We start from the raw sequence: 72,089 nt of genomic DNA, 5'->3' as shown, positions 1-72,089 counted from the left end.
AAGCCACCCAGCACTCGTGCGCACATCACCAAATGACAGGCGCCGCCACTGACGATATTCAGCCCGTAAAGACGAACATGTCGAACTACGGCTCCAGCGGGGACTCCGCCGGTGGTCGCTGCATGTTTCCAGCTCGGTGGCGGAAGAGAAATCGTATGCTCACACCGCAGCTGAAGGCTTGGTTTAGGAGGCGCTACACTCGCACTGTACCCCCTCCCCCACCCCCCACCCCCACCCCTCCACCCCACCAAAGAGAGCGCCGAAGTTCGAATCCATCGCAACAGTGGCGACTTTTATATCAGCTCAAATTAAAAACATCGATATCTCTCTCATAACTTGGCTTAGGCCATCACTGGCTCAGACTTAGGATGCCAGAACTGCCGTTCTAGAAGTAATAAATATTGTTTTAGCTATTGCCATATCCACTCCCATGTTATTTCTCATCCTTTCCTATTTGCCAAAAGCTGATTCTCCATATCCACACCTTTGAAAGTTCTTCCTTATTCATACAGAGTGATTCGGTTGCCCATGCAACCCGCAATGTTATACCCGGCCTTCAAAAACTACGTGCGTGATTTCTATGCAGTATCACCCGCTGCCCGCAAACTCTTACACCTGCAGAAAAAATGAACGTGACCTTCTTGAAAAAAATTTAATGTAGTTAAATTTTGTACCGGGATGCGTTTCCACTGGAGGCCACTGTTTTAAAATTATTCAGAAAAACGTACAAATGCACCTTTGTCCCGACACTCATCCCTCAGGATTTCACGTCGTTTGTGACATTCACTCCTACCACTGCACAAACATTTCTGACTACACAAACTATTCCCGATATTCCACATTCTTGGCTCTATTACGCTACCAGCATACTCGGCTATCTCGTTAATATTACTAATTCAAACGTGACCTTGAAGGTAATGAAAGTAAAACGACTTTATAAACGTCTTACTCGTGGTTTTTGAAGGCCAGATATAAAGTCGTGGGTACTTCGGTGAGGCAGCTGAAACACACTGTGTATTAACGTGGATGTTATTTTTAATAAATTACTTTCAGTTCTGAAGGACTGTTTGTTCATTGCAGTCCTTTTCTTAACATCCGTTATTTTTCGGTTACTATCAGTTACGGAATTATAGAAACAGCGTAAAAAGTTTAGATGTTTCAGTGTTTTATTCCCAGTCTTATTGTTTGTTTTCGCTTGCCTTTCCAATTTATGCTTTAGCTGCGGTCTTCCGGGGCGTTTGTAAAAATTCACGTCCGTTTACGAATCTTTTAAGATTATAATATTATCCGCAATGAAAATTCTTTATTTACCTTTAAAAAGTCAGACACCTGCTGTTATTCTGGAACCATAAATGTCTGTTTACTTTCTCCGGTTGCAGTGCAAATAGAGTATCAGTTTTTTTATCACTCCAGTCTTTTCTAATTTTGTGTAATTCTGCAAATAGTTATAAAATATATTTGCAGTCTCATATTATCTACTGGCGGTTCTTCTGCATGGAACCTTGAAACTACTGTTTATTCACAGCATTTCACGGTACCTACAAAATTCTGTTAGACTTAGTCTCTATTGTTTATGTTTTCTAATCCAAAATTACCAAATCATTTTACATTTTGATCGCTTACATTAAAGTCTTGCATTATCATTACATGATCTTACTTTTCGAGCAGTTCCACTGTATAATCACACGTATCTTCGATTTCTTCACTTTCGGTGGTTATCGTTGGAAACTAAAATTGTACCACTAACACAGGCTCTATTTTCATCATCAGTGGTCGATCGTTAACATGGTAGGCCTTGTTCCACTTGTTCTTAAGAAAAAATGGAATGGCAACTAGTACTGATTTTTCTCTCCAACCCAAAATTATTCTATAGCTCTTCTGATCTAAAGTCTTTCACGCCTTTCAATCTATTTGGTAGACCTAGCACAAATAATTCATCCTCATTCGTGATCTATTTTGATTCTTGTAACTTTCCTGCTTTTAGTAATTATTTCGCTCTTCATGTTGCCATTTTAAGTTCTTTATTAGCCTCAGTTTTGCAGAATTGAGATGTTGGTAAGCAGTTCCTCCCCTTGTCGAATTCTGCGCTCCAACTTTCATCACCATCTGAGTCCTTTTTGTTCTTCTGCGCATTCGGTCATGGCTACAGAACTTGACATATTCCTACCAGCGAATTCTGCTCATTTTCCACATTCTCCTGCCGTTAATCAACAACGCTATTCCTCCATGTTCTGGGTCCATTTCTCAGCCTAAGGACAACTTCCTACTTCTTGTCTTTGTTAAGGGGACTGGGTTACAGGCGTTTCTTTGACGCAGCTGTACTATGCAAGACCGACCCTGTTCTCAACGTTCACGTCAATGGCTTCATATCTTTCTAGGTTGTTGAAATTTTTGGGTTTTTTCCCCAGTTTGCGGAATGCGTTGTAGGGAAAAAATGTTAGTCACTCCCTTAAAAGATCACGCTGATCGCTTTGGGCTGGTATAGACGGTTGAAGTGAAAGCAGGTAATCATGCTACAATCCACTGCTGACACACGCCAAAGCTGGGAAGTCGTGTACACAAGATGAGCCAGGAGGAAAGGAACGTGCTTTGAGGGGTCATAGTGATTATGAATAAAAAACATAACGTGCTCTGTTCCTAACAACTTATGAGGAAAATAATTAAGACAATAGGGAACAGGACAAATGCAGATGACAGTAAATGAAACATTGTGATCTAATGTCTTGTTTAATTATGTACATTTCCTCACAAAAGATATTCAAAAAGTCACCCGTCAACTGCAACGCCTTTTGCAGCTCTTGTAGACAGTTGCTGCGTTGCTGATCTGAGCTCATTCGTATTGTCCTTTACTTCAGCACACCATGTAAAATACGAGGGAGACGCTCCTTCTTTGTGTACACCCTGCGCTTGTGAACTTCGCTCGGAAGCCAACCCCACAAACAACAATCTAATGGAGTAAGATCTGGTGACCTCGGTGGCCAAGAAATGGCTCCACGGTAACCGATCCGTAGCCCACAATACATACAACTTTGTAACATGGGCAGCCACAGCAGTTGAAATACATCATAAATTGAACCTGAATGAAACCGCAAACAGCTGTTAATTGATGAGTCATTCATGCGACGGATGTTACTTTAACACAGCGAAACAGGTCGGGTGAATATATCATCAATTAACAGCTGTCAACAGCTGCTTGTGGTTTTATTCAAACCTAGGATACTTTGCGGCGACGTACAGTGTCACTAGCCGTATGGAATGTACAGGAGCTCCGTCGTGCTGAAAGGAATACCCTCCAAGTATTCTGGTGCCACATTTCAACGCAAGTGAAGAAACCGTACTCCATTAAGACTGTGATCTAAACTAACTGTACCGATGAGTTGGCGCCACACCTCCACTGAAAAATGGTCAGTAAAGACGACACTACGTAGACTAATATTCGAGTGTGAGTTCTGCTGAAGAAGGATATGTGACTGACACCCGTGGTTTTCAAACGACGGTATGTCTGATACGGTTAAGAAAAGGCCATATGTTCATTTGAAGTTTTTTGTTCAGTATCACCTATACTATGACTACTCAAAGCATTTACCTTTCCTTCTGACTTACCCCGTCTGTGCCAGTCGGTTGTATGGATTCAGCGGGCTAATATGGTCAGACGTTGCCCGATTTATTGGTATATCAGCGCAGACTGTCCAACGTTTCTACATGGAACTGAATGGGTCTACCATCACAGCCACGTAACACAGCGTGGTGTAAGCCGCCAGGGGGTAAAACACAGCTAAATATACCGGTACTTCGCACTTCAAATGCGCTGAGCAAAGTTACATGAACGCAGAGACGTAGGGTAAATATTGAATAACCGCGTGCCTAAACCAACGTATCTGGTTTCCCCGCGGCTGTCTTCTTGCTTCCTCCACTGTCAGCTAAAGATCTGGTAATGCAAATGTTAATTAGCTGTGGCAGTTTGGGGAGACACACACACAATGACATCCAAGTTTAATTGGTAAGATCCAGATACATTCTGATACTCAAACAGTTTAAATTTTGGGATGCACTGTTCGCTACTAGTATATCAATAATCGATGTAATAGTTCATTGGCATTTCATCCCCGTAGTCCATTGGGACCTAACGAAATCTATTGTCGAAACAAACACTGAGATGGCAAAAGTTTTGGGATAGCGATTTGCACATATGGCGGTAGTATCGCGTACAGAAGGTATAAAAGGGCAGTGCATGGCGGCGCTGTCTTTTGCACTCACGCGATTGACGTGAAAAAGTTTCCAACATGATTATGGCTAAACGCAGAATGGTAGTTGGAAGTGGACGTATGGGATGTTCCGTTTCGGAAATCGTTAGGTAATTTAATATTCATAGATCCACAGTGTCAAGAGTGTGCCGAGAATATCATATTTCAGGTATTACCTCTCACCACGGGCAGCACAGTGACCGACGGCCTCCACTTAACGACCGAAGGCGGCACCGTTTGCGTCGAGTTGTTAGTGCTAACAGACAAGCAACATTGCCCGAAATAGCCGCAGTAATTAATGTGGGACGTACGACGAACGTATCTGTTAGGACAGTTACGGGCTATGGCAGCAGACGACCGACGCGAATGCCTTTGCTAACAGCAAGACATCGCCTGCAGACGACTGAAAAACCGTTGCCTGATCAGATGATTCCAGACGTTAGCTGGTAAGACCTGATGTTAGGGTGTGGAGCAGACCCCATGTGCAAGGTAGCGGTGGTCCATAATGGCGCGGGCTGTGTTTACATGGAATGGACTAGGTCCTCTGGTCCAACTGAACTGATCATTGACTATAAATGGTGATGTTCGGCCACTTGGAGACCATTTACAGCCATTCATGTACTTCGTGTTCCTAAACGACGATGGAATCATTATGGATGACAATGCGCCGTGTCTCCGGGTCACAAATGTTCACAACTGGTTCGAGGAACGTTCTGGACTATTCGAGCGAATGATTTAGCCACCCATCAAACATTTTTTGGGACGTGATAGAGAGGTCAGTTCGTGCACAAAATCATGCATCGGGAACACTGTCGAAATTATGGACGGCAATAGAGGAAGCATGGCTTACAGTTCTACAGGGGACTTTCAACGACTTGTTTAGTCCTTGCCATGTGGAGTTGCTGCAGTATGTGGGGCATAACGGGATCCGACTTGATATTAAGAGGTATCCTACGACTTTTGTCAGCTGAGTATAAATCACTGTTCAAGTGCTTGAAGCACAACGACACAACATCCATTGTTCAAACAGGTTGTTATAATAATCGAAGCAGACGAAATGAATTAAAATTTTGTGCTGCGGCCAGGACCCGAACACGGGTCTCCTTGCTTGCTAGGCAGAAATGCTAGCCATTACACCACCGCAGTACGATGCTCAACACTCCTGCACGAACTGCCTAAGGTGAGTGCCCTCTCGAACACGAACTTCAATTCATTTTTCCCTTACATATTGTCACTACTGCCAGGGCTCTCCGTTATTGGCAAGCTCCCCAGCCAATATCGGAGAGCCGTGGCAGTAGTGACAATATGTAAGGGAAAAATGAATTGAAGTCTGTGTTCGAGAGGGCACTTACCTTAGGTAGTTCGTGCAGCAATTTCTCAGGGAAACATTTAATTATAAGGCCGTTATAAGTTGAGAAGTGTGACTCAATCGTTGCGATTAACATTAATCCGTTCTCTTGCCATTGTTAGTACTTTCAAGAGCATACACGCGATCGACCGTGACGCTTCTCTTTGATGAGGTTGCGGTACGACATCCAGACGAGACGTATCTACGCTCGTGATATTTGGTCGTACCGATTATATGTCTCTCTCTCTCACTTCTAATGTTCACACGGATAATTGTTCAGCACACATTACTTGTCCATAACCGACCGACGTTGTTGGTAGTTGTTCTCCACACACGAAACACTATTTCAGAATTTTCATTCTCAAATACATCACTAATTCTGAACCGTTGACACTTATATGAAAGACATAAGTAGTTAGTTAGCATTTACGTGGTGGAATGGTGAGGGGCTGGATTAGCTAAGAAACGCATAATACTTTAAAACACATTTATTACACATAAAATTTTCCAGAGGATAAACAGTATTACATAATAAAACCTAGTTGCAACTTCTCATTTACACCTTTAAACGCTCAATTAACTTTAAACTTCAGAAAATTACTGCATCTACAAGCCAAAGAGTTCTTATGGTGACAGAACTTAGTAGTAACCAAAGTAAACTTGTAAGGCACTAACAAAGTTAAAAACCATTTAAAAGCTTACACAGCGGTCTGTGAAATACACTGCTTTCTGAGACACATTTCACACATTAGTACGTCGCCTCAAGAATTACAGGAGTAGCAAACTCAGGCATCTTTCCCAGAACCAGCACATTTTGGGCCCGGTCAGGGACATCACAGGAGCCGGAGACGAATGTGACGCTTTGCCAACGACAGTTGTGCTGTGTTCCACCTCAACCGGTTTCGAGCGTACAAGGCAAAGTGAAACTGCTTGCAGTAGTCATTAGATTCGGGCACCTCACAGCCGCACTTAAAACTACGTGTTGTCAGGAGACCAAAGAACCCAAAAAGTAGAGAGTACATGACTGTAGGCATCTTGAGACGTGCAACGCGTTTGAAATGGTGCAAGGCACCGATTGCACCGAAGTCGTAATGACGCGTTTATTCCACACTGTGTGGAGATGTGGAGGCCAGAGGAGGTTTTCATACCAGGACCTGGGCGCATTCATTCAGGTTACGGAGAACATGAACCGTGTGGCAGTCTGCATATCAGCAGGTGAATATTAAATTGTTCTCAGACGTCACAGCTTAAAATCTTCCCGATCCTGGATGCGCAAGAACTATGACGTTCGATACAGGTGCGATCACAAGCAGAAGGGGCCTAAAGTATGTCCGGAGTAAAAGTGCACTGTTCAGTTTTGGTGTTGACTCTGATTAATACCATAATCGGACTAAGTATCACTGATTAACCAGAGCAATCTAACAAAAATTAGAATGACCAGGGTTCGAAAGCACCCACAACATCCTTTTTTCCCCTATTGTTTGACAGAAAAACATGCTGTTCTTTATAAAATAAAACATATTTCTTGACAATGTAAGTAAGTATTTCTCAACGCAACTAAATTCTCCTTATTAAACAAACGGTCGTTGTGGGCAGGGGCCGGACCCTGAACCCCCAACTGCCGGGACTGATTTTTAACGAAGAAAGCCTCTCCAGGGGGTTGGAGAGAGAGAGAGAGAGAGAGAGAGAGAGAGAGAGAGAGAGAGAGAGAGAGAGTCGTGATAGAGTCTCGTCTCCTACCCTAGGTTCCAGCTGCACGGATGGTCACGCAGAGCACTGACTAAATAATTTGAAAAGAACTGTTGATACTTCAGATTGCCAACAATTTTGGTATGCCTTTCTTGCAAGAAATTCCAGATGTCCGAGACATCTTTGGTATCATTCCCAAATAGGCAATGAGCCGCATATTCTTAGTTAGTCGTGTGACACTTTTCTTATGTCAAGTTATCACAGTATCACTTGGCGACTTATATCGTTGGCCGGCCGAGGTGGCCGAGCGGTTCTAGGCGCTACAGTCTGGAACCGCACGACCGCTAAGGTCGCAGGTTCGAATCCTCCCACGGGCATGGATGTCTGTGATGTCCTTAGGTTAGTTAGGTTTCAGTAGTTTTAAGTTCTAGTGGACTGATGACCTCAGAAGTTAAGTCCCATAGCGCTCAGAGCCATTTGAACCATTTTGAACTTTTATCGTTGATGCATTATTAAATGGCATTAAATGATAATGGCGATGTGTTTTCGACACAATTTCAATGATCCGTTGCCTTTAAAGAACTAACTGCAAGTTATACAAAACAGCGAAGTATGCCAAAATGAGTATGATGCCTGCAGCATCGTTTGCCGACATTGTGTGTGACCTCAAAATGACGTCATGCTTGCAGAAAGTATTGTGAGATGTTACCCAACAGTTTCACTTCTCTGAGGGATTTTGCAGTTTCCAACGAATAAACGTTCATCCCAAAACCACGAAATTATTTTCAATTCGATAAAAATAGTTCACCATAGATTATCTAAATTTCAGAAACCATACTGAAAACCTCCACTCCAACAAAACGCCGACTGCAAGTCACAAGTCAAAGGGTATCTCCAGTAATGCAGTTCGACGTGGTCTTGAGAAAACATATTACAAAAATGTTCAAATGTGTGTGAAATCTTATGGGACTTAACTACTAAGGTCATCAGTCCCTAAGCTTACACACTACTTAACCAAAATTATCCTAAGGACAAACACACACACCCATGCCCGAGGAAGGACTCGAACCTCCGCCGGGACCAGCCTCACAGTCCATGACTGCAGCGCCTCAGACCGCTCGGCCAATCCCGCGTGGCAAACATATTACACTCATGCGCACTATGTTCCCCAGATAACGTTCAGTTCTTCAAATTCAATTTAATTAAGTACAACAAGAACCTTGGCCTCACGTATCAGGTAATGACGCGTCTATTCTGAATACAATCCAATGAAGGAATGAATGTACAATATTAGATTAGATCATTCTTTTTCATTCACCTTTCGTGGCTTGCCGGCGTTCCTTGGCCGGCAGTATCGTCATCTTTGCTTCATACATTGTCCAGTCACACTAATGTGTCCACCTATCAAAAGCCTTTTTCAGCGCAGACAGCTGCGAGACCTGAGGAACAGGGCCAATGAGGTTCTGGAATGAACTGACAGAGATATGGAGCCATGCCGACTCCAGTTTCGTGTCCATCTGCGCTTCCTTTCTCGGTTGAGGATCCATGGCGGCCGGCCGCGGTGGTCTAGCGGTTCTAGGCGCTCAGTCCGGAACCACGCCCGCATCTCGTGGTCGTGCGGTAGCGTTCTCGCTTCCCACGCCCGGGTTCCCGGGTTCGATTCCCGGCGGGGTCAGGGATTTTCTCTGCCTCGTGATGGCTGGGTGTTGTGTGATGTCCTTAGGTTAGTTAGGTTTAAGTAGTTCTAAGTTCTAGGGGACTGATGACCACAGATGTTATGTCCCATAGTGCTCAGAGCCATTTGAACCATTTTTGATCCATGGCGCGTACACCGCGATCGAGGTAGTCCCACAGATTCTCGATTGGGTTTTAATCTGCGAAATACGCTGAACATTGGAAGACGGTAAACTCAACCGGGTACTCTTCGACACGTTGCATAGTCCTGCTGGTAGATGTCATCGTGGCGAGCAAAAACAAATTGCATGTACTGGCGGTTATAGTCCGCAAGGATAGTAGCATACTTGTGTTGATCCTTTGTGCCTTCCAGAATGACGAGACGACACAAGAAATCCCACGGAAACATTTCCCAGACCGTAAAGACCCCTCCTGTGGCCTAGACCCTACAGACGATTGTTGCAGGGTTTTGTTTTCAGACATTTCACGCCGATGGAGCATAAAACGTAATTCATTTGGAAAGACCTTCAGTTGCGGTATTGACATGCAAATTCCAGCCTTCGTTGCCTGGAAACAGCAGTCAGCATGTGCCTGCTACAGAGGCCCTGTTCGCTGTCGTCGAGAAGACACTGCTGATAGCCCCTCGGCTCATCTGGGCGGTCAGTTGCTCAACAGTTGTACGACTACTCGCCCGTAAACAGCTCCGCAGCCGTCGTTCAGCCCTATCTTTGGCTCGTGGTGCGCCACAGCTGTCTTGGCCTAACGACAACACTTTACAAACTTAGCCGTTTTCGAAAATGCTTCCACCTTTGGCCCGAAGGCAAGCTCAACAGTTGTACGACTACTCGCCCGTAAACAGCTCCGCAGCCGTCGTTCAGCCCTATCTTTGGCTCGTGGTGCGCCACAGCTGTCTTGGCCTAACGACAACACTTTACAAACTTAGCCGTTTTCGAAAATGCTTCCACCTTTGGCCCGAAGGCAAATGATCATGCCATTTTGGATGTCACATAAATCGCTTCCTTTCCGCATTACGGAAACGACTGCACTGTTTTCCACGTCCCCCGGCATGCTAGTGCTGCCACCCGCCGTTTGTGAGAGGTTATTGCACGTTGACGTGGAACATAACTGAACCGTGTTGGTTATACAGCTAGGTACAGGGTAATTTCGTCTGTCCAGGCACCAAAGGACGCTCAGTGACTGCTAACAACAGATAACTTCAACATCATTTTTCAGAAATATTAGCACATGACGTTTCCCATCACTTGTAGCCCGCCAGGCCCCTCAGCACTAACGACTGGCAGAATTCGATATCCTTACGATCCACTTCGAGACCAAATGTAGTACTGACTGTTGTTCTACGCTGTAGTTGTTGTGGCCTTCAGTCCTCAGACTGGTTTCATGCGGCTCTCCATGCTACTCTATCCTGTGCAAGATACTTCATCTCCTACATCACCGTCCGCATCTCGTGGTCGTGCGGTAGCGTTCTCGCTCCCCACGCCCGGGTTCCCGGGTTCGATTCCCGGCGGGGTCAGGGATTTTCTCTGCCTCGTGATGGCTGGGTGCTGTGTGACGTCCTTAGGTTAGTTAGGTTTAAGTAGTTCTAAGTTCTAGAGAACTGATGACCATAGATGTTAAGTCCCATAGTGCTCGGAACCATTTTGAACCTACATCACCTACATCCTTCTAAATCTGCTTAGTGTATTCATCTCTTGGTATCCCTCTACGATTTTTACCCTCCACGCTGCCCTCCAATGCTAAATTTGTGATCCCTTGATACCTCAGAACGTGTCCTACCAACCGGTCCCTTCTTCTTGTCAAGCTGTGCCACAAACTCCTCTTCTCCCCAATTCTATTCAATACCTCCTCATTAGTTATGTGATCTACCCAACTAATGTTCAGCATTCTTCTGTAGCACCACATTTCGAAAGCTTCTATTCTCTTCTTGCCTAAACTATTTATCGTCCATGTTTCACTTCCATACATGGCTACACTCCATACAAATACTTTGAGAAACGACTTCCTGGCACTTAGATCTATACTCGATGTTAACAAATTTCTCTTCTTCAGAAACGCTTTCCTTGCTATTCCCAGTGTACGTTTTATATCCTCTCTACTTCGACCATCATCAGTTGGTCCTCAAATAGCAAAACTCCTTTACTACCTAAAGTGTCTCATTTCCTAATCTAATTCCCTCAGCATCATCCGATTTAATTCGACTGCATTCCATTATCCTCGTTTTGTTTTTGTTGATGTTCATCTTATATCCTCCTTTCAAGGCACTGTCCATTCCGCTCAACTGCTCTTCCAAGTCCTTTGCTGTCTCTGACAGAATTACAATGTCATCGGCGAACCTTGAAGCTTTTATTTCTTCTCCATGGAATTTAATTCCCAATCCGAATTTTTCTTTTCCTTCCTTTACTGCTTGCTCAATATACAGATTGAATAACATCGGGGATAGGCTACAACCCTGTCTCACTCCCTTCCCAACCACTGCTTCCTTTTCGTGCCCCTCGACTCTTATACCTGCCATCTGGTTTCTGTACAAATTGTAAATAGCCTTCTAGTTGCAATTAGCATATTTTTTTCAATAGTCTTGGTGACCAAGTGTTGCTCTCTGTTCTACATTTTCATTATGACTATGCCTTCCTCATACCTTCCTGGCTTGATGAACACTCAGGCACCGCATCACACATCAACTGTTCCCTAAAACCCGTTGTAAATGTCTGGGATTATTTGGAACAACGAGTGGAACGTCGGAATCATCAGCCAGATAATTTGGCAGCTATATGGGTTGCAATCACCAGTACGTATATATAGTATACGTGAAGAAAATTGTGGACTCTGCCTCGTGATGGCTGGGTGTTGTGTGATGTCCTTAGGTTAGTTAGGTTTAAGTAGTTCTAAGTTCTAGGGGACTGATGACCATAGATTTTAAGTCCCATAGTGATCAGAGCCATGTGAACCTTTTGTGGACTCTCTCTCTCTCTCTCTCTCTCTCTCTCTCTCTCTCTCTCTCTCTCGTCGAAGTGAGGCGATTACCTTGAGTAGAAGCCTTGTTATACGTTATTAGTTTGATGTCTCGTAGGGTGACAAATTTTTTGTCCAGTGTGTTCATTTTCCTAAGTTGTTGTGTGTCTTCTTTAATTTATTGTATCCGTTGTAGGGGATAAAACGCTATTAAGATGGGCAGAGATATCAGTTTTAGAATAAAGATGAAACACAAAAACAAACAAAAATCATATCTGAAAAGATCTAAAAGTTTCATAATCACTTTCGTTAACTTCAGAAAAGCCTATGAATCAATCAATAGGAAGTCACTGTTTTAGATTATCAACTCACTGGGCTTAGTTAGTACAACGCTTTAATTAGAGAAACACGCATTCTAAAGTGAAGGTTAGAGATGAAATTTCTAGAAGTTTTGAAATTAAAACAGGAGCCAGTCGGGTAGATGGTCTCTCCCCGCTGTCCTTTAAATATGTTCTAGAAAAAGCCGTAAGGAATTCGAGAGTGTCAATTAGACACGGCCATATGAATGAGGGAGTCAGAGATATGTTACACACAGAACAATCTACAAATAGACTGTCTGCTGTTTGCAGACGGCCTAGCTATTTCGTCAGACGCTGTGGAAACAGTTGGTACAGAGAGAGAGAGTTGCTGAAAGAACGGGCTGAAATAGCAAGCCTACAAGTCTTCATTTTGAAAAGCAGATACATGACAAACGTTAAGGCGGCGCCCAGGACAATGAAAACAAAATAGGTAAAAATTGAGAGATCTAACAAATTCATATATCTAGAGAAGTAACTGAACAAGACATTTCGAAGAAAGAAGCCATTAAACCAAGAGTTAATAATACTAAAACACGTACTACCTCACTAAGAATTCGTATAATTAGAAATCAATGTCTCTCAATGCTAAACTTAGACGCTACTCTACGGAAATTCGCCGAGAAATACTTTGTGCAGCAGAGTGTTTAACTCTAAACAAAATTTTGGATGTCGAAGCACTGGAAACTGCAGAACGAAAAATACCAAGGAAAGATCTGGGACCACATAAGGAGCAAACACAATACAGAATATGTTAAAATACGGAACTTCATACAGGTGTCCGCCCCGATATCTGAATGGTCAGCGCGGCAGTCTATCACGATAAGGAGCCCGGGTTCTATTTCCGGCTGGCTCAGAGATTTTCTCCGCTCAGGGATTGGCTGTTGTGTTGTCCTCATTATCATTTCATCATCATCAGTGGAAGACAACGGGAAACCACCACTGGAATCACTTCCCTAGACGCTAATGCGGTAGACCTCTCTGATGAGGCTTCCCCCATGACCAGACCTGCCATAAGGCAGAACAAAGTTTATACAGGTATTTAAAAAATTAGAGACATCATTAGGAAACGAAGAATAGCTTTGAATGACCACATCTAAGGGACCAAACCAAACAGACAATATGACTGTTCACCTATTTTAATAAATTATTAGTTTGGTGGAATAGTTCGTAGCGGTTTTGTTTTGCATGTTGGTATTCCGTTTGCCATGGGTTTATTTATCGACAGTTATTTTTATTTGTAGTTCACTGTTGCTATTTGAGTTTACATATTGTCATTTAGTCATTTGGAGAGAGTCAGTTGAGCTGTAGATGCTAAAGAATGGAATACCAAGTAGAGAAATCGAAACATTTCCGACCTATTCCTTAGTTAAGTTCAGTAGAGGGGCGACAGGAGCAGAGGCAGCCAGAGACGTGTGCGGCGTGTGTGAGAATAATGTCCTTGGACACAGCACGGCAAGAACATGGTTTCCTCGTTCTAAGGAGGGTCGTTTCGATGTTAGTGAGCCTCCTCGATCAGAAAGACCTTGCGGGTTTGATGAATATCATTTAAATGGGGAAACTTCAAAAAGCCGGTGCATGGGAATGTATGATATAAGCCAAAATCATAAAAATCAGCGTTTTTCCAGGTGTGCATCGGTGCTCGCTCTTCATCAACCGGCTCGTGAACAACACGGACCATTCCTATCCTGTATCGTTACTGGTGAGGAGAAATGGTATCTTTACGATAACATAAGGAAAAGTATGAAACGTCCCCTTTGGAAAATTATAAATTACTGTGCTGGTAAACCTCTTACGTTATTTGATTTTCAAACAGCTGAGCAAAACTGAACGTGCTCAGACATTTCTCTCTTTACTTATTCTGATCAACAGTAAACTGACACACAATATTCTTTTTTAGCGCAATGCAATCTGACTTTCAATGTTGTTGTTGTTGTGGTCTTCAGTCCTGAGACTGGTTTGATGCAGCTCTCCATGCTACTCTATCCTGTGCAAGCTTTTTCATCTCCCAGTACCTACTGCAACCTACATCCTTCTGAATCTGCTTAGCGTATTCATCTCTTGGTCTCCCTCTACGATTTTTACCCTCCACGCTGCCCTCCAATACTAAATTGGTGATCCCTTGATGCCTCAGAACATGTCCTACCAACCGATCCCTTCTTCTGGTCAAGTTGTGCCACAAACTTCTCTTCTCCCCAATCCTATTCAATACTTCCTCATTAGTTATGTGATCTACCCATCTAATCTTCAGCATTCTTCTGGAGCACCACATTTCGAAAGCTTCTATTCTCTTCTTGTCCAAACTATTTATCGTCCATGTTTCACTTCCATACATGGCTACACTCCATACGAATACTTTCAGAAATGACTTCCTGACACTTAAATCAATACTGGATGTTAACAAATTCCTCTTCTTCAGAAACGCTTTCCTTGCCATTGCCAACCTACATTTTATATCCTCTCTACTTCGACCATCATCAGTTATTTTGCTCCCCAAATAGCAAAACTCCTTTACTACTTTAAGTGCCTCATTTCCTAATCTAATTCCCTCAGCATCACCCGACTTAATTAGACTACATTCCATTATCCTTGTTTTGCTTTTGTTGATGTTCATCTTATATCCTCCTTTCAAGACACTGTCCATTCCATTCAACTGCTCTTCCAAGTCCTTTGCTGTCTCTGACAGAATTACAATGTCATCGGCGAACCTCAAAGTTTTTATTTCTTCTCCATGGTTTTTAATACCTACTCCGAATTTTTCTTTTGTTTCCTTTACTGCTTGCTCAATATACAGATTGAACAACATCGGGGAGAGGCTACAACCCTGTCTTACTCCCTTCCCAACCACTGCTTCCCTTTCATGTCCCTCGACTCTTATAACTGCCATCTGGTTTCTGTACAAATTGTAAATAGCCTTTCGCTCCCTGTATTTTACCCATGCCACCTTTAGAATTTGAAAGAGAGTATTCCAGTCAACATTGTCAAAAGCTTTCTCTAAGTCTACAAATGCTAGAAACGTAGGTTTGCCTTTCCTTAATCTTTCTTCTAAGATAAGTCGTAAGGTCAGGATTGCCTCACGTGTTCCAGTGTTTCTACGGAATCCCAACTGATCTTCCCCGAGGTTGGCTTCTACTAGTTTTTCCATTCGTCTGTAAAGAATTCGTGTTAGTATTTTGCAGCTATGACTTATTAAGCTGATAGTTCGGTAATTTTCACATCTGTCAACACCTGCTTTCTTTGGGATTGGAATTATTATATTCTTCTTGAAGTCTGAGGGTATTTCGCCTGTTTCATACATCTTGCTCACCAGATGGTAGAGTTTTGTCAGGACTGGCTCTCCCACGGCCGTCAGTAGTTCCAATGGAATATTGTCTACTCCGGGGGCCTTGTTTCGACTCAGGTCTTTCAGAGCTCTGTCAAACTCTTCACGCAGTATCATATCTCCCATTTCATCTTCATCTACATCCTCTTCCATTTCCATAATATTGTCCTCAAGTACATCGCCCTTGTACAGACCCTCTATATACTCCTTCCACCTTTCTGCTTTCCCTTCTTTGCTTAGAACTGGGTTTCCATCTGAGCTCTTGATATTCATACAAGTCGTTCTCTTATCTCCAAAGGTCTCTTTAATTTTCCTGTAGGCGGTATCTATCTTACCCCTAGTGAGATAGGCCTCTACATCCTTACATTTGTCCTCTAGCCATCCCTGCTTAGCCATTTTGCACTTCCTGTCGATCTCATTTTTGAGACGTTTGTATTCCTTTTTGCCTGTTTCACTTACTGCATTTTTATATTTTCTCCTTTCATCAATTAAATTCAATATTTCTTCTGTTACCCAAGGATTTCTACTAGCCCTCGTCTTTTTACCTACTTGATCCTCTGCTGCCTTCACTACTTCATCCCTCAAAGCTACCCATTCTTCTTCTACTGTATTTATTTCCCCCATTCCTGTCAATTGCTCCCTTATGCTCTCCCTGAATCTCTGTACAACCTCTGGTTCTTTTAGTTTATCCAGGTCCCATCTCCTTAAATTCCCACCTTTTTGCAGTTTCTTCAGTTTTAATCTACAGGTCATAACCAATAGATTGTGGTCAGAGTCCACATCTGCCCCTGGAAATGTCTTACAATTTAAAACCTGGTTCCTAAATCTCTGTCTTACCATTATATAATCTATTTGATACCTTTTAGTATCTCCAGGGTTCTTCCATGTATACAACCTTCTTTCATGATTCTTAAACCAAGTGTTAGTTATGATTATGTTGTGCTCTGTGCAAAATTCGACCAGGCGGCTTCCTCTTTCATTTCTGTTCCCCAATCCATATTCACCTACTATGTTTCCTTCTCACCCTTTTCCTACACTCGAATTCCAGTCACCCATGACTATTAAATTTTCGTCTCCCTTCACAATATGAATAATTTCTTTTATTTCATCATACATCAATTTCTTCGTCATCTGCAGAGCTAGTTGGCATATAAACTTGTACTACTGTAGTAGGCGTGGGCTTCGTATCTATCTTGGCCACAATAATGCGTTCACTATGCTGTTTGTAGTAGCTTACCCGCATTCCTATTTTCCTATTCATTATTAAACCTACTCCTGCATTACCCCTATTTGATTTTGTGTTTATAGCCCTGTAGTCACCTGACCAGAAGTCTTGTTCCTCCTGCCACCGAACTTCACTAATTCCCACTATATCTAACTTCAACCTATCCATTTCCCTTTTTAAATTTTCTAACCTTCAATAATCCCTACAAAAGAATGGCCCTGACTAACAATAGTCTATACCTTTCATGAATCACTTACCTCACAAAAATCTTCGTCACTCGAACTACTGCAATACAGCGAGCGCCAGTACTGCCAGCTATATAAAAGAATCTAACTACGGAAGGCACTAACTACTGATAGGAATAGTCAGAAAATGAAAGATTTTGATAGAGAACAAACAATGTATTTACCTTAATAATGTTCAAAAGTCCTAATATGTATGTCAGTTCATGACATCCAGCCTTACAAATTTCCTTTTTCTGGCGGACACAAGTCCAGATCGTCCGCTCTCAAAATTCTGCATCTCTCACCCCACATCCACCACTGCTTGCGGCTCACCTCCAACTGCACAACGCTACGCGCTGTTCACATCCAACTGCCCCAACACTACAATAGCAAATATTCCAACAATGTAAACCAGCCTCAGACTGCACACAGCACAGTCAGTGATTGTCATACAGAACGCTAAGTGGCGTTACCAGCATAAAAACCTAAACAGCCTACTTACAAAAGAAAGGAATGGTGGAGCCCAAACTGAGCACCAACTCCGCATACAAAGACCTGTTCGCATCCATAAAAGATAATGTTATGCGTCTGGTGTAACAGCGACGGTGTTGTGTAGTGCGAATTGCTTCCCCGAGGTGTAACCGCTACTGCTGATACATTTTATTGTCAACAACAGAGACGTCTTGCAGACGCAAACCAAGAACAACGACCAAGAAGACTGCGTGAAGTGATGTACTCCACGATAACGACCGGCCGCATTGTGCTAAACTGACACAAAACATGATTTAGGAGATAAGTTGGTAAGTCATTCCGCACCAACCTTCTTCATCTGATCTTATGCCCTCAGATTTTCACCTTTCCTGCTATCTGTCAAATGGTTCAAATGGCTCTGAGCACTATGGGACTTAATATCAAAAGTCATCAGTCACTTAGAACTTAGAACTACTTAAACCTAATAACCTAAGGACATCACGCACATCCATGCCCGTGACAGGACTCGAACCTGCGACGGTAGCAGTCGCGCGGTTCCGGACTGAAGCACCTAGAACAACTCGGCCACCGCAGCCGGCTCCACTGTCTGTCAAACAATCTTCAAGGAACTTCCTTTCCGGATGAAAATGTGCTCCGAACATGGGTCTACGAGTTCTTAGCCTCAAAAGAACGCGTTTCTACAGTCGTTAAATTGGAAAGTTGGCAGACTATTGTAAACAGTTGACGAGAATATATTATTGATGACTAAATTCCCTGTTATTTGTATCTGTTGTGGTTATTAAACTTACAGAAAATCGCTAAGAGTTTATGTACCGACCTAATACCAAGCGAGGTGGCGCAGTGGCTAGCACACTGGACTCGCATTCGAGAGGACGACGGTTCAATCCCACTGTCGGCACGGTAGCTCAGCGTGTTCGGTCAGAGGGTTTGCTGCCCTCCGTAATAAAAAAACTGAGTTAATCGATCAACAACGAACTGAAATGGGTGTCTTTCGACGTCCGCCCCGAGCAGATAAAACGAACAAAAACGAACAAAATGAGATTTAAAAAAATTTTCTTTTAAATCCCGCGTCCGGCCGTCCTGATTTTGGTTTTCCGTGATTTCCATAAATCGCTCCAGGCAAATGGTTCGCCGGCCGAAGTGGCCGCGCGGTTCTGGCGCTGCAGTCTGGAACCGCGAGACCGCTACGGTCGCAGGTTCGAATCCTGCCTCGGGCATGGATGTGTGTGATGTCCTTAGGTTAGTTAGGTTTAACTAGATCTAAGTTCTAGGGGACTAATGACCTCAGCAGTTGAGTCCCATAGTGCTCAGAGCCATTTGAACCATTTTTTTTTTTTTTTTTTTTTTTGGGATGGTTCCTTTGCAAGGGCACGGCCGACTTCCTTCCCCATCCTTCCCTAATCCGATGAGACCGATGACCTCGCAGTTTGGTCTCTTCCCCCAAACAACCCAACCCAACCTCGCTGTCTGGTCTCCTCCTCCGAACAACTAACCAACCAACCAACCAATAAAAATGATTACACTTGGTGCGAAGAATTTGATGGGCACAGACGAACTCCGAATTACTCGAAAAGACATTGAGGAACGACTGCCACTCAGTAAGGAAGTGCAACATTGAAAAGGTTTCCATGAAAAATCGAAGAGGTTCAAATGGTTCAAATGACTCTGAGCACCATGGGACTTAATTTCTGACGTCATCAGTCCCCTAGAACATAGAACTACTTAAACCTAACTAACCCAAAGACATCACACTCGTCCATTCCCGAAGCAGGATTCGAACCTGCGACCGTAGCTGTCGGGCGTTTCCAGGCTGTAGCGCCTAGAACAGCTCGGCCACCCCGGCCGGCAAAATCGAAGTAGTCGTGAGCCACTAGGACATCAGAAAGAAGAAAGAAATGTAGAGAAATGATGAGAGAAATATGGAAGAAAAGGAAGGAGAAAAGGAGAAACAAACGTAGTTGCTAGTGGCTCATGCGTAAAAGATGAAGAAGAAACAAACATCGTATCAGTAAGAACGACAGCACACTGGAACATGATGAGCGCCGACCAGATGCGTAGAGTGTAAAAATGTGAGACAGGGAGTGGAGCGGTATCGCCGCAAATAGTGGCACCGCGACCGCAAATAGCACCGCAACGACCCAGCCCAGCAGCAGTGGCCGGAGGCGGTCGCCGCCATCGGAATGCCGGAGTCCGGCGACCACCTCGTTCGGCAGTCAATTGGCGGGAATTGTCCGGCGGCGCTGTGACGCAGCTGCGGGCCGTCACTAAATACAGCCGCCACGCGCCTACCCACTGATACAGGCGAGAGGCAACACTCCCAAGTGCGTTAGTCTCCTCTAACACATCCAGTGCAATCTCACCTCTTACTCAACCCTATCTTGTCCTTTCTCAAACAGCAGCCCAGAGTCTCTGTTTCGCTTTCGCGTTGTTGTGAAATGGTTTTAATTAGGATCAGATTATCCTGCGCACAATGAGGGCTGTCATTTACAATAGTCAGTTATAGGTAATAATTTTCACGAATACCAACAACATAGCAGAATTACTTCACTTCGCTTCACGTACTAAGTGGTCCTACATTGATCTCTAAACTCATTTCTGCTATTCCTCATTTCTACCATCTTCTTCAATTTGCTCACTGTGTATAGTGTGTACTCACTGGACTGTTTATTCTAGTAAAGGGACCCTGTAATTCTACCTCACTTTCAAAAAAGTTAACTATGTCGTCAGAAGATCTTATCATTGATATACACCACTGGCCCTTAAAATTTCTACACCACGAAGATGACGTGCTACGGACGCGAAATTTAACCGACAGGAAGAAGATGCTATGATATGCAAATAATTAGCTTTTCAGAGCACTCACACAAGTTTGGCGCCGGTGGCGACACCTACAATGTGCTGACATGAGGAAAGTTTCCAACCGATTTCTCATACACAAACAGCAATTGACCGGCGTTGCCTGGTGAAACGTTGTTGTGATGCCTCGTGTAAGGAAGAGAAATGCGTACCATCACGTTTCCGACTTTAATAAAGGTCGGATTGTAGCCTATCGCGATTGCGGTTTATCGTATCGCGACATCGCTACTCGCGTCGGTCGAGATCCAATGACTGTTAGCAGTATATGGAATCGGTGGATTCAGGAGGGTAATACGGAACGCCGTGCTGGATCCCAAAGGCCTCGTATCACTAACAGTCGAGATGACAGGCATCTTATCCGCATGGCTGTAACGGATCGTGCAGCCACGTTTCGATCCCTGACTCGACAGATGCGGACGTTTGCAACACAACAACCATCTGCACGAACAGTTCGACGACGTCTGCAGCAGCATTGACTATCAGCTCGGAGACCATGGCTGCGGTTACCCTTGACGCTGCATCACAGACAGGAGCGCCTGCGATGGTGTACTCAACTACTAACCTGGGTGCACGAATGGCAAAACGTCATGTTTTCGGATGAATCCAGGTTCTGTTTACAGCACCATGATGGCCGCGTCCGTGTTTGGCGACATCGCGGTGAACGCACATTGGAAGCGTGTATTCGTCATCGCCATACTGACGTATCACCCGGCGTGATGGTATGGGGTGCCATTGGTTACACGCCTCGGTCACCTCTTGTTCGCATTGAAGGCACTTCGAACTGTGGACGTTACATTTCAGATGTGTTACGACCCGTGGCTCTACCCTTCATTCGACCTCTGCTAAACCCTACATTTCAGCAGGATAATGCACGACCGCATGTTGCAGGTCCTGTACGGGCCTTTCTGGATACAGAAAATGTTCGACTGCTGCCCTGTTCAGCGCATTCTCCATATGTCACACCAACTGAAAACGTCTGGTCAATGGTGGCCGAGCACTGCTCTTGATGAACTGTGGTATTGTGTTGAAGCTGCATGGGCAGCTGTACCTGTACACGCCATCCATGCTCTGTTTGACTCAATGTCTAGGCGTATCAAGGCCGTTATTACGGCCAGAGGGCGTTGTTCTGGGTACTGATTTCTCAGGATCTATGCACCCAAATTGCGTGAAAATGTAATCACATGTCAGTTCTAGTATAATATATTTGTCCAATGAATACCCGTTTATCATCTGCATTTCTTCTTGGTGTATCAATTTTCACGAACATCAACAAGGTAGCAGAGTTGCTTCACTTCGTGTACTATGTGGTCCTAATTTTTAAATTGATCGCTAAATTCATTTCTGCTTCTTCTCATTTCTACCATCTTTCTTCGCTTTGTTCACAGTGCATATTGTGTGCTCATTGGGCTGTTTATTCTAGTAAAGAGACCCTGAAATTCTACCTCACTTTCAAAAACAAAAAAAATGGCTGTGAGCACTATGCGACTTAACTTCTGAGGTCATCAGTCGCCTAGAACTTAGAACTAATTAAACCTAACGAACCTAAGGACACCACACACACCCATGCCCGAGGCAGGATTCGAACCTGCGACCGTAGCGGTCGCTCGGATCCAGACTGTAGCGCTTAGAACCGCGCGGCCACTCCGGCCGGCCTTTCAAAAACGTTAACTTTGTCGTCAGCAGATCTTATCATTGATATACTTTCACCGTAAATTTTAATTCTACAAGTGAACATTTCTTTTATTACACGTAGCTTGGTGTATGGAGCAACCACAGCTGCAGAAGTCCATTTCAACTAATAAAACAGCAACAGCTCCCAGCTTCTGGCGGGGTTGCGGTTTCATTAATTGATATTTCTTTCGGTGCCATCCTTTTTTCTCCGAGGTACCGGTTGAGCAGCAGAACAGAAAGAATGTATCCCTGTCTTTCACCCTTTTTGATCCGAATACTTCATTCTCGGTCCTCCAATCTTATTCTTCCTATTTGGTTTTTGTACGTATTCAACTTCTACAGTTTGTACCTACTTTTCTGAAAATTTTTAATATCTTGCATCATTTTACCTGGTCGGATGCTTATTATAAGTAGGGAAATTTGATGAAAATGTCTATATTTTCCTTGTTTTGCTTCCATTAGCGAGGGCAATATCAGTATTGCCTCTCTGGTGCCTTTACCCTTCCTAAAGCTAAACATATCGGCATAAAACAGATTTCTTCCCATTCTTCAGTATGTCACTTTTTTCAGCATTTTGGATGTTTGAACTGCGAAGCTGGTAGTCCGATAGTTCTCGCATGGCTTTACTATCTTTGGTATTGTGTGAACACATTGATTTTGAATACTATCTTGGATAATCATTTATTGTCTCTTCTTTCAATGATTTTAGGACTACTTAAGCAATGTTATATCTCCCTTCTGGACGTACCTGAACGCAAAAGTCTTACAAATTATTGACCCAATTGATTGTCTCCTATTTCAGTCTCACCTGCATATCCCCCTCCATTATATCAGTCCCTTCAAGTTATTGGATTCCATGAACGCCCGCCTTGCTTACCACATCTGATTTCCCTTCTCTACTCGATTTGCCGGCCGCGGTGGCCGTGCGGTTCTAAGCGCTCCAGTCCGGAGCCGCGCTGCTACTACGGTCGCAGGTTCGAATCCTGCCTCGGGCATGGATGTGTGTGATGTCCTTAGGTTAGGTAGGTTTAAGTAGTTCTAAGTTCTAGGTGACTGATGACCACAGCAGTTGAGTCCCATAGTGCTCAGAGCCATTTGAACCACTTTTTCTACTCGATTTAATTACCAACTCATCAAATCCACTCCCTCCTCATCCATATAAAACATATCCCTATATCCAGAATGAGTTTTTCACTCTTCAGCGGAGCGTGTGCTGATATGAAACGTCCTGGCGGGTTAAAACTGTGTGCCGGAGCGAGACTCGAAATCGGGACCTTTGCCTTTCGCGGGCAAGTGCTCTACCAACTGAGCTACCCAAGCACGACTCACGTCCCCTCCTCACAGCTTTACTTCTGCCAGTACGTGGTCTCCTACCTAGAGCACTTGCCCGCGAAAGGCAAAGGTTCCGAGTTCGAGTCTCGGTCCAGCACACAGTTTTAATCCGCCAGGAAGTTTCATATCCCTATATCGTCTACATCTTGCAATCGCCGCTCCAAGAAGCCTTTCGTTTCCCTCCCAAATGACCAGACCTGATAATTTGCACTGCCAGTACCGATGACCCTTCGTCCTTCGCAGCTTCCAAGTCCTCTCCCAATATAACTGGGACATCCTCCACATCCGTAACATTTACGCTGTGTATCGAACCATGGTTTCTACCCACTCACTTCGCTTCAGGGTTCCCTCCTCCGATCCTATCCTTCCCTTCCCTCGAGATTAGGATTTCCCAAACTTTTCCTCTGATGGAACACTTTGATGATTCTGGCACTTTGTCGGACAGCTTGTTTATTTCGAATGTTAATAAAATCTTTAAAAATGAGAAAAATTTGCTTTATTGACTACTTCGTTTTTAAATCATAACTAATAACACAAAAATCATAATGAAATTTTAAAAGAATAATTAGTATCGTCAAATTGTCGAAAAATAATCATTGCGGAGCGCTTATTCACTTCGCGTGGAATGCCAGTGTTCCGCAGAACACTGTTTGGGAAATCCTGCTTTAGATAGCCGAGGCCTGGCTTCCATCACAGTTTTCTTTTTTAACTAGTCATCTTTCTGTTCGTTTGATGCTTTCCTCCATTTTTTCCTACATTGTGATGTAATTAGCAAACGGTGCCACGACGAGGCATAAGGAATATTCTGGGAACTTTCCACCATTTAGAACTTCCGCTCAGTGTTCTGACTCTTGAATTCCGCGTACGACGTAAATAATGTACGTTATAAAACCTCTCAATATTTCTGTTAAATATTATTACAAGTTCACATTACAACTCTTATTATGTTTTAGAAGTGTAGCAGAGTATCATCATCTAATATAATGGTGAATTAAACTACATTGGGTAAACGAACTGCATTACAAATATTTGTCAGCACGCAATATGATTCAACTGCTAACGACTTCATGTGACTTCACAAATTTGCTGAAATGATCCGCTGAAAAATTCTAACTTATGGGACTTATCAAGAATACGACAAGGAATATTATATTAAAATGATGTCATGGTCGGCCCTACGTTCTTAGTCAGTAGACTATAAATTATGAGATTCTACTTCAGCAAATGAAAACGAAGGCAAGAGCAAGCCTATCATCAAAGCTCCAGAGTACTGAACAAATTAAGTGCTGTACAAAATTTTAATCCACCCACGTAGGCAAGAGAGCTACTTTCTGATGCGGTGCAAATGCGGGTAGCGTTTCTCATACCCACGCAGAAGTTAAGCTGTAGATTAACATATGAAAGAATTAATTTATATAAAAGTGACCGAAAGGAAAATAGTGAATTTGCGACAAAAAAAATATCAGTATGGAACCAAAACTTAAGACAAATCAAGACGCGTTCAAAGCATTTGTCGACCTATAAAATTAGTTCGACCATTTAAAACAGTACAAGTTGTTCTAAATTCTCAGGCAAGTAGGTTTAAGATATAGAAAAGACCGGCATTATACAATATGTTCAAGAATAAAGAGGGAAAAATAAGAGCAGAAGACCAAGTACGAAGTGGTCAGATTAGAGAAGGTTTAAGACAGTCTGTCTCTCTTAATGTTCAGTTTATAGATAGAAGAAGCAATGACAGAAATAAAAAAATGATCAGGATTGAGAATAAAAGAGAGGGTGAAAGGATTATTTGTTAATAATACAACTCAGCTAATAGGAACGCAACAGCTTCGATAACACAATAGGAAAATGTTACTTGCGCTCAACTCCAACAAACAAAATATGGACATTATACACTACTTGCCATTAAAATTGCTACACCAAGAAGAAATGCAGATGATAAACGGGTATTCATTGGACAAATATATTATACTAGAGCTGACATGTGATTACATTTTCACGCAATTTGGATGTATAGATCCTGAGAAATCAGTACCCAGAACAACCACCTATGGCCGTAATGACGGCCTTGATACGCCTGGGCATTGAGTCAAACAGAGCTTGGATGGCGTGTACAGGTACAGCTGCCCATGCAGCTTCAACACGATACCACAGTTCATCAAGAGTAGTGACTGGCGTATTGTGACGAGCCAGTTGCTCGGCCTCCATTGACCAGACGTTTTCAATTGGTGAGAGATCTGGAGAATGTGCTGCCCAGGGCAGCAGTCGAACATTTTCTGTATCCAGAAAGGCCCGTACAGGACCTGCAACATGCGGTCGTGCATTATCCTCCTGAAATGTAGGGTTTCGCAGGGATCAAATGAGGGTAGAGCCACGGGTCTAACACATCTGAAATATAACGTCCACTGTTCAAAGTGCCGTCAGTGCGAACAAGAGGTGACCGAGAAGTGTAACCAATGGCACCCCATATCATAACGTCAGGTGATAAGCCAGTATGGCGATGACGAATACATGCTTCCAATGTGCTTTCACCGCGATGTCGCCAAACACGGATGCGACCATAATGATGCTGTAAACAGAACCTGGATCATCCGAAAACATGGCGTTTTGCCATTCGTGCACCCAGGTTCGTCGTTGAGTACACCATCGCAGGCGCTCCTGTCTGTGATGTAGCGTCAAGGGTAACCGCAGCCGTGGTCTCCGAGCTGATAGTCCATGCTGCTGCAAACGTTGTCGAACTGTTCGTGCAGATGGTTGCTGTCTTGCAAACGTCCCCATCTGCTGACTCAGGGATCGAGACGTGGCTGCACGATCCGTTACAGCCATGCGGATAAGATGCCTGTCATCTCGACTGCTAGTGATACGAAGCCGTTGGGATCCAGCACAACATTCTTTATTACCCTCATGAACCCATCGATTCCATATTCTGCTAACAGTCATTGGATTTCGACCAACACGAGCAGCAATGTCGCGATACGATGAACCGCAATCGCGATAGGCTACAATCCTACCTTTATCAAAGTCGGAAACGTGATGGTACGCATTTCTCTTCCTTACACGAGGCATCACAACAACGTTTCACCAGGCAACGCCGGTCAGCTGCTATTTGTGTGTGAGAAATCGGTTGGAAACTTTCCTCATGTCAGCACGTTGTAGGTGTCGCCACCGGCGCCTACCTTGTGTGAATGCTCTGAAAAGCTAATCATTTGCACATCACAGCATCTTCTTCCTGTCGGATAGATTTCGCGTCCGTAGCACGTCATCTTCGTGGTGTAGCAATTTTAATGGCCAGTAGTGCATCTTATATTAAACGTCAACGTAATATTTTAAATAAATATTATTTTAACAATAAAAGGAGACCGCAATGTATGCATCAAGTAAACAACTAATTAGCTATACAAGCTGGAAAAGAACAAAAATAAACCAAGGTTGTTGGGCATAACCTCAGGAGACTATTTTCAAAATAAAATTTATGTTAGAGAACACAGGAAACATCCAAAAGTTAAGAATAATTCCGTAAATAAAAAGTAAAAGTAGCAAGATATAGTCCGTTTAAACAGCATAGAAAAGGCCTACACGATGCTGGGATGTGGGGAAGAGTATTCTGGTTTATCGAATGTACATTTGGACCACAGCATTATAAGGCATTGACTCGCAGACTGTGGGGAAATCTGAATTGTGTGGTACCATAGAGGGATGTTGAACCGCTACGGTCGCAGGATCGAATCCTGCCTCGGCATGGACGTGTGTGATGTCCTTAGGTTAGTTAGGTTTAAGTAGTTCTAAGTTCTAGGGGACTGATGACCTCAGCAGTTAAGTCCCATAGTGCTCAGAGCCATTTGAACCATTTTTTGAAAATCAGCTGGACTGATAAGATAAGGAATGAGGTGGTTCACCGCAGAATGGGCCAAGAAAGGAAAGTGAGGGAAACACTGATAAGAAGAAGGAACTGGATGATGGGACATGTGTCAAGGCATCATGGAATTCTATAGTACTACAAGGAGTTGTAGTGGTTAAAAATTCTAGAAGAAGACAGAGACTGGAATAGAGCCAGCAAATAACCAAAGAGCGCAAGTGCCTGGCACAGGAGAGGAATTCTTGATGGGCTGCATCAATCCAGTCAGAAGATTCATAACAAAAAAAAAAAAAAAAAAAAAAAAAAAGCTTTGGCGTCAGTAGCGCATAAGTAGCTGCAACTCTGGCCGTTATAACGGCGTCCTAACGAGACAGAAAGGCACTGCCTGTCAGTGACACTTGATGAAATTGTTCGCCCTTCGGTGAACGAGCTTTGAAACACCTGCTAGTCGGAAGTGCTTCCGACATAAGTTGCAGAACTCATTTCCCAGCTGCGGTTTACCACGCAGCTGCGAGACCAGGGGGTTATGCGCCGGCACGACGGGTGGCGCCCGGGGCGGAGGCGAGTAATATTGTCCACTTTGTCCAAGTTGCCGACAAAGACGAAGTGGCCTGTCCGCAGCCTTCTGCGCCTGGAAGGCCCTCTGTCACTGTTCCGTCTCTCTGGCAGTGCGAAGCTGCTCATCCCAACCCTCGGAGCAGGCTGCAGGAAACAAGCGAACAACCGCACCTGAAAAATAAAATAGCCGATGAGTTTCGAGTGTTGGAGAGTATTCAATTCAGCTAGGTCTACCGAAGACAGCCATTACAACACCATGACGGTGCCACATAAGAAAAAAAAGGCACCTTGCATGAAGCGTATTACATGCTTGGCTCTGGAAATGATAAGTGCTTCGGTGCAGCCTTCCATAGTAGCTCAGAGTAACGTCATATACACTACGTGATCAAAAGTATCCAAATGAGCCGTGTGTACTTCCATCTTACCTCGGCTCGTTTCCTGAGCGTTGTGTGGAGCCAGTATTTTGGGTAATCGACAGTGTTGGGCGCCATCGGGCTCTAGCATCTCGTTGCTGTCTTTATTGCTTCGCTTCTGTTTCGTTTTTCCGCGATTGTTCAGTGGTGGTCTTTTATGAAGCTCTTTTGTTTGTACTCCCGCCCGTATATTGCTATTGCGTCTCCTCAAAGTGTAATTTCCACCTTACTAAAACCCTCTTGTTCAAGGAGAGGAAAAAAAACTTTAGAAATACCTTCTATTTGCATTAACTATCTTACCTGTCGCTTAAGTAAATATCTGCTCAGTGAGTAAGCTAATGGGAGCACCTATCCTAAAAGCAACTAGCGCACTTCTGTTATGGTCGCCCTCGTGCCTAATTTGGTCCGAAAGATTGTATAAACAGGCTTACATGCTCCGTATCGAATTTCTCATGTTGTTTTTTTGAGTGATTGTGGATTATTAAAATTGATTATAGTGTGAACGTTGTGTTTTACCAACCGTGCTTATAAATTATTAATGTGATTGGCTGGAATGTAATACGAAAGTTTTAGAACCATAGGTTGTCCAGGTAGAAATTTTGAAGCCATGCTGTGTTGTGAATTCATGTATTTATGTTTTATATTGCAATGAGAATTTAAATGTGGTAAACCCACGTTCGTGATTAATAATTAAAGATTTAAGAGTGCGTTCACTTAGCGCTTACTTATGTGTTGTGTTATTATTATTTTTAAAATTTATAATAGGCGTTTTAGTTCCTTAAATTAAAGCCTTTCCAATTCGAAAGTGGTGGCCCTCCCATTTTGGGCAATTGTAAGCATCGAAGCAGGATTCACGTAGTTGGTGTTATGTATTGTATGTTATGAATTAATTATTTATGTGATAAATCACGTCTGATATGTCAATTCCTTGGCCCTGTCCACATCTTGGTCGTAGTCTTTCAATACTAAATGATCAGACCACCGTTCCACCGGACACCCCCAAAAACATATTATGTTTTTTATATTAGATGCATTCTGCTGCCACCTACTGTCAGGAACTCCATATCAGCGACCTCAGCAGTCATTAAACATCGTGAGAGAGCAGAATGGGGCGCTCCGCCAATCTCACGGACTTCGAACGTGGTCAGGTGATTGGGCGTCACTTGTGTCGTACGTCTGTGCGCGAGATTTCCACACACGTAAACATCCCTAGGCCCACTGTTTTCCATGTGATAGTGAAGTGGAAACGTGAAGGGACACGTACAGCACAAAAGCGTACGGGCCGACCTCGTCTGTTGACTGACAGACCGCCGACAGATGAAGAGGGTCGTAATGTGTAATAGGCAGACATATATCCAGACCATTACACTGGAATTCCAAACTGTACCAGGATCCACTGCAACTACTATGACAGTTAGGCGGGAGGTGAGGAAACTTGGATTTCATGGTCGAACAGCTGCTCATAAGCCACGCATCACGCCGGTAAATGCCTCTCATGGTGTAAGGAGCGTAAACATTGGACGATTGAACAGTGGAAAAACGATGTGTATAGTGTCGAATCACGGTGCACGATATGGCGATCCGATAGCAGGGTGTGGGTATAGCGAATGCCTGGTGAACGTCCTCTGCCAGCGTGCGTAGTGCCAACAGTAAAATTCGGAGGTGGTGGTGTTTTGGTGTGGTCGTGTTTTTCATGGAGGTGGCTTGCACCTCTTGTTTTGTGTGGCACTATCACAGCACAGGCCTACACTGGTGTTTTAAGCACCTTCTTGCTTCCCACTGTTGAAGAGCAATTCGGGGATGGCGATTGCATCTTTCAACACGATCGAGTACCTGTTCATAATACACGGCCTGTGGCGGACTCTTTACACAACAATAAGATCCCCAACATGGACTGTCCTGCACAGAGTCTTGACCTGAATCCTATAGGACACCTTTGGGATGTTTTGGAACGCCGACTTCGCGCTAGGCCTCACCGACCGAAATCGCTACCTCTCCTCAGTGCAGCACGGCGTGAAGAAATGGCTGCCATTCCCCAATAAACCTTCCAGCAACCGACTGAACGTATGCCTGCGAGAGTGGAAGCTGTCATCAAGGCTAAGGGTGGGCCAACACCATACTGAAATCCAGCATTACCGATTGAGGACGCCACGAACTTGTTAGTCATTTTCAGCCAGGTGTCCGGATACTTTTGATCACATAGTGTACGTTCAGAAATCGCATTTGAATTTTGGTCATTTGTAAGAAGATCGTGTTTTATGTCGTGTAAGACGGTGAAACATCTACCAACAAGCGTCACAATTCGGCAGCGACAGGATGTTCACATTGTGATTTATCGTTCCGTAATTTTGCTGCTCCTGTTGGTCAGGGTCCCACAATTGTCGTCTGACTACGGAATCAATAGATTCAGGATCGCAATAAGGAGTGCTATGAGCTTGCCGGGCAAACTCATTACCTCTACCCCCAACACTAAGAACGGACAGGAACAGGAGTGCTGTTTAGTCGTACGTCTACATGTATATCTATCTTCTTCTGCATCTACAGTAATAATAAAACTGTAAAACCCTCGTCTCTGATTGTTGTTTGAACACACTGATCTTCAAAACTGCTAGACGAATTTTCGTGGGGTTTTCGTATAGAACTTGAGCATAACAATATGCAGGCTTTTTTTCATCGAAATCAGATAACAGAAAAAATTGTCGTAATTTAAAGTTTTAGGAATCTGCTCAGCTTACTTGTTCGGCTGTTTACCTTAGGCCCGTTTCACACTGGGACACTGGTGACGGTCACCAGCGACGATCACCGACGCAGATATATTCGTTTAAACTGGAGCATTCACACAGGGACACTACACTGCTTCACCGAGTCACTGTGACCCAGCAGTGAACCACCCTCGCCACATGCGACGGACAAGGTCACCGTGTTCACAGCAGTCACCGCCGGAAATGCATTAGTTTGAATTGGAGTGTTCGCACTGGGACACAGATCACAGACACAGCGCTGCAGATTTTCCAACTAACAGGCAGTCACTTCTGAGACAGTGACGCGAAGCATTCATCGTACATTATACTGTACAAACTGTAGCCATGAGTTTTGATTTGATTAACACGAAAGAGTTTATAAGTGAAGTAGATAGTAGTCCTGCTATTTGGGATGTGAAAAGCGATGACCATAACAAAAAAGTGATGAAAACGAATGCGTGGCAAGAAATTATAACGATTGCAATGAGAAGAGCATGGATGAGAAAAACAAATTTTGTAAATTGTATGTCCTTTTTTCAAATTTAATACCTTATTTTTCGGACCATAAAACGCTAGCGAAATTTAGTTGCTACCCCTGTACGAGTCCGTTTCACGAACTAATCAGTTGGCAATACCTGCTGTGTCGGACACCAGTAATCCAGGATTGTTCACCAGAGTCACCGGTGACCATCTCTGGCGACCGTCGCCACTGTCCCTGTGTGAAACGGCGTAGCAGACCAGAAAACCAAAATATGGCGCTGTTAGTTTCGCAGTACGCCAAAGAACCACTTGATAGCGCTGTTAGTTTCGTAGTACTCTTATCAATAGATGGCGCTGTTATTTTCTTACCTCCGTGACAGAACTATTGTCGAAAGCTTACGTCCGTTACAGAATTAAGCGACGCAATCTTCTCTTTACGAATACATACTAACACTGAATTTACTTGACTAGGATACACGGATTTAATGGTTTCTCTTGCGGTATTAAAACCTTAAAATAACTGCTTTGCACCTTTCGAAAAGCGACTACGAAGAACGAGTTTAATGACAAAATGATCGTATAAGGGTTCCGTTTTTACCAGAGTTGTAAAACTAAAGTCGGCTATCGTAGACCATCATAATTGGCTGTGATCAGATAAAATTGCCCGCGTTACCTTTCTAATTAGGTGTGTTGGATTCCTATTCGGTGTTACCATATAACGATCGCTTTCTTCACGCATGCGATCCGTGTCCTATCAGCTCCCCCTAAAAGCTGGAAGCGGTTAACTGCCTAGAAACTGAGTGAGGATGTATAAAGGAGTACGTAACCTACGGAACATTTTAGCTCTGCAAAGATATCTTTTCGTCTGTTTCTTAAAACAAAACAATATTTTTATCAAAATTGGAATCGTCATTGTTTAACAACGGTTTCATTCGAAAATTGTTGATTTGTAACGTGAAACAGAGAGATGTTGTAGCAAGAAGTAAAGAAAACAATACAGATTTATCATATAGCGCTAGAAAACGCAATTACCTCAACAGAAATATAAAATAAAAGAATAGAAAACTAAAAAATCAAACATTGCTTCTATAATTCGTCCAACTTATATAAAACATGTTTCTGTTATACATAAACAACTTTCGCATTTATCATTAATAACAGGGAACTCTTGCCTTTGATCATGATCAAGGTCGTTCTGTTATACATATTTTTTTTTATATTTGTGCATGTAAACTGCACCTGCAGCAAAAGTAATTGCTTTTGTTACATAAAAGCGCAGAAGTTACGCGATCAACTAGTTTTTATTCCTTATTAAATGCAGTTAATATTCTGTAAGGATATAAAATGCGCAGTGGACTGACACTGAGTGATTCTATTTATGTACAAAAGTAACAAAAGAAAAAAAAACAAATAGATGTCGTCGGTTCCCAGTTCCTCTCTTATACATTTCCTGTCACTCCTAACAACACTACCGTTGATTCTACCGTTTACCACGTCATCTACATAGTATACTAAAACTAGCGAACAGTAGTTTTAGTAAAACACAGCTCTAATTTTTACTAACTGAGATACGAAACCCTAAAAAACGACGATACGCAAAGGCCCTTCTTCAACATCCGTAGTGAAGGGTCGGCCTATCCCCAGGCCACACTAACCACCCTAGTAAATAACGATTTTCTCCGCCTGTGAGACGCAACACAGCATCGATTGTGCGTGGCATGGATTCGACCCATCGTTGGTAGGCTTCTGGAGGAATGATGGCACCACGCGTCTTCGCACAGCCCAAGAAATTCCCGTAAATTACAGGACGCTAGTTTGAGGGCGCGAAGCTAGGGCGACATAGTGCCGCAGACATGTTCCATCGGGTAACGATCAGATGAGTTTGGTGTCCAAAACATCAATGCCACTTCACTCTCGTGCTCCACAATCCGCGATAGCCCAACTCTGGTCTTGTGACACGGTTCACCTGCTGGAGTATGCAATCGCTCTAGGGGAAGACGTCAGACAATAACGTTAAAATTATCCGTGGCTGTCATGGAGCTTTCGATTACTACCATAGGTTCCATGGGAACCAAGGTGAATATCCACCACAACTTAATACAGCCCCCGCTGGCCTACGTCCGTGACATGGTGGATGTTCCGAGCCGCCATTCGCCTATATGATGTCGGTAACCGGACACGAACATCTACCTGATGTAAAAACAAACATTATTCATCCGCCAAGATGGCACGTTTCCTTTGATCCACGGTCCATTCTCGATGATTACATGTCCTTGGCAACAGTAATTGGCGAAGTGGTGGGTCAATATGGAAACACGTAGACGCCGTCTACTGCGAAACGTCATCTGGTACCGCAGAATTTGAATCCGCGCCAGACGCCATGGGCGTCGAAGACCCATCGAGGTCTCTGGACCATCGTGCCGTAAGATGTGGCGGCGTGCGCCTCCTGGCCCGCTTTTAGTGTGAGGGCGCCACCGTGGAACACGTGGTTCCAGCGGCCAATAGCGGCGCCCCCGATAGCATACTGAAGCGCCTGCCTCGCGCTGAGCCAGCAGTCTAACATCGAGTGTGTCTCAGGATACATCACCTCAGACAGCGGATTGACTTTCGTGTTTCTATTCCAATGCACGTGGTTGTCTTGTTTGGTTCGTTACTCTGTTGTCTGTTCTTGTTGTGTCGTAACGTCCTCCGTTGGTCGTGTCCGTCCTTTCTCGTTGTGTTGTTGTTCGGGGCCTGCTCCGCGGGTCCCGCCGCGTTTCCGTCACTATTACCCCGCGAGCGTTCCGGTCGCCGTTACAACACGTCATGTTCTAATACGAGGAGCGTTTTCTAAAACCAGGGTGGCTTAATTCAGGATTTCGATACATCATATTATTCCCCTACTCTTTTGGTTACAAAACCATATGTTTCAATGTAATCTCCGTTCAATGTGACGACCTTACGGCACCTTACTGGGAGGATCTGTACGCTCGCACTGTTCCACTCTTCTGTTCAACATCGGAGCCAAAGTTTTTCTGCCGGCCGAAGTGGCCGTGCGATTAAAGGCGCTGCAGTCTGGAACCGCAAGACCGCTACGATCGCAGGTTCGAATCCTGCTTCGGGCATGGATGTTTGTGATGTCCTTAGGTTAGTTAGGTTTAACTAGTTCTAAGTTCTAGGGGACTAATGACCTCAGCAGTTGAGTCCCATAGTGCTCAGAGCCAAAGTTTTTCTACGCCAATACCTTCCTCATGATCCACATACTGCTTCCCGCGCAGTGCTTCCTTCATTCGGCCAAACAAATGGAAGTCGGGAGAATGAAATAGAGCACAATTTAACTACAGCAAGAAGAAACACAGAAGACGGGGGTGGGAGACAATTATACTGTCATCTCCTTTGCATTAATACCATAAAAATATATATGTGAGATTTGCATTACGATTCTACACATTCTCTATTCTGGACAGAGTGCGACATCCGGGCGTCGAGTGTGTCAACACTACCAACAGGGAAGTTCTGTTGAGCGACAAGGTGTTTGACTGTGATCCCTCGATCACCTCGAATAAATGGTCACAGCTGCCTGCGGCCAGTCGGCACGCGGGAGATCGGACAGGTTTGGGCGCCCTTGTTTCGATGATGACAAATGCCTCACCCTATGATCACCGTGCTTTCGTTCACTGTCGGATCTGCGTGGACATTCTGCAAGCCCCTATAAATTTCTGCGATGATCTGGTTTTCCACCAAAAGAAACGCAGTGGCAGTTCTCTGCTTGGGACGCACCTCCGTCACAGACGCCATTTTGTAGTTTAGGTATAACGTCGCCACCAGTCGGATCTTCATGAAACTAAAGCGGCTGCAGCGGGAATATTCAACGACGTCCCACAACAATTTTTTTCAACCGAAATTAACAGAGGGGAAAAAATGTCTTGCTCAGCGCTCCTCGTATGTGCGCTGTACAGTCCGCTCCTCCGAAGTTCTTGTCCGTGAACCAGCATTGTGCTCTGTCGTCAGAACTGCCACAGATCGCCATCTCTCCTGCTTTACAAAGGGGTCAAGACCACGACCAGCGCATTCTGAAATCAAACGTGGACGTCCTACCCCTTATCTGCTTCTCGTGCCTTCACGCTCTTTAACCAATATCCAGAGAAAATTAGAAGTAAATTAGAATTATATATTAATACCTTCAGCTGCTGACGGGCGTTGATATATATCAACGGGGACAGGTGAAAATGTGTTTCCCGACCGGGACTCGAACCCGGGATCTCCTGCTTACATGGCAGACGCTCTGTCCATCTGAGTAACCGAGGGCACAGAGGATAGTGCGACTGCACGTCTTCCGCGAGACCCACATTCTCACTTTGTATGTCCACACACTACATTCGTCGTGTCCCTACCCAACACACTCATTACTCGTGGAAGACATTCTTACCAAGTCCCATAACAGTTCGGGTAATACGTGTGCATCTGCACAGAAGAAGAAGGTCATGGCCGGTATTGGCAGAACTATATACTTATATGGATATGTCCGAAAGAACAGACACCATATCCATATAAGTATAATATCCAGAGATGCTCAAAATAGCACCCGAACAGCAGAGCAACTGCGCCGTTTCTTAAATGCTTGTTCCCAGGTGCCGGGCCACAAAAACCTGCTCTTAGAAAGTCGTCTATGGCAGTGAATTGCCCCATATGCGGGCAGTATCGTCTCGAGAATGATTCCCCATGCGTCTGTGGTCCGCTTGTACAGTGTGATTTAAAAAAACGTTTACAAACTTATATGTCACATCGGGCATACAAAAAGCATCATTAATCACTTAGGAACCGGGCGTCGCAAACACCAGGGGAAGGCGCTACTGTTACGAGAGGTCTGGCATCGTCTGAGACTGTTTAATTGGGCGGCACATCGTGAGCAAGATGTATGAGACAGGCGAAATACCCTCAGACTTCAAGAAGAACATAATAATTCCAATCCCAAAGAAAGCAGGTGTTGACAGATGTGAAAATTACCGAACTATCAGTTTAATAAGCCACGGTTGCAAAATACTAACACGAATTCTTTACAGACGAATGGAAAAACTCGTAGAGGCCGACTTCGGGGAAGATCAGTTTGGATTCCGTAGGAATGTGGGAACACGTGAGGCAATATTGACCCTACGACTTATCTTAGAAAATATATCAAGGAAAGGGAAACCTACGTTTCTAGCATTTGTAGACTTAGAGAAAGGCTATTTACAATTTGTACAGAAAACAGATGGCAGTTATAAGAGTCGAGGGACATGAAAGGGAAGCAGTGGTTGGGAAGGTAGTGAGACAGGGCTGTAGCCTATCCCGATGTTATTAAAGGAAACAAAAGAAAAATTTGGAATAGGAATTAAATTCCATGGAGAAGAAATAAAAACTTTGAGGTTCGCCGATGACACTGTAATTCTGTGAGAGACAGCAAAGGACCTGGAAGAGCAGCTGAACGGAATGGACAGTGTCTTGAAAGGAGGATATAAGATGAACATCAACCAAAACAGAACTAGGATAATGGAAAGTAGTCGAATTAAATCGGGTGATGCTGAGGGAATTAGTTTAGGAAATGAGACGCTTAAAGTAGTAAACGAGTTTTGCTATTTGGGGAGAAAAATAACTGATGACGACCGAAGTAGAGAGGATATAAAATGTAGACTGGCAATGGCAAGGAAAGCGTTTCTGAAGAAGAGAAATTTGTTGACATCGACTATAGATTTAAGTGTCAAGAAGTCGTTTCTGAAAGTATTTGTACGGAGTGTTGCCATCTATGGAAGTGAAACGTGGACGATAAATAGTTTAGAGAAGAAGCGAATAGAAGCTTTCGAAATGTGGTGCTACAAAAGAATGCTGAAGATTAGATGGGTAGACCACATAACTAACGAGGAGGTATTGAACAGAATTGGAGAGAAGAGAAATTTGTGGCACAACTTGACTAGAAGAAGGGATCGGTTGGTAGGACACATTCTGAGGCATCAAGGGATCACCAATTTAGTATTGGAGGGCAGCGTGGAGGGTAAAAATCGTAGAGGGAGACCAAGAGATGAATACACTACGCACATTCAGAAGGATATAGGTTGCAGTAGGTACTGGGAGATGAAGAAGCTTTTTTTTATTTCAATTATAGATAATGGATACACACTTTATGTTTCCTGACAATCGTTTGTAAAATTTCCGGCATAGTTTAGACAGCACTCAAGTGCCATTTTTATACGTAATTTTTTTTCACTGAAACAGCGTGATCATTAAAGTTTAGCAGTATGGGAACGCTAATAAAGACCATTGATTTGCATACTGCACGAGCTGAAAATCAGAGGAATGCAGACCAGGGTTGTAGATATTGTAAACGAACGTCCACATCCAAAATTCGTTATTATGTGGTACGGCAGCGCGTTATCGTGAATCAGAGAAACACTCGTAGTTAGTCTGTCGCGTCGCATGTAAAAGGTCGCCTGTGTGAAACATGGATGTTTGATGAACACTACTTGCTGTCACGTACCACGCATTCAAAACAGCATTCACTGTGTGAATGGGTGGTTATTTCGCTTGTATTAATTAGATTAACACCTGCCACCATTCGTGTAGAGCTCAAAGTTAAATGCAGTTGGCGTATATTCGTAGCTAAAATAAAAGACATTATAGGGTGAATGTGAAAATTTGTTCCTGCAGTGTGCTATTACCGACATCCGTCAGTCGAATACAATTTTCAGTGGCAGGTTGTAACTGCTTCATTCTTGTTGTAAAACAGTCGTAAAACGTCGAACATGTTTCTCACGCATATAGAAGAACAGTGTACGGCTTTAATAAAAGCTGACCAGTTTGCTCAAAGAAGTGAATGTCTTCGAATTTAGGAAATTTGCTGTGAATCTACGTAAACTGATGTAATATCACGTTAAGACATTTTGTACACAGTATTGACGTTCCACCTTCCTAGGCCACAGTCAAACAACTTAATACTAGACAGATAGTCCACCCAACATCAGAGTTAAATCAAGCTGTACAAAGATTGTTTTTTAAAGCATGTAACACATTACGACAATATATCGATACAAAAACGCAAGATAAAGTGATTCCCCGAGAAGCTCTGAACAAATTTTACATTACTTTATAATAAAAGATTAAAAGTATAGCAATTAAAAAGCCAGAAACAATGTACAAGCGCCCAATGGCACAGATGACTGTTATATGGACAAACTGGTGAATGTGACTAACAGGCTGAAATAAAGGAGAGGGGCGGGGGGGGGGGGGGGAGAGAGGGGGGGGATGAGGGCAGAGAGCGAAAGGGCGAAAAGAGTCTATGGAATGGAATGTGGAGGAGTTACAACAAGTAAATTACCTAACAGCGAGAAAAATTATCAACTGGCTGTTGCTGCTTTGGTGAGGGTGAATAATGAAACCGTATTTGGTCATTAATGACCAGGTCAGGATTCGTTGACTGGAGTTTATTAATACACTCCTGGAAATTGAAATAAGAACACCGTGAATTCATTGTCCCAGGAAGGGGAAACTTTATTGACACATTCCTGGGGTTAGATACATCACATGATCACACTGACAGAACCACAGGCACATAGACACAGGCAACAGAGCATGCACAATGTCGGCACTAGTACAGTGTATATCCACCTTTCGCAGCAATGCAGGCTGCTATTCTCCCATGTAGACGATCGTAGAGATACTGGATGTAGTCCTGTGGAACGGCTTGCCATGCCATTTCCACCTGGCGCCTCAGTTGGACCAGCGTTCGTGCTGGACGTGCAGACAGCGTGAGACGACGCTTCATCCAGTCCCAAACATGCTCAATGGGGGACAGATCCGGAGATCTTGCTGGCCAAGGTAGTTGACTTACACCTTCTAGAGCACGTTAGGTGGCACGGGATACATGCGGACGCGCATTGTCCTGTTGGAACAGCAAGTTCCCTTGCCGGTCTAGGAATGGTAGAACGATGGGTTCGATGACGGTTTGGATGTACCGTGCACTATTCAGTGTCCCCTCGACGATCACCAGTGGTGTACGGCCAGTGTAGGAGATCGCTCCTCACACCATGATGCCGGGTGTTGGCCCTGCGTGCCTCGGTCGTATGCAGTCCTGATTGTGGCGCTCACCTGCACGGCGCCAAACACGCATACGACCATCATTGGCACCAAGGCAGAAGCGACTCTCATCGCTGAAGACGACACGTCTCCATTCGTTCCTCCATTCACGCCTGTCGCGACACCACTGGAGGCGGGCTGCACGATGTTGGGGCGTGAGCGGAAGACGGCCTAACGGTGTGCGGGACCGTAGCCCAGCTTCATGGAGACGGTTGCGAATGGTCCTCGCCGATACCCCAGGAGCAACAGTGTCCCTAATTTGCTGGGAAGTGGCGGTGCGGTCCCCTACGGCACTGCGTAGGATCCTACGGTCTTGGCGTGCATCCGTGCGTCGCTGCGGTCCGGTCCGAGGTCGACGGGCACGTACACCTTCCGCCGACCACTGGCGACAACATCGATGTACTGTCGCGGCATGCTACCAGTGTTAAAGACTGCGATGGAGCTCCGTATGCCACGGCAAACTGGCTGACACTGACGGCGGCGGTGCACAAATGCTGCGCAGCTAGCGCCATTCGACGGCCAACACCGCGGTTCCTGGTGTGTCCGCTGTGCCCTGCGTGTGATCATTGCTTGTACAGCCCTCTCGCAGTGTCCGGAGCAAGTATGGTGGGTCTGACACACCGGTGTCAATGTGTTCCTTTTTCCATTTCCAGGAGTGTAGATAGTATTTCTAGCAGTGCTGGTTTTCTGCTTTTAGTTCCTCTGTGGATAACTCAAGTTTAATATCATCAGAATGACATCAGAGTATATTCAGCAAAGGTGGATTTTCCATTCTCCAACTCCTCTGATGCTCAGTCAGTTTAGTAGTCTCTCCCAAGCCCCTCGCCTCTCTCTTTCAGTCTCTTCGCCACCTTTACCAGTTTGTCCACAAAACACAGTAGTCTGTGCCGTTACTCACTTGTACGTTTTTGGCTTATACATTCTTATACTTTTAATCTTTAAGTATAAAATAATGTAAAATATATTTGTTAATTGTATTACGCTTGTACTTTTGTACCGATATACTCGTAAAATGTTATGTATAGCTAAGAACTCTCCCTCAAGTTGTGTGCACTACTTGCTTAGTATTATGTTATTGACAATGGCCTAGGAAATGAACTGTTAAAGAAATATTACTGTGCAATATCAATACTGTGTATTCGAGTGTTTAATATGTATTTGTTTCTCCAAGTACTGACGGAATATTCCACAAATATCATCATCTTGTTCAGAATGTATCATACATAACTCAGTAATCCTTTCCAATGCTGGAGAACATTAAATTAAAATTAAACTGAAAGTGGATTCAACTACCTGGTATGTTTAAGCAGTAGTAACATTAAATGTAGTCACATCTATGTATCGAGCATCCTCTACATAACTGTTTGACAAAAATTATTTTTGAATGAGTACGTTTGTTCTTGCCTGAAAGCTACATCAGTACTCCGCAAGCCACCGGTAGAGGGTACTTTGGGCACAACTATACGTTACCCCCATCCCTCTTTCCCACTTGTTACTTCATGTGCTCTAGCAAGACGAAAACAGCTTAATTACAAATAAATATTATTGGAACAAGTAACGACCCTTACTGCTTATAACTGCGCGATGTTAGCAAGTTCCCATTCTTGCTGATACATAGTAAACTGTTCCTTTACAGATGGACTCTGCCCTAAACATTGCGTATAGACCATTACAAATAAAGTGCGTGAACCTACACAATTTTTGTATCTGTATTCGTACTCTGCGTCCGCCATGCGATGCATGACAGAGAATACTTCGTACCATGGCTAGCTATTCCACTTCATGTTCCACCTGCAAATGAAGCGAGGAACAGGCGAGGTCTGTTGATGTCATCCGTCGTCTTCCCTCCGGGGAATTTCATTCGAGTTCAAGGAGCATTTCCGTAATGCTCGCGTTTTGATCGGACCCACCGGTAACAAATCCAGCAGCACGCCTCTGGATTGCATTCGATGCCTTCATTTAATTTGACCTGATGAGGATCCCAAAACCTCGAACAGTCCTCAAGAGTGGGTCTGACAAGTATTCTGTATGGGATTCCCTTTATAGATGAGCTATAGTTTACTAGAATTCTCCCAATAAACCGTATGCAACCACTCGCCTTTACTATGACCGAGCTTACAAGCTCGTTCCATTTGATATCGCTTTGCAACCCTGTATTCTCTACGGTCACTCAAAGACCATGGTTTCCCACACACTACAGCGTCATCTGCGAACAGTCACAGATTAATGCTCACCTTGTTTGTCAGATCATTTATGTATGTGAAGAATAATAGCGGTCGTATCACATTTCTATGGGGTACTCCTGACTATACCTTTGTCTCCGGCGAACACTCGCCGTCCGGGACAACTTACCAGATTATATTACTTGAAACATCTTCGAGCTGCTCACATATCTGCGAACCTATTCCGTATGTTCGGACCATTCTTGACGGTCTGCAGTGTTGCACTAAGTTAATCGCTGTTCTGGAAATCTGGAAATATGAAATAACCTGTTCCTCTCATTCATCGTCCGCAGGATATCGTGCGAGAAAAGTGCAGCCCGAGTGGGATTCATCTGACCGATGTTTTCTAAACTCGCATTAATTTCTGTATGGCAGCTTTTCTCTCTTATTCGAACTCAGAATACGTTCGAGAATTCTGCAGAATACCTACGCTTAGGGATATTGGTATGCAATTTTGCGAGTCCTTTCTTTTATGCATCTTGTATGCGGGTGTCAACTGCGCTTTTTCCAGGCGCTTGGGGTTTTCTGCTGGGCAAGAGATCCGCAGTGAATGCAAGCCAATGCCGAAGAGTACTCCCTGTAAAACTGAATTGGTATTCTATCTAGGTTGGGATTCTCTCTGGACCTGGCGACTTATTTTTCAATTCTTTCAGCTGTTTTTCTACACCAGTGATGCCAATTTTTATGTCGACCATACTGGGGTTATTGGTGGCGGTGTGGATCATTTTTTAAATGCAAAATTTAAAACTTCAACTTTTCCTCTGCTGTCTTCTGTCGCTACACCAGCCTGGTCTACGAGTGGTGACCAGAAACCTTCGATACCGTTAGTGATTTTGCGTGGGACCAAAATTATCTAGAACTTTCCTAAAGATGTGTCGATAACGTAAGTCAGTGTAAGTTGTATGCTTTGTGATGTCTTTATATAGACAAAAGAATTTTAACAGACTTTTGCCTGTCGACGTTTTGCGTTCTTTTTTGAAGTGAAACTGCAAAAATCTCTGTTTTCTCAGCATTTTCGGAAGTTTAGTAAACCACCATGTGCATTTTCTGTCTTTAATTCACTTACTCGGCAGGTACTTCTTCAGAGTGCGGGTTGCAAATAGTTTAAACTTTGCATGTATTTCCTCACGTCTATCGTATTAGAACTAAATGACGTCATTTCATTATCTCTTTAGGATATTAACAGCTGATTACCTGCTCTTTCCAGCATAAAATTCTCTAACTTTTTTGATGGATTTATGAATTTTACAAACCATCGTGGCTATGATGACATCGTGATTGCTAATTCCCGTCTCTATAGTGATACTGTCAATAACATGAAACCTGTTTGTAGAAAATTGCCGGCCGAAGTGGCCATGCGGTTAAAGGCGCTGCAGTCTGGAACCGCAAGCCCTCTACGGTCGCAGGTTCGAATCCTGCCTCGGGCATGGATGTTTGTGATGTCCTTAGGTTAGTTAGGTTTAAGTAGTTCTAAGTTCTAGGGGACTGATGACCTCAGATGTTAAGTCCCACAGTGCTCAGAGGCATTTGAACCTCTTTACATAAATCTTCAGAACCATACAAACAATAACTGGTTTACTGAGAAAAATTTGCACAGAAGCAGGTCGCCTTTTAAGATATAACAGCAAAAACAACTCAGTTTCTCTTTCTGAATAAGACATTAAAAACCCAGTACAATGAAAGACATCTTTCAGGCATTACAAAATTTCAGTGACGAGTAATGGCACATCAGAGGTGCGCGGAAACTACAACTCAGATCGAGCCTGAATGAAAGCTGAAAGTGACGGTGATGAAGGAAAGATGGACTCCTCGGCGTCACCAGGAACAAATAATAAAATACTCAAATTCGCCGAAGAGCTAGTCTACTGATAAACACAGCGACCGCGCTATCGGTTACAATTCAAACTGGCCGCCGCCAAGGCGTCGTCCCCCAGTTAAAGGAGCAGCCTCAATGGACGACGCGCACCGCTGATTACACCACTGAAACATAAAACCACACAGCAACTCGGCTGTATCCAGAGTAACACAATCCTTAAAACATCATAAAAATTTCAAAACAGGAATACGGCCGCTTGTGCAGACAAGCTTATTACTGCCAGAGCAGGAAGTGATAATATACTCAAATATACAATGAGCTGGTCATAGTGCTAAACGACGCGCTCGTAACAACCCCAGAGCCGATTAATTACATCATATATTTCATAAACACGAACCCAATAGTTACAATACGACAGGACAATAAATTTTTCATCATTAAGCCCGTGCTTGTTTACCTCCGAACACATTACCTAAATACCAGCAGACAGCCAGAAAATTGAACCTGTTGTTATTTCGGAGTGCGCATACACGCGCTTACATACACACTCCCTGCCCGTATCTCAAGTGCATCCAAAACAGGCAAACCTCATTCACATAGGTAACAACTGTTCAATAACTTGTGCACCAGTGGACAATACGAAACGGATAATACGGGCGTCCAAACTCTGGGAGAGCCGTTAACTGCAAACAGCACTAAATTCAATATACATATACACAGCAGGACTAAGAACCTGAATAATTCCTACTGTGCCGGCCGCGGTGGTCTCGCGGTTCTAGGCGCGCAGTCAAGAACCGTGCGACTGCTACGTTCGCAGGTTCGAATCCTGCCTCGGGCATGGATGTGTGTGATGTCCTTAGCTTAGTTAGGTTTAAGTAGTTCTAAGTTCTAGGGGACTGATGACCACAGCAGTTGAGTCCCATAGTGCTCAGAGCCATTTTTTGAACCAATTCCTACTGTTTGATTCTGTAGCCTAACCGGTTGCTGGTTGATACATTCCAAAGCCACTTTCACACGTTCACATTGTTTAGAAGCACAGACGAGACCACCGCCCTCTCACTAGACGCAGTTCACACTCGCCGGTCGCAGTTACGTCTCCGGACGCAGCCAAACTGCCCACGTGACAGAAAGAGGCAGAGCATGCGCAAAGAGCGACCACCGACAACCACACTGCACACCGGAGCGCCAACCAGCTGCCCAAAACCAGCCCTCTCCCCATAGCGTCGTCGGTTAAGTAGCTGAAAAGCGACCAAAGAGGAAAATCGCGGCCACGTGATACAGAGTCGATCGCAGAGATCTTAAATGTATACAGAGAAGCTCATGCTACTCATCATATAGCGGAGATATTGAGTCGTAGACATGCTCAACAAAATGACTACTAAACACTTAAGCTTTCGGCCACTTATACACTCCTGGCCATAAAAATTGCTACACCAAGAAGAAATGCAGATGATAAACGGGTATTCATTGGACAAATATTTTATACTAGAACTGACATGTGATTACATTTTGGGTGCATAGATCCTGAGAAATCAGTAGCTAGAACAACCACCTCTGGCCGTAATAACGGCCTTGATACGCCTGGGCATTGAGTCAAACACAGCTTGGATGGCGTGTACAGGTACAGCTGACCATGCAGCTTCAACACGATACCACAGTTCATCAAGAGTAGTGACTGGGGTATTGCGACGAGCCAGTTGCTCGGCCTCCATTGACCAGACGTTTTCAATTGGAGAGACATCTGGAGAATGTGCTGGCCAGGGCAGCAGTCGAACATTTTCTGTATCCGGCAAGGCCCGTACAGGACCCGCAACATGCGGTGGTGCATTATCCTGCTGAAATGTAGGGTTTCGCAGGGATCGAATGAAGGGTAGAGCCATGGATCATAACACATCTGAAATATAACGTCCACTGTTCAAAGTGCCGTCAATGCGAACAAGAGGTGACCGAGACATGTAACTAATGGCACCGCATACCATCACGCCGGGTGATACGCCAGTATGGCGATGACGAAAACACGCTTCCAATGTGCGTTCACCACGATGTCGCCAAACGCTGATGCGACCATCATGATACTGTAAACAGAACCTGGATTCATCCGAAAAACTGATGTTTTGCCATTCGTGCACCCAGGTTCGTAGTTGAGTACACCATCGCAGGCGCTCCTGTCTGTGATGCAGCTTCAAGGGTAACCGCAGCCATGGTCTCCGAGCTGATAGTCCATGCTGCTGCAAACGTCGTCGGAGTGTTCGTGCAGATGGTTGTTGTCTTGCAAACTTCCCAATCTGTCGAGTCAGGGATCGAGACTTGACTGCATGCCTTGCAGATAAGAAGCCTGTCATCTCGACTGCTAGTGATACGAGGCCGTTGGGATCCAGCACGGCGTTCCGTATTACCCTCCTGAACCCACCGATTCCATATTCTGCTAATAGTCACTGGATCTCGACCAACGCGAGCAGCAATGTCGCGATACGATAAACCGCAATCGTGATAGGCTACAATCCGACCTTTATCAAAGTCGGAAACGTGATGGTACGCATTTCTCCTCCTTAGAGGAGGCAACGCTGGTCAACTGCTGTTTGTGTATGAGACATCGGTTGGAAACTTTCCTCGTGTCAGCACGTTGTAGGTGTCGCCACCGGCGCCAACCTTGTGTGAATGCTCTGAAAAGCTAATCATTTGCATATCACAGCATCTTCTTCCTGTCGGTTAAATTTCGTCTCTGTAGCACGTCATCTTCGTGGTGTAGCAAATTTAATTGCCAGTAGTGTATATACACACTGATTTTCTGTTGACTAGAGAATACTATTTCCAGGCCGTTATCAGATTATAAGCTCCGAATGTTCCGCGGTAATTGCGCGAGGTTCTGTAGCTGATTACCGAATTCACATTGTTTATGAATCACCCCGAACGCGATTGAATACACGTTTTTCTTTTATTTTTTCTGATCATATTACGAAAATATTTCAGAGTTAATATAGTTGTTGGCCTGACAGTGCGGCATGAGTGCGTATTCCTATTTCTATTATAATCAGTCTCGTCCTATTCACCATAACATTTGAGACAAAACAAATCACACGCTTCTACACTATTAAATGAACGTTAAGATCATACTTATACTTAATAATAACGCCATACTGCTGCCGTCCATCTGTACGGCATACACGCGGACTGAATCTGATGTCTGTCCCAAACGGCTAGGGACGCGGCGACAGTGCGAAGCTAAACTCAACGGAGTGGGCGAGTAACTCCAGGAAACGATGACATTACGTCGGTACGACAGCGTGCTACAAACAAAACACAGTTTGGTTGCTTCCACCGTTAAATATAATTTTCTTCTGCCAAGAAGCAGTGGAAGAAATGCTGAATGAAGTTTTGCGCACGAAGAAACTCTGTCCCCAACTGAATCTGTAGTCCGAAGAATGGAACAAGCGATTTTTTTCATCAAACGTGTGTTGACATATAGGTGCACTTTGCGAGCAATAAATGGGGAACGAAACCACTCATGTTCCGGCTTAATCGGAGACGGAAATATTCGTTAGTTTGAAGAAGGGAACATATCCCAGTCTCGAATTCGTCTACCGTCAACGCTTCGGTCGCGCTAACAGCTGGTGTTCGTATCTGCTGTTCAGTTGCTTAAAACTTTGTGTTTGCACTGCATCAGAGTATTGTTTTGTGTTTAAGGTCTGTCGTCTGTTTGGATAATCTTCATTAAAGGTAAATGAATTATAGTTATTGATATAGTAATTATTCTAGTTGTTTTAAAAGCGTGTCAATTTCTCGTTTATAATTGATGTGTTTTTTGTTGTATGACTACGTTTCTGTTGTATGTTGCTATGGTTGTCGCTGCAGTGTCTTCATCCATCTCTGAAAGTGACATTGATTCTGCTGCAGTTAAATAGAAGAACGATAATCGTCGTCCAGAATAATACAGTTACGAAGTGTAGAAAAACTAAATGACTTCGTCGTGACGAGTATACGAGTATTAGGACAAGTGTAACATTACCGTCTAAGACAAATAGTAGTCGTGTTTGCTCTTGTAAACATAATTTTACTGAAAGATTAAATGTAGGTGGAAAGGAACTTTGCTTGATATCCATTCTAAAAAATGTGCAGGACACATTCTTCAAGGGACCGATTGATTGATAATCACCATTGAGGTGGCAATCTTGAAGAGAAGAAGGACTCGAACGAGATAGCATTTCTGTTTATCATGAAGTGATCAACTATGAACACGACTGTATTTAATAATGTATTTAGTACTGTGTACTGTATAAAGAATAAAGCAATATTGCGATTAAGTAATTAATAAATGCAAACCAGGTTCCCGTGGATAACATGGATAAGCATGACGTAATGTAACTTATTTTTATTTATTTATTTATTTATTGTTCCGTGGGACCACATTTAGGAGAAGTCTCCATGGTCATGGAACGAGTCAATACATGAAATTATAACACGATTGTAGAAACAGATAAAATGAAATATAAGAAACATATTCAGGCGACAAGTCGTTAGTTTAAATAAAGAAAATTAAGAATGTAACACTGGAATTTGCTTAATTTTTTAGCTCTTCCAGGAGCTCCTCGACAGAATAGAAGGAGTGAGCCATGAGGAAACTCTTCAGTTTAGACTTAAAAGTGTTTGGGCTAATGCTAAGATTTTTGAGTTCTTGTGGTAGCTTATTGAAAATGGATGCAGCAGAATACTGCACTCCTTTCTGCACAAGAGTCAAGGAAGTGCATTCCAGATGCAGATTTGATTTCTGCCTAGTATTAACTGAGTGAAAGCTGCTAACTCTTGGAAATAAGCTAATATTGCTAACAACAAACGACATTAAAGAAAATACATACTGTGAGGGCAATGTCAAAATTCCCAGACTATTGAATAGGGGTCGACAAGAGGTTTTCGAACTTACACCATACATAGCTCGAACAGCCCGTTTTTGAGCCAAAAATACCCTTTTTGAATCAGAAGAATTACCCCAAAAAATAATACCATATGACATAAGCGTATGAAAATATGCGAAGTATACTACTTTTCGTGTTGAAATGTCACTTATTTCAGATACTGTTCTAATGGTAAATAAAGCGGCATTTAGTTTCTGAACAAGATCCTGAACATGGGCTTTCCACAACAGCTTACTATCTATCCGTACGCCTAGGAACTTGAACTGTTCCGTCTCGCTTATAACATGCCCATTCTGTCTGATTAAAATGTCAGTTCTTGTTGAATTGTGGGTTAGAAACTGTAAAAACTGAGTCTTACTGTGATTTAGCATCAGATTATTTTCCACAAGCCACGAACTTATATCATGAACTACATTATTTGATAATGGTTCAATATTACACACAAGATCCTTCACTACCAAGGTGGTGTCATCAGCAAACAGAAATATTTTTGAATCACCTGTAATACTAGAAGGCATATCATTTACATAAATAAGAAACAGCAGTGGCCCCAGCACCGACCCTTGGGGAACGCCCCATTTAACAGTGCCCCATTGGGACTGAACATCATTACCACTCTCAATATTGCGGAGGATTACCTTTTGCTTTCTGTTCTTAAAGTAGGAGGCGAACCAATTGTAAGCTACTCCCCTTACTCCATAATGTTCCAACTTCTGCAGTAATATTTTGTGGTCAACACAGTCAAAAGCCTTCGTTAAATCAAAGAAAACACCTAACGTTCGCAACCTTTTATTTAATCCATCCAAAACCTCACAGAGAAAAGAGACTATAGCATTTTCAGTTGTTAAGCCATTTCTAAAACCAAACTGTACATTTGACAGCAAATTATGTGAATTTAAATGCTGCAGTAACCTTGTATATACAACCCTCTCGATAACTTTAGCAAACACCGATGGCATAGAAATAGGTCTATAATTGTCAACATTATCCCTGTCTCCCTTTTTATAAAGTGGCTTCACTACCGAGTACTTTAATCGGTCAGGAAACCGACCACTCCTAAAGGAAAAGTTACAGATATGGCTAAGTACTGAGCTAACATACGTGGAACAATACTTCAGTATTCTGCTAGATACCCCGTCATATCCATGAGAGTTCTTGGCCTTTAGTGATTTAATTATTAACTCAATCTCCCTCTTGTCAGTATCATGGAGGAGCATTTCAGGTAACAGTCTCGGAACACTTTTCTCTAAGAGCACTATATGATTCCCTGTTGGGACTAGGTTTCTATTTAGTTCACCTCCTATATTCAGAAAGTGATTATTAAATACTGTACATATATGTGACTTATCAGTAACACGGACATCCCCACTACGCACTGATTCTATATTCTCGACCTGTCTCTCCAGACCAGCCACTTCCTTTACGACTGACCATATGGTTTTAATTTTATCCTGAGACTTAGCTATTCTATCTGCATACCACATACTTTTTGCCTTCCTAATAACTTTTTTAAGCACCTTACAATACTGTTTGTAATGGGCTGCTGCATTTAGATTTTGACTGTTTCTAACGTTTTGATATAATTGCCACTTTGTTCTACAAGATATTCTTATCCCTTTAGTCAGCCACCCAGGCTGCCTGTTTGTGCTAGTACCCTGTTTTGAACGTTCTAACGGAAAGCAACTTTCAAAGAGCACGAGAAAAGTCTTGAGGAAAGCATTATATTTATCGTCTACTGTATCAGCACTATAAACATCTTGCCACTCTTGTTCCTTGATAAGGTTTACAAAAGTCTGTACAGCAACTGGATCAGCTTTCCTAAAAAGTTGGTAACTATATTTAACATGTGTTGCAGCACAAAAATCTTTTAGACTTAAAATTTGTGCATCATGATCTGAAAGGCCATTCACCTTTTTGCTAACAGAATGCCCTTCTAATAATGACGAATGAACAAAAATATTGTCTATGGTTGTTCTACTGTTCCCTTGCACTCTCGTTGGAAAGAATACGGTTTGCATAAGATTATATGAATTAAGGAGGTCTACCAGCATCCTTTTCCTTGCACAATCACTTATACAATTAATATTGAAGTCACCACATATAACTAACTTTTTGTATTTCCTATAAAGTGAACCAAGAACCTCCTCTAGCTTTAGCAAAAATGTTGTGAAATCGGAGTCTGGGGATCTATAAATAACAACAGTAAGAAGTTTAGCTCCACTAAATTTAACCACACCTGCACAACATTCAAACACCTTTTCAGTGCAGTACTTTGAAACATCAATTGACTCAAATGGGATACCGTTTTTCACATACATGGCTACTCCCCCACACCGCAAAGAGCTCCTAGAAAAGCTGCCAGCCAACCTGTATCCTGGTAAAGGAAGCCACCGAACACCGAACAGCATTCGTTCTTTTATCGATGGATACATTAACGAATTTCCTGTTAAACAAACACACTACAGCAATCCGAATATAAAGTATTTGAGTGCTGAACTTAACCTCAAAACCAAGCATGAACTACATTGTAAAAATCCGAATATAAAGTATTTGAGTGCTGAACTTAACCTCAAAACCAAGCATGAACTACATTGTAAAAAAAAAAAAAATCCAGGTCTTTTCAAGGAAGTAAAATATGTCTTTTACAGAATGAACTTCCATTACATTTATGATTATAGGTTTGAACGTCCTCAGATCGATGTTTGTAGCTAATGACTTGTAAAGAATTAAGTGCAAAGATGATCCGAAGTTGGAGAACTTGTATTTGACTGTATTCGAAAATCTCGTTACTAAAATTGTCTGTTCAGGAAAGTTATATGTATTATGTATGTATGCACGATACGAAAATAAAACGAGGAGTCTGACGAAACACGTAGCATGCTGTAGTTGAAAATACCCAACGTGTATCCTGAAATTACAGAACTTCACCTTTTCAGGGGTACCTGGGACGTCAAAACCGCTTTAGTGCGCTTTCTCTTTGCACTGATTGCTACTGGGCGTTTTACAAACACTTATCAGTACTTCCCATTGCGAGGGCACTCCTGTCTTCAATGTGATCGCAATTTTGAGACTGCGAAAAGGAAGATCAGATGACTAGACAGAATTTACACACCACAATAATATAGTCATCCGATTGAATCCTCATGGAAACAGAGTACAATGTTACTCAAAACTCTGCTGAAAGTATCCTGGAACCAACTAAGTCCATGGAAATGTCCTCTTTACCGATTTCCAAATACAGGCAGTTAGAATTCTGTAACCTAAAGGTTATTTAACCTCATCTGAATTCACTGATGGTGTGGTGGAAAAACTTTCTTGCTGGAGAAGAACAACGCAGGAGTACCCCACAATCCAACAGAAATGGCGTGCAATGGAAAAATTCCAATAAAAGACAAGAAGATTCAGGATGTACGCAAAGTAGTTACATACATTCCATACGAGTACAGTCCATTTCAAGAGGAGGTGATCACGGCGCCAACAACAGCTAATGCAGAGGACGGTGAAAATGAAGAACAGTAATGAAACTTCCTGGCAGATTAAAACTGTGTGCCCGACCGAGACTCGAACTCGGGACCTTTGCCCCCAGGCTGTGGCTAAGCCATGTCTCCGCAATATCCTTTCTTTCAGGAGTGCTAGTTCTGCAAGTTTCGCAGGAGAGCTTCTGTAAAGTTTGGATGGTAGGAGACGAGATACTGGCAGAAGTAAAGCTGTGAGTACCGGGCGTGAGTCGTGCTTTGGTAGCTCAGATGGTAGAGCACTTGCCCGCGAAAGGCAAAGGTCCCGAGTTCGAGTCTCGGTCGGGCACACAGTTTTAATCTGCCAGGAAGTTTCATATCAGCGCACACTCCGCTGCAGAGTGAAAATCTCATTCTGAAGAACAGTAATGATTTTAAAGTAAGTTTTATATATTGTCACGTAGAGGAAGGTGTAAGTAGATAAATGACGAACACAAACTTCACTTAATGAAGGTTTATTAAGCATTTGCACATACAAGAGCGCGGAGCAAACTGCCTCCCCAGAACACATACGGCATATATACAGCTACAGAACATTCCAGTACAATGATTCTTGTCATTTATGGATACTTCTAGACTGTACTGGAACGGAATACAGAAATTAAAATTCTTCAGTTTAGGTGAGTTTGAACTCACGCCCTTCGATCTAACAATCTAGAATCATAAGACTACCCTACGGTGACTGCGCTGCTCAGCTTCTTCTCTCACAATATAATGCTTTCAAGACCTGTGAGTAGTATCCACATTTCCAGTATACGTTATATTATGAATTTTTTGTAACAATATAACTATTTATGATGTTGTAATACGAAGTTTTGCCGGCCGTGGTGGCCGAGCGGTTCTAGGCGCTACAGTCTGGAACCGCGCGACCGCTACGGTCGCAGGTTCGAGTCCTGCCTCGGGCATGGATGTGTGTGATGTCCTTAGGTTAGTTAAGTTTAAGTAGTTCTAAGTTCTAGGGGACTGATGACCTCAGAAGTTAAGTCCCACAGTGCTCAGAGCCATTTGAACCAATATCAAGTTTTAATACCTAGTTCATAACCAGTTTGAAGAAGTGAACAAATCATCAGTTTTGAATATCGTGATGCGTTCTTCAGGAGAATCCAGTTCATCTCTCCAAGGCACTGCAATAGGAGCTCAATGTGAAGAATCTCAAGTAACTGTTCGATTAGTACATAATTAAAAATAAGAGCAGAAGAAAGTTTTTTGCATTTCCCAGCTAAAGGAGGTATTGGATATTTTACCGCCTTCAGACTACTAATTCAGCTGTACTACAAACCAGAACTACTCGAAGAGTGGCAGTACGGAATTGTGTGTGGACAAGTCGAAATTAAATTCGATTTCTGATGCCGTTAGACAAAATTTGAAGTCACTCTTGCGCCACAGACATGTCTGCAGTCAAAACAGTGGGATGGTGAAAGCAAAACCACAAAAAATGAAAACTCGTATGGTATATTCACGATATCACTAATTTGGAAAAGAATTTAGTGAGTGGCTCCTATTACACGGCAATATACACAGTCCAGTTACATTTATGTGACCCCTGTGGAAAGCCTGAATAACCATCTTTCTCCCGGGCGGACCGTTGCGAGACGTGCAGGAGGAGAGCCAATTATTATTGCGTATGCGTCAATTACAGTAATACACATTTAGCAAAACAGAGAAATATATATAAAAATGAACATGTGAAATTCTATACAGTACACAAGTTTTAAAACGGCTCAGACTACACTCGGATGTTGATGATCCAGCGGAGTGCTACTGGGATGCTTGATGGAGCTTCTCAGTGCCACCAAGGAAGCGTCTGATTGGCCATTCATTCACAATGTGGCTCATTGTTTGGGTGTCACCACAGTCACATACACTGTCACTTGAAAAGCCCCTCTTCAGTCCGATATCTGTTTAACTGCACCCATACCTCCCTTGGTTGATGAAAGCCTGGAACTGGAACTGTTGGATTGTTCTTGTAGCTTGCCACTCACGTTTCCACTCTGTGTCCTCGTCGGATCTTGTGGATAGCATTTGGACTTCCATTTCATATGCTGGTCTTCTAGATTTGAGGCGTTTCCTGGGCAGTGATTGCAAATCGTCACGAGGAGGGATCGAGTTGTTTCCAGAAACACGCTGACAGAGGTTGTAAAGAGCAGCCTTTCGACGGAGGTCTGGTGGACAGATGTTTAAAAGCACTGGTAGCCAGCAAGTAGGTGTAGACCGGACTGTACCACTAATTACTCTCATAACCGAGTTCAGTTGGACGTCTACTTTCACTACGTGGGCGCTTCGGAACCAAACTGGCGCACAGTATTCTGCTGCAGAGTATACCAGCGCAAGGGATGCTCCTAGGAGGACTGATGTGGTTGCTCCCCATGTACTGCCTGCCAGCTTCCTCACAAGGTTTTGGAAAGGTGTTTCTTGCATGTTAAAGTTCTGTCCAGAGTGACTCCCAGGTATTTTGGGCTTTCGTTGTATCTGACTGTGCCAAGAGGACCTAACTGTGGACTGATCCACAATGAAGTTCTGGAAGGAACCGACAGGGATGTACAGCCATGCCGACTCCAGTGCTGTGGCCAGCTGCCCTGGGCTCAAATGGCTCTGAGCACTATGGAACTTAACTGCTGAGGTCATCAGTCCCCTAGAACTTAGAACTACTTAAACCTAACTAACCTAAGGACATCTCACACATCCATGCCCGAGGCAGGATTCGAACCTGCGGCCGTAGCCGTCGTGCGGTTCCAGACTGTAGCGCCTAGAACCGCTCGACTACATCGGCCGGCAGCTGCGCTGGGTTTCTCGGTTGAGGATCCATGGCGTCAACAACCCCATCGAGGTGGCCCCACAGATCGGTTTAAATCCGGGGAGTTTGGGGGCCAGAGGAGTTCTGTAAACTCACCCTGATGCTCTTCGAACCACGCACGTACACTGTGAGCCGTATGGCATGTGCATTGTCTTGCTGGTGGATGCCATTGTGCAGAGAAAAATCAAACGGTATGTAGGGGTGAACATGGTCCCCAAGGATAGATGCACACTTGTGTTGAACCATTGTGCCTTTCAGAGTGACCATGTCACCCAGGGAATGCAACGAAAACATTAACCAGAGCATAATGCCCCCTCCTCTGGCGTGAACCCTTCCGACGATTGTTTCAGGGTGTTCGCTTTCGGACGATTCACGCCGCACACGCCGATGGCTATCTGTCCGATGGAGCATAAAAAAGTGGTTCACATGAAAAGGCCGCCTGTCGCCACTCAGTGGACGTCCAGTTGCAAATTCTAGCTTTCGCCGCCGATGAACAGCAGTTCAAATGGCTCTGACAAGGGAACCTCCCCATCGCACCCCCCTCAGATTTAGTTATAAGTTGGCACAGTGGATAGGCCTTGAAAAACTGAACACAGATCAATCGAGAAAACAGGAAGAAGTTGTGTGGAACAATGAAAAAAATTAGTAAAATATACAAACTGAGTAGTCCATGCGCAAGATATGCAACATCAAGGATAATCTGATCTCAGGAGCGCCGTGGTCCCGTGGTTAGCGGGAGTAGCTGCGGAGCGAGAGGTCCTTGGTTCAAGTCTTCCTTCGGCTGAGAGGTCCTTGGTTCAAGTCTTCCCTCGGCTGAAAATTTTACTTTCTTTATTTTCGCAAAGTTATGATCTGTCCGTTCGTTCATTGACGTCTCTGTTCACTGTAATAAGTTTAGTGTGTGTGTTTTGCGACCGCACCGCAAAACCGTGCGATTAGTAGACGAAAGGACGTGCCTCTCCAATGGGAACCGAAAACATTTGATCGCAAGGTCATAGATCAACCGATTCCTCCACAGGAAAAAAACATCTCATATATTCTATACGACACGGGTGACGGCATGTGCGTCACATGACAGGAATATGTTGTCGACCCACCTAACTTGTACACTTGGCGAATGGGTAAAAAGATTCTTCTACCTTGCCCGATTTAGGTTTTCTTGTGGATGTGATAAACACTCCCAAAAAAGTGATGAAAGCATAAGAGTTTGTCACATAAACTGAAAATAAAAAATTAAACTTTTCACTGGAGGGAAGACTTGAACCCAGGACCTCTCGCTCCGTAGCTGCTATCGCTAACCACGGGACCACGGCGCTCCTCGAATCCCATTGTCCTTGATGTTGCCTATCTTCGCATGGACTACTCAGTTTGTATATTTTACTATTTTTTTTATTAGTTCCACACAACTTCTTCCTGTTTTCTGGATTGATCTGTGTTCAGTTTTTCAAGGCCTATCCACTGTGCCAACTTATAACTAAATCTGAGGGGGGGTGCGATGGAGAGGTTCCCTTGTGAGCACTATGGGACTTAACTTCTGAGGTCATCGGTCCACTAGAACTTAGAACTACTTAAACCTAACTAACCTAAGGACATCACACATATCCATGCCCGAGGTAGGATTCGAACCTGCGACCGTAGCGGTCGCGTGGTTCCAGAGTGTAGCGCCTAGAACAGCACGGCCACTCAAGCCGGCTGATGAACAGCACTCAGCATGGATGCATGAAGCAGGTGCCAGGTGCGGAGGGCCATACGCAGCAATGTGCGCTGCACGCTTCTTAATGAAACACTATTGGTAGCCCGTTGGTTCATCTTGTCGGTCTGTTTCTCAACAATTGCACGTCTATTTGCCCGTACACATACACGAAGCCGTCGTTCATCACAGCTGCCTTAGTATCGGTTTTGGACAGCGCCGTTTCGCCATGTACGCTGTACTTTAACCAAAGCGGCACGCGAACAGTTTAGAAAGTTCCCCGTTTGGAAAATGCTTGCACCCTTGGCCCAAAAGTCAATGCTCACGCCCTTCGGTCGTAAGATAAATCGCTCCTTTTCCGCATTGCGCCAGCTCGTAGTCTAGTGACTAGCGTTGCTGTCTCTGGATCAAGGGTACTGGGTTCGATTCCTGGCCGGTTCGGGAATTTTCTCGCCCGGGGACTGGGTGTCTGTGTTGTCCTCATCATTCGGGAAGTGCAGAGACTGGAAATGGAAAGATTTGAAACTTATAGGGCACACATAACCACGATGTTGAGCGCCGCACAAACAAATATCATCATCCGCATTACGCCAACGACTACGGTGTTTACGGCTTCCCCCCCCCCCCCCCACCCCCAGCCCCTCACCGCCCTTCGCCCTTACATGGTTTACATACCCTCCACTGCTAGTGCTGCCACCTTCCGTCTGTGAGTGGTTATTGCACATTGATGTCGAACATAGGCGGTAGACATATTAATGAGTCTGGAGCGTGTGTGATATACAGAACTGAAGATGAAGCGACCAAGGACTGTTCACACATCGGTGGTCCCAGTGTCAAAGGTCCGTGACCTGGGCTTCCAAATAATTCCCAAGACACCGTACTTCCGAGATTGGGTCCCAACAGACATCATTCTGCACCCTAGTCTCAAAAACTGGCTTTAATGTACGATATTCTTTGGTCTCATGAAAAGCTTACCTTTGCTGTGACCGAATGATACGTTTAGATTGCGACTGACTTTTTCTGAGAAGCTCATTTATAGTTTTGTATTTCTTTTCCTTTAACTACAGTGTCCACATATAAATCTATCTGCAAAATATTATTTTATAACACCTAAAGCAGGAGCTATCACGTTGTGGACATTAGAACACCTGAGAAACTAGCTTTTTCTTAAAACGGAGCGCAAGTTACTCAGCGTACACTAATCCGTTATATGGTAACGAGAGCACTCAGCGAATTCCAACCCACTTTCAACGCACATTCAAACCTTTTTTAAATAGTTTGTTGCTTATATCCTTATTGTCAAATATTTAACGCATTAACCCACTTGTAAAGTAATTAGAAGTTCGATGGTGTTTTATGCACGGAAATTCCATTCTTTACAGAACGTGGGATTTATTGATCTGTCCTAATATGAGGTTCCAGAAATCAGGCTTCTCCACATATACTATACTTCGTTCACTTCCACTATTTGAATAAGTAAACTCTCCATTGTCATGAAGCGGCGCACCGCCAAACAGCCACCGTTTTCGTTTTGAATCATAATTATGTTTGTGCCCAGATCACGTAAGTATTACGTGATCTGGGGTTTGCGTAATAAACACGAGACGTTACTTAGGAGGCAGTAAGCCTTTAAGCAGACAGCTGCAGTTGCAAACAAGGAAAGATAGCTTTTAAATTGAAACCTGTTACGTTCGCCTATTTGAAATGTATCTCTCGTTACTGCTGTCTATACCGTGACCTCGAAGGAGGCGCTTGCAGGCGTGTGAATACAGAAATGATCATGTGGTACATTAAGGCCACCTACGACACTTGGACTGTAATAAAGCTACAAAAGACGGTACGGGATTTAAAAAAAATTGTTATTGACTAGCCAGAAAACAAATTAAAAATAGCTTCTATACTCAGAAGGCTGATAAATATACAGAAGTTAAAACTGTCTAAACAGCGTGCTTAGGCAATATTTCTATTGAATTGGATAGAAGAAGCGAGGTGTAAAGGGTACAAAAAACCTACGGCTCCAGTTTTCAGAATCAGTTAACTGCTATCGTTCACGCTATGCACGTTTATGTCGTCACTTAAATCACCCGTAAGGATGTTGTGATCGGGCTTTGTCCCATGCATTCCAACTTACTTCTTTCGAAGTTATCTTTTTCGACTCGTTATATGTGAAGTTCTACTTCTTCCTTTCTTTTGTTAGCCATTTCACCTCTGCAGACATTACACACACAATATTTCGTAATGTTTAATACACATTTTAGATTTTATTAGCTCCTATAATCTTTCTGTCTACCGTTCCTCTCAACATCAAGCTAATTAGCCCTGTATGACGACGTAGATTCTCCACTAACTTGTTCCGCCGTATGACAGTCTATGTGTAGGACATGGGTATTTTTTCACTTTAGTAAAATTCGTATCTTATCTCTCCATTACATTTTCAGCATTCTTACATCACAGTACATTTCAAATCCTTTCTATTTCTGCTTGTTTTGCTTCCCTATGTCCCACGTTTAGCTTCGCATCATTACTAAACAGATACGTAGTTTCAGAAAACATTTTCTCTGTTCCACATAAACATTTGATTGATGTGGAATGTTTTGTTGAAAAGAGAATAAAGCCTATCTTTATCTGATACCCTTCTTGACTCAGCCGTCCTGCTGAACATTGTTTCCGAGACAGGAAATTTTTTCTGATCTTTTACTGCCTCGTTCCCAACAGATTTTAACCCCGACCATGTTCTCTTCTTGTAAAAATTCTGCGTCGTTTTTATGTTGTCTCTGTTTATTCTTGACCCATAGACTGTGTCTACGTATCGTCCTCTAATTTTTACTTGTGATGACTTACTTACTTCAACCCCATTCCGTTAAAAAGACTAACTCGCTTTCAGACTGTTCTCCATGGTCTGACATATCGCACAATGAGTGTGACAACTGAAGAAGGTTGCTTCACTAGATATTCGTCGGCAAATGCCTATTTCTTTTTGTATAGAACCAACGAGCGAAATAAGGGACTACCGTACCTCAGTATGGTAGTTTGTCACGAACAAAAAGTCGTCACGATACTTTCCGCAGACTGGATAGCAGTGGACGCCGTAACTGAAAAGAAATTGTGCCGGTTGCTCAGAGCAGTTGAACAACTGATGGTTATTACATGCATAAAAGTTAAAAAAATACTAGATGGCTAAAAATTAAAACTGTACAGCAGAATCTTAAGGGAGGTTGATGAATTTTGCTACTCTAGAAGTAGGATAGACAAAGAAGAGAGATGCAAAAACAAGAAGCAACGTTTTCAGAAGCATCCAAAAATACAAATCTTACGACCACAAAGTGATTCATGAGAAGCGTGCAAGTAGTGATTCTGGACGTAAATTCTGGACGTACCCCCATATGGCGAGACGTGGGAACACCCAGGAACATTGTCGCACGTGATCGTTTTGGTGGGGCAGATGTTATGGTGTGGGGAGGCATAATGTTTCCCGGGTGTACAGCCCTTACAGACGTCCAAGTCTTTGGACACGGTACACTCACTGATCAACGTTTTTGTGACGCTATACTCCTTCCCCACGTGCATCTTTACAGGGATGCATGCCGCCCCGAGTTCAATTTTATGGATGACAACAAGCGACCCCATCAAACATTGCAGGTGGAGGAGATATTGGAAGGAGAGGATATTCGGCGAACGGACTAGTTTGTCAGATCCCCCGACTTAAATCCCATTGAGCACATGTGAGATGCTTTGGGGAGACGTCCACATGCACCAACTGATCCGCATGCCCCAACGACCTGTTAAGAACAGTGTCCCACCTTTTGTAATGAGCTAGGGACCATCATAAAGCGCGGTGTAATTATCCTTTTTGAATAAAAGTGTCATTTTTGTGCGTCTCACAGTGTATTCTTTAAGTTACCTTCTGTCATATACACACATCAAAAAAAGTTTTGGATCACGCCGGTTCCCAGAACTCCTGAGGATAGACGTTGACTGTGAATATTGTATCACAGACACAGTCCCTTTGACTGTACAGAGATGTCGCTAAACCCGCCCAAAGATGTAAGCAACTATGCATGAGTAGCGCCTATTAGACGGAGGGGCTCCGACAGCCGATCAGTTCAAGTCATTCCACCAGGGAAGACGTACACGGCTCGTGTTGTCTGTAGTTCAACGATGCCTAGGCAGTCAATACCGCCGTTAGATGGCGACCACATTGTTACTTTGTACCGGGAAGGGCTCACAACAAGGGAAGTGTCCAAGCGTCTCGGGGTGAACCAAAGCAATGTTGCTCGGACATGGAGGAGATACAGAGAGACAGGAACTGTCGATGACATGCCTCGCTCAGGCCGCCCAAGGCCTACTACTGCAGTGGATGATAGCTACCTACGGATTACGGTTCAGAGGAACTCTGACAGCAACCCCACCATGCTGAATAATGCTTTTCGTGCAGCCACAGGACATCGTGTACGGCTCAAACTGTGCGCAGTAGCCTGCATGATAAGCTCTCCCGACGTCCATGGTGAGGTCCATCTTTGCAACCCACGACACCATGCAGTGCGGTACAGATGGGCCCAACAACATACCGAATAGACCGCTCAGGAATGGCATCACGTTATCTTCACCGATGAGTGTCGCATATGCCTTCAACCAGACAATAGTCGGAGACGTGTTTGGAGGCAACCCAGTCAGGCTGAACGCCTTAGATACACTGTCCAGCGATTGTAGCAAGGTGGAGGTTCCCTGTTATTTTGGGGTGGCATTATGTGGGGCCGACGTACGCCGTTGGTGGTCACGGAAGGCGCCGTAACGGCTATACGATACGTGAATGTCATCCTCCGACCGATAGTGCAACCATATCGGTAGCATATTGGCGAGGCATGCGTCTTCAAGGACGACAATTCGCGCCCCATCGTGGACATCTTGTGAATGACTTCCTTCAGCATAATGACATCGCTCTACTAGAAAGCCCAGTATGTTCTCCAGACATGAACCCTATCGAGCATGATTGGGATAGACTGAAAAGGGCTGTTTATGGACGACGTTACCCACAACTACTTCGGTGTGGCCGAGCGGTTCTAGGCGCTTCAGTCTGGAACGACGAGACCGCTACGGTCGCAGGTTCGAATCCTGCCTCGGGCATGCATGTGTGTGATGTCCTTCGGTTAGTTAAGTAGTTCTTAGTTCTAGGGGACTGATGACCTCAGATGTTAAGTCCCGTAGTGCTCAGAGCCATTTTAACCCTTTTGAACCACAACCACTACGAGGGACCTACGCCGAATCGCTGTGGAAGAGTGGGACGATGTGGACCAACATTGCCTTGATGAACTTACGGATAGTGTGCCACGACGAATACAGGCATGCATCAATGCAAGAGGACGTGTTACAGGATATTAGAGGTACCGGTGTGTACAGCAGTCTGGACCACCACCCCTGCAGGTCTCGCTTTATGGTAGTAAAAGATGCAATGTGTGGTTTTCATGAGCAATAAACGGAAATGATATTTATGTTGATCACTATTCCAGATTTATGTATAGATTCCGGAACTTTTGTAATCGAGGTGATGCAAAATTATTTTTTTATGTGTGTATTATAGCAGTTCTTTATGTGTATAGTCCAAGTCTCAGCTAGCTATGTTGGCTTTCGTCCTTAAGCCTACACACCAGTGTAGATCTTGCTTTGTTAAAACCCAAAAACTTAACCACTACAGTGACATAGGGTCTTTCCTAAGATGAGACACTGAAGAGGGATATTACGTAAAAATCCATCGAAATTAGTTAATACGAATAAAAGTTTATGTTTGTGTGTGTGTGTGTGTGTGTGTGTGTGTGTGTGTGTGTGTGTGTGTGTGTGCGTGTAAGTATGCACACTGTGTCAAGAGTACACAGTAGCAGCTGTGCCCACATACTGGCCAGGTTGAGATGCCGACAGCCAGCCATGAGCCACACAGCTTGAAGCTTCTGCAGGATCGGGCCGCCTTGCCGGGTCACAGACCGCCGCGTCAACGAAACAAGAAACGCCAGAGAGGAGCGAGGCGCGTCCACCATCAGCAACTCCGCATCTCGTGCTGAAGCAGGAGGCGCATTACGACCGCAGACGCACTGTCTCGTACCCTCGGTAGCGCACGATGCGTACCGCAAAAAATACACAAACAAAATAAATCGTCCACAGCGCGCGAGTAGTCAAATCAACAAGCGCGTACAAATTGCCGCTACTTCACTAATCATTGTTTCCGCCTCGTTAGGTGTTCCATATTCTGCGTAGTGTCAGCAGCCTGGGAAACGCCGGAACGTCAGGGTGATGGATTAAGCGGCACCACGTGTTGTGTGACTAATGACCTGTCAGCGACATCGTCCGTTCTCCCACGGTCACATGCAAATCTCGTCGACAAACCGATTCTGGCTCGCATATACGTTATTCTGGCTAAATTAGTACTCTCACTGCAGCTCTACTGTTATGTAAATCTCTGTATAACGACTGGTGTCGTATGTCTTTTGCGTTTTATATGCCGGAGACATGTCAGGAAATATATCGGGCAGGTGATGTACCTAGGAACGTTTCTCGGACTTTCGGTTCCAGCCGGCCGTATAATAGAAGTTTAAAAGATAGCATTCACCTTATGTTTGCTGCAGTCTTTTTCTGAAATTGCAACAATCACTCTGAAAAAGTAAGTTTTTTCTAAGTATGAGAAACTGTTCCAAGTTTATTTTCATACATATACGAAAAAAATTGTCTATTCAGATTTAAAACTGTTGCAATCGAGAAAATCTTGTCAGTGCTGTATTTAGTAGCCCCCATACTACAGTCTTATTCTACTATGCACCAACAATGAGCAAGTTAAATCAAAATACGAAGAAGAGTTATCAAAAACCAGTTACAAGATGAAACATTCTGAAATAGAAGCTGCTGGCAACTAACACAAATTTCCATTTTCGAGACAGAAAAAATTGTTGAGGCATTAAAGAAATTTAGTTCATTTGCAAATATTGCGTGTTACAAGGTAAAAACACCTTCCGCTTCAATCTACAAGACGTGCGCGACTGACGTGGCCCTTTCAATGTATTAAATAGTGTGTCGTTGCATAGTGTAGTGTAGTCGTTTATAAATAGTTTTCCTTCTGCTAATGCCTTCTGTATCTTCTGTATGTAGAATCTTCTTTCTATTTTAAGTTTATAGTATTAGCTCTCGCTGGATTTTAATAATTTTACATCCTTTTCTATTTTAGTTGGGTGAAGGATGTGAGCTATTAAATGATTAGCAAATGGCTATAGGGTCTGTTACTTTTTAGAGCTCAAAGGTGTTATGGATTCTTGTTTTGAAGTTCCTGCATTTTTGCCTATGTGTGCTGCCGGACAAGAGTTGCATGTAAATTCGTGTATGCCTGAACTGTTGAATTTATGTTTGGATGTTTCCTGTGTTCTGAGATTTTTTCTGTGTTGTGTTGTGTTGTCTTTTCCGTTTACTTTTTGAAGTGTTCATATGGCTCTGAGCACTATGGGACTTAACTTCTATGGTCATCAGTCACCTAGAACTTAGAACTACTTAAACCTAACTAACTAACTAACCCGCCGGGAATCGAACCCGGGAATCCGGGCGCGGGAAGTTTTGAAGTGTGGCATCACTGGTGTCAAGCGGACGGCCATGACTTCATCTTTTGTTGCCAACCTTTCCATCTCGGAGAAGGTGATACAGCCAAGGATGTATGACAGCTTCCGCCTTGCCCTGTAGTGTTTGCCCTCTATGTCTCCTTCTAGTGCCAAGTAAAACATTCCCCGATGTTTCAACACATGTCCTGTCATCTTCTCCCTGTTTCTACTCAGTGTTTACCACATATTCCTTTTCTGTGAGAACCCTCATATCTCATCTTCTCAATCCACTTAGTTTTCGGAATTGTTCTGTAAACATCACATCTCAAACTCTTTGATTTTCTTCTTGTCTGCTATTGCCAAGGTGCACGCTTCCCGTCCATAAAACACTCTGCTGCAGACATACAGTCTCAGAAATTTCTTCTTCCGATTTGATCTATGTTCTATGTTTGATACCAGCAGACTTCTTTTACTGAGCAATGTCAGCTTTGCCTGTGCTATTATGCTTCTTACATCTTCCTTACCTCGACCGTCACGCGTTATTTTGCTTGTAAGATAGCAGAGCCCCTTTATTTCTTCTACTACGTAGTCCACAATTTTGGTATTAAGTTTATCATTAATTTCATTTCTGCTGTTCCCCATTACTTTAATCTTTCTTTGGTTTATTCTCAATCTGTATTCTGTATGCATCAGACTATTTTATTTACCAACCATGTAAGTCTTCCTCACATTCGCTGAGGATATCTATGCCAACAGCGAATTTTTATCATTGTTACCCTTCCCAGAATTTTGATCTCATTCGTAAATCTTTCTTTTGTTGATTTATTTCACAACTCCTTCATTGTGCAGTTTGAACAGCAGTAGGGAAAGAATGCGTCTCTTCGTTATAGCTTCTTAATAAGAGCTATTGATCGCTTCGTCCAGCCTTATTGTTCCCTCTTCGTTCTCGTACATTATTCGTCTTTCTCTAAAGCTTATATCTACTCTTCTGAGAATTTCCATCGTCTTCCTACATATTTGGTTGCTCAACCCTTTTGCTAAGTCGACACATCCTACGACAGTGTCTTGATTTTTGTGAAGTCTTGCTTCCGATATCAAGTCCACTTCCTCTAGTGTCTTTATCTCATTATTATACGCTACTAGATCTTTAGTTTTCATTCATGTTCAATCAGTTCATGCAACTGGTAATCCTGCGCATTAAAATTATTTTTAGAGTGGCACGTTATAACTTTATAACATAAAGGGTGTTGTTAATCAGTTCTCTCAGAGGAATATTTTCGGTCCTAGGATATTGGTGCGTGGCTAAAGACGCAATTAAAAACATTTCGGGCATCGTATAACTTCAGAATTTGTTACAACAGTATTGAGATACTGCAACTGATGCAAACAAAATAATGGGCGATGTAGTCATAATTGCTATCTTATTTGTAATCGTTCAACAATCAATACATTCGGTACTTTCTTCGAAACTATTATTAGAATTAGTTTCATTACACCAAGCAATTTCGTAACAAACTTCTCGTGATTATTTATTTAATATCCCGTCTATATTTGTTAACATTAAATTCTTATAGAGATTTCATCTCTCTGGTGCAAATATGCTATATTTCGTGATACGAGTGGAATCTGTTTTTCTTTTATGAAATTTTCCACTTATCTTTAAATCTGATTAACATCTTCATACATTCAACAATCAGTCATTAACTATTATTGTACATCCTTTGTTTTGTATTACTTGTATTAAGTTTAAATCATAAATCGTCGAAGGCATAAGAGAGATTAGTGTTTAACGTCGACAACTAGGTCATTAGAGACGGATAAATCGTGGATTTGCATCACTTATAATAAATAAGGATCCTTTACTTGAGTATTAGTATTAGACAGTATTAGTCTCGTCAGTTACGATATTTAATTTCAGCAGGAAACAAAATATCCAAATTACTAATCAAAACTGTCGATTATTTATTTGGAATCTATATTTTTACTAAAACTCTGAAATAACAAGATACGTGATCAAAATACGCTGACGGAAAAAAATAGCGACACCAAAAAAATGGCTCTGAGCACTATGGGACTCAACTGCTGTGGTCATAAGTCCCCTAGAACTTAGAACTACTTAAACCTAACTAACCTAAGGACATCACACACATCCATACCCGAGGCAGGATTCGAACCTGCGACCGTAGCGGTCGTGCGGTTCCAGACTGTAGCGCCTTTAACCGCTCGGCCACTGCGGCCGGCGACACCAAAAAATAATTGATGTAGAATCATGAAATTTCGGAAATACATTTGTCTAGGTGACATATTTAAGTGATTAAAGTTGCAAGATCAGAGTTAATGCAAGCGCGAGATAAGCCATTGGAAATGTGAAATGTTGGTACGTTAATAACCGATGTAACCGCAAGAATATGAACTTGCCGGATGTCAGATTATGGGATGGCGTTCCGTGCTTGTTGCACCTGGTCGGGCAATAGAGGGGCGGTTAATGCTGTTTGTCGATGACACTGGAATTGTCGTCCGATGATGTCCCATACTTGCTCGATTGAAGACAGATCTGGTGACCTAGCAGGTCAAGGCAACATGTCGACACTCCGCAGAAAATGTTGGATTACAACAGCGGTATGTGGGAGAGCGTTATACTGTTGGGAAATACCCCCTGGAACGCTGAATGGCAGCACAATGGGTCAAGTCACCAGATCGACGTACAGTTTTACAGTCAGGGTGCTTGGGATAATCAAGAGAGTGCACCCTAGACCATAACTCCAGGTGTAAGTCCAGTGTGTCTAGCACGCAGACAGGTTGGGCGTAGCTCCTCAACTGGACTCCATCTAACCAATAAACGACCATCACTGGCACCAAGAAAGAACTAGCTTTCATCAGAAAACACAACAGACCTCCGCCCTGCCCTCTAATGAGCTCTGTCTTGACACTACTGAAGTCCAAAATGGTGGTCAACGGAATTCACGCTACAAGGCGCTGGCTCAGATCTGTCCTTGAAGTAGCCGACTTGTAACTGTTCTCTGTGTCGCTGTGCTGCCAGCCACTGCTCGAATAGGTGCTGCACAAGCAATACGATGTGAACGTACCATACGCCGAACACGATGGTCTTCCCTCCGGGTACTGCCACATAGCTGTCCGGAGCCCGGTCTTCTTGCCAACGTACGTACTCGTGACCACCGCTGCCACCGATCATGTACAGTAGCTACATTCCTGCCGAGTCTTTCTGCAATATCACAGAACGAACATCCAGCTTCTCGTAGCTCTATTACACGACCTCGATCGAACTCAGTGAGCGGCTGATACTGGCATCTTTGTCGCCTTGAAGGCATAATTAACCAAGATCAACTCCGCACATCCAGTATCAAAGGTAACTAACGCTCACGACCAATACAGTGAGTATTTACAGCAAACCTGATTTGCATCCTCAAAGTGGCCATTACCGCACTCTTAAGACACTGGCGCAAAATTTGAATAGACATCAAATCTCAGATATAAAAACACGCCTAACAACTTTCGTTTATGTCGGATACCTCCTCCTTAGTGTTGCGACTTTTTTCTGAGTGTGTTGGATTCTAATCTACACTCCTGGAAATGGAAAAAAGAACACATTGACACCGGTGTGTCAGACCCACCATACTTGCTCCGGACACTGCGGGAGGGCTGTACAAGCAATGATCACACGCACGGCACAGCGGACACACCAGGAACCGCGGTGTTGGCCGTCGAATGGCGCTAGCTGCGCAGCATTTGTGCACCGCCGCCGTCAGTGTCAGCCAGTTTGCCGTGGCATACGGAGCTCCATCGCAGTCTTTAACACTGGTAGCATGCCGCGACAGCGTGGACGTGAACCGTATGTGCAGTTGACGGACTTTGAGCGAGGGCGTATAGTGGGCATGCGGGAGGCCGGGTGGACGTACCGCCGAATTGCTCAACACGTGGGGCGTGAGGTCTCCACAGTACATCGATGTTGTCGCCAGTGCTCGGCGGAAGGTGCACGTGCCCGTCGACCTGGGACCAGACCGCAGCGACGCACGGATGCACGCCAAGACCTTAGCATCCTACGCAGTGCCGTAGGGGACCGCACCGCCACTTCCCAGCAAATTAGGGACACTGTTGCTCCTGGGGTATCGGCGAGGACCATTCGCAACCGTCTCCATGAAGCTGGGCTACGGTCCCGCACACCGTTAGGCCGTCTTCCGCTCACGCCCCAACATCGTGCAGCCCGCCTCCAGTGGTGTCGCGACAGGCGTGAATGGAGGGACGAATGGAGACGTGTCGTCTTCAGCGATGAGAGTCGCTTCTGCCTTGGTGCCAATGATGGTCGTATGCGTGTTTGGCGCCGTGCAGGTGAGCGCCACAATCAGGACTGCATACGACCGAGGCACACAGGGCCAACACCCGGCATCATGGTGTGGGGAGCGATCTCCTACACTGGCCGCACACCACTGGTGATCGTCGAGGGGACACTGAATAGTGCACGGTACATCCAAACCGTCATCGAACCCATCGTTCTACCATCCCTAGACCGGCAAGGGAACTTGCTGTTCCAACAGGACAATGCACGTCCGCATGTATCCCGTGCCACCCAACGTGCTCTAGAAGGTGTAAGTCAACTACCCTGGCCAGCAAGATCTCCAGATCTGTCCCCCATTGAGCATGTTTGGGACTGGATGAAGCGTCGTCTCACGCGGTCTGCACGTCCAGCACGAACGCTGGTCCAACTTAGGCGCCAGGTGGAAATGGCATGGCAAGCCGTTCCACAGGACTACATCCAGCATCTCTACGATCGTCTCCATGGGAGAATAGCAGCCTGCATTGCTGCGAAAGGTGGATATACACTGTACTAGTGCCGACATTGTGCATGCTCTGTTGCCTGTGTCTATGTGCCTGTGGTTCTGTCAGTGTGATCATGTGATGTGTCTGACCCCAGGAATGTGTCAATAAAGTTTCCCCTTCCTGGGACAATGAATTCACGGTGTTCTTATTTCAATTTCCAGGAGTGTATTTATATCGTGTGCTACTTAGAAGGTGTGTAAGGCGGTTATCTCTACGGGTATACTTCCAGTCCCATCGATTCTACTAATTACTTGAATAATCGGTTAGTTGTCGATTAACCACAATGAATTCAGAAATTCACACCAACCTATGTAGCTTTTCTCCCCTAGTCGTAAAAGACTACAAAATTTTTTCTCCTCTTAGGACCCAACAAACTTCCCAGCAATAATCCTTCCTGCCGAACCACCGGCATTACTTGAACCCTCAACAAGCCGATGTAGCCCATTGGCATATACTGCACTCCCAGAGATTCAGAACGACTCCTCCATATTTTCCGACTGAAACGTTAGTACCTCCTGTGGGCAAGACCGCAGTTGCATACCACTGTATGCTACGCGTAGTTCCGTTACAACTACGACGGATTGCTGACTCAACTACATTGTAGATTCAACAGTACAATACCTTTCTACTTTTTGTAAAACAATAGACAGTATACATTTAGCTATATTTTGTTTTTAGATGATACATGGAGGTCGAAGCTAATCATACTGTAAAAATGTGCGAGTGAGGTTAGAAAATAAACGATACATATAAAAAATTTAATATCAGTACAGTTGCTGAATTCTATTATGACGAATTTGTCGGCTACGTTTATTATTATTTTGTCCGTAGCTTATGGTCTAGTGGTTACTGTCGCTGCATCTAGACTGCGGGGTCCCGGGTTCGATTCCGGACCGGGTAGGAGATTTTCTACGCCCGGTGACTAGGTGTTGGTGTTGTAATCGAAAATCTCATCTTCATCTACACGCTATTCACCGATACGGCTTCAAATAGAAAACTTGTACCAGACGGCCAATAATGCCATACGATCATTTCAGTTCATTATTATTATTATCATTATTATTCCTATCGTTCCTTTCCAAATAAACGTGATGCATTGTATCGATACTACTGTTTGCTGTTGTTGAAAGATTACAAAGAAAATGACGTGGAACGAAAGCAGTACGTGCAAAATTTTAGTACACCGCCCTAGTCGGTTGCGCTATTTTTGTTGTTAACTAAATTTTGTCATTAACAAAAAACATTTATAAAGAAAAAGAAAAGAAGTTCAATATTACACAAAGTAATTAGGTTTGTCTCTGTTACAGTTTCGTATGCTGTCTAAAAACAGTCTGTATTTTGAGTCTCTTTGCTTTGTCATATTACAAAATGATTTTCAACTGCCTTGTTCCGTCAGAGATTGGAGTTACTGGTTTGAATGCGAACTCATAATCATCATTTTCAATTCACAACCTGCTCGAGAGTAACACGTAGGTGGCTGGCTCCTAGACGAGACCTGAGACTCGAGTGTCGCAATGAAAAAAGTTGCTAAATCCATGTATGAGAAAAGAATATCAAACGAGAGACAAGCAAGGCAAAACTATTGGTCGCTGCTCGTCGACTGACGCTCTGGTACACTATTCAACACTCGTAAAAGTTTGAGCTTCGACTTCAAGGAAATTCATCAAAAAATTGTTCAAATAGCTCTGAGCACTATGGGACTTAACTTCTGAGGTCATCAGTCCCCTAGAACTTAGAACTACTTAAACCTAACTAACCTAAGGACACCACACACACCCATGCCCGATGCAGGATTCGAACCTGCGACCGTAGCGGTCGCGCGGTTCCAGACTGAAGCGCCTAGAACCGCTCGGTCACTTCAGCCAGCGGAAACTCATCATATTACACCAGCATTTGATACAAGTTATATTTTTGTTGTCGTTGTTGACTGCAGTTCTAAGGTAGCTGTAATGCAGATCTCCACCCGGTGCAAGTATCTTCAAATAAACCACCGCAGAACAACCATATGAAACTGCTTTTTATTTTTCACCATCCACCCCAAACAACATTTCCCACCACTATCAAACTGACCATTCCTTGACGTCTCAAAATGTATCCCATCAGCTGAACTTTTATTTTAATTCAGTTGTGCCGCGAACTTCTTTCCTCTCCAAATTAATTACGTCTTCATTAGTTACCCGATCTACCTATCTAATCTTCGTCATTCTTCTCTTGCACCGTACTTCAGAAGCTTTTGTTTTCCTCCTGTCCGCACTATTTATAATCCATGTTTAATTTCCGTACAAGACTACAATCCAGAAAAATAGCTTCATAAAAACGTTCCTAAGATTTAAATGTATATTCGGTAAGAAAATCCTCTTTTCCAGATGATGATATTGTTGTTGCCACCTTGCGTTTTATATCGTCTCCACTTCAAGCATCACATCTGCTACCCACATAGCAAAACTGATCTACTAATTTTAGTATTTCATTTCGTAATCTAATTCCCTCATTACACTTTATTTGTAACAATTCGTCTTGAACACAAAAATTGTACATTTCGTAGTTATTTTTTTCGATAGTCGATGACACATTCTGTTATGTGTATTTCTTTTATCCTGCTGTCGTATTTACTTTCCCAGGCTACTAGCTTTCTATTATTACTCTTTGTACGTTTCATGTGAATTTAAATATGGGTCTTATATCCACGTAGTTTATGTCTGTTGACGTTTTGTTGTCAGACGCTCATTTTGGCTTTTGAAGCAATTGTAATTAATGACTACGATTACTGCATTTTAACTGTTTAATTTACGATACTGGTTACCCATCTACCCCAGCATCAGCGCCTTCTACTGGCCTCATTTACTTGTATAAATACTGATGCATCCAGTCCATTACCATCGCTTACTATGTACCTAGATATATAGATTTTCACATTGATACTTACATAAGAACGTAAGGTATGTATGGCTAGTATACATGGTTGCTAATCATGTTAATATTTTTATTTTTCTTATTTATCACTAGGCCTGTTGTAAATTTTGCTTCGGCAAACTGAACTTAGTTGGTTACACCAACGTTTTTCTGTTTGTAACAGATCTGAAAATGACAAGGCCGAAACCGGTAACTGTGAAATGCACAATTTATTTGATCGAGATGGACCTTTATAAATAAAGTGCTGTAACATGGTCGAGGGCTCATTTACAGGCTTTTTGGCTTTAATTGA

The sequence above is a fragment of the Schistocerca serialis genome, chromosome 6 (genome assembly GCF_023864345.2).
Source record: "Schistocerca serialis cubense isolate TAMUIC-IGC-003099 chromosome 6, iqSchSeri2.2, whole genome shotgun sequence".
Classification (NCBI taxonomy): domain Eukaryota; kingdom Metazoa; phylum Arthropoda; class Insecta; order Orthoptera; family Acrididae; genus Schistocerca; species Schistocerca serialis.
Note: the sequence above shows the minus strand (reverse complement) of the source record.